Here is a 66,159-nt window from a genome sequence, read left to right on the forward strand (position 1 = left end):
GTCTGGGACATTTTCACCAGTGATTAAATGAGAAGATGTATAAACTCTAGGGGAGAAAATTCTAGCAAAGTAGGATGGTCTTGCCTTTAAGGAGCTCCTCCACCCCCAAATGCCTCCCTTTTCACACAACATCAGTCAACTTGCAGCCAAGTTCCCTTGGCAACCAAAACTAATGCATGTGTTTGTAAACCATTAAGATAACCACAGCTATAGAGGAGGAGAACGTGCGGCTCCCAGCGGCTATAATCTGACCTCGACTTTTCCTACCACCCAGCAGTGGAATATCACACTCCCTCTGACCTCAGCCACCTCTCAGAACCTTGGGTGCTCGCTGTTCCCTGAAGGTTCTTCACTGTCCTCAGTGAGCCTCTCTGGGTGTCCAAACTCTGTTCCCCCTTACACTAGCTGAAGTCACTCATTTCCTGTCCGCCAAGGGCAAGTCTCTCTCACAAAGATGGTGCCTGGGTGTGATTTATTCGGCATAGATTCATCCCATTGATTCTGTTCCTTTAGTGAACCCTAATATAGACCTTATATTCTCAACAAGGAATTTTTTGGTTTGGCTCAGGTTTATTGTTTATTTGGATTTCTAATCAAATTTTCTATTTTAATTAAGAAACGTGGTCTGTCAGTCAGGAGTGGTGGCACACCTCTGTAACCCCAACACTCAGGAGGCTGATGCAGGAGGATCACAAAGCTGAGACCAGGCTGACTGTGTACAAGACCCTGCCTGTCTACAGAACAAAATGGAAACACGGCTCACCAAAAATGCCACGGAAAGTGTTGAAGTAAACTATAGTACATTAATATTCAGAGGGAAAGAGACTGTTAGGATGAAAATTAAGCTATAGTACATTAATATTCAGAGGGAAAGAGACTGTTAGGATGAAAATTAAAGGCAAATGAAGATTAAATCACTCTGCATCACAGTCTTAATTTTATTAAATAACTAAGTTTCATTTATCTTCATCCTATGCAACCTGGCATTTCAGAATCTCTTTTCTAATGGTAGATCACCAAATGTGTGCCCAGATAGAAGTATCCTTTCCCCACTCTCCTCCCCACCCCCCAGCAGGTGAGGGCAGTCAAGCAGCAGCTTCTGAAGCTCCTCACTTCAGGCAGCACCTTGGTTGGATCCTTTAAAAAAAAAAAAAAAAAAAAAAGCTCCTTTGCAATGATGTCAGCCTCGCTCTTTAAAAAAAAAAAAAAGTCAAAAACTCACGAAAAACACAGTTGATGTGAATCAGATGTCTAGATGGCAGAGCGCCCGCTAAGCCAGGCGAGTGCACAGATGTGTGGGACACGCATTCCTCCCTTGGAACTGTGGAAGGTAAATAGTCTATCCTTGGGGACGGCCCTGCCTAGAAGCTTGGTGGCGGCGAGGTCCCCATTCCCTACCTCACTGCCCTTTCGCCACGCTCCCCATCTTCAAACCATCACGCAGGCTGGCCAGCTGGAGTCGACTAGCAGATTCTACTGTAGTGAGCAGCCTAAGACCACAACCTGTCCGCAGCAGTTCTGAAACTCCCATCTTCCAGGTTCAGACCAAAGAGTGACTAACGAATTCCAGGAACCAGCCAGCAGGTGCAGTTCCAATGTTTTCACCAAAGAGAGGAGGGGTGGTTCTTAAAGTAAATCTCATTGAGATTTCTGGGAACCTCCAAGGGAAGGGGGGTGACCAGAAAAGGGGGGGATATCAGGCCTCACTCAGGTAGGCTCCCCACTTCCCTGGGAAGGCAAACTATTCCAGCTGCTACAGACATGGGGGAAGAAATAAGGCATTTTTTGTCCTTCAACATCTGGGGTGTGTCCTTTCAGGATGGGTTAACCAGGTGCTTTCTGCCCCATCATTCCTTTCTTCACTTTCTTCCATGGTGACCTCATTGCTCATTTTCCAGGTGCTCAGGTAGCTGTAGCACTCACCGAAAATGTCGAACGGCAGCCTGCGTTGTCTGCCAGGCTGGAGACCCCTGCGTTGTTTGCCAGGCTGGAGACCCCTGCATTGTCTGCCAGCCTGGAGAACCCTGCGTTGCCTGCCAGCCTGGAGGCCCCTTCATCCTCTTCAGGCTTCCTGTGACATTTTGGCCTCTAGTGTGTGCTTGTATTATAATCTTTTCATCATAGAGATCTCATGGAAGATTTTCCTTTCTTTCTGGATTTTTTGGGGGGGTGGGAGGAGGGTTGTTTTGAGACACAGTCTCACTACGTAGCCTTGGCTGGCCTGGAACTTGCTATGTAGACCAGGCTGGTCTCAAGTTCACAAGTACTCACCTGCCTCGGTAGTGCTGGAGTTAAAGGCACTGACCACCATGCTCTCTGGCTTTGAATTCGTCATCCTCCTGCCTCAACTTCCTGGCTGCTGGAATTAAAGCACGTGCCCCCACACTTGACCAGGCTCTCCTTTTTACTGGCATACCCAGCAGCCCACCCTGCAGCTGCAGCTGCAGCTGCCAGCTCCCCATCTATCCTATCTGCCAACAGCGCCATGTCCTCTATACACGGCCTGCTGTATTATTGGTATACTTCACTTACCACATTTTATGATAGTCATTACTATAGTTCAAGTCAGAAATGTCTCCCTTATGTTTTAAAGCCACTATTGGAAGGTACTGAAGCCTTTAGGAGGCAGGGCCCAGGAAGAAGTCATCAGGGTTGCGCCCTTATAGGAGATATTGGGGCCCCACCCTCTGTGTGTCCCTGTCTTTGCTTTCTGCTCCAAGTGAGCCAGCCTCCTCTCCCATGCACTCCCACCATGAGGCACTGCCATCATGAGGCACAAGGCAACAAAGACCAAGTGATCATGGGCTGAAACCATAGCCAAAATAAACGGATCCTTCTTTTAAGTCAATTATCTCAGCTATTTTGTTATAAAAATGGAAGACTCCGGGGCAGTGGTGGTGCACACCTTTAGTCCCAGCACTCGGGAGGCAGAGGCAGGCGGATCTCTGAGTTTGAGACCAGCCTGGTCTACAGAGCAAGGTCCAGGAAGTCAAGGCTACACAGAGAAACCCTGTCTCAAAAAAAAAAAAAAAAGCAAAACATTAAAGATTGAAAAAATACAAATAAAAAAATGAAAAAATACAAATGGAAAGCTAACATATTTATTGACCTTCATTTCTCACTAATTTATAAATTGTATATGAGGTCTGGACATGGTATCACTTGCCTGTAATCCCAACACTTAGAAAGCTAAGACAGTCCCCCCCCCCACACACACACACTTTGAGGTCTACGGGGGACACAATCAACCAGGAACCTCTGGCACAGGGAATCAGGCACCATTGAACCAAGTACTGGCTGAAGTCTCTAGGCCCGGACACTGGAGAGGGGAAAGCTCCAAACCATCCCTTATGGCTCGGGTGGGCAGTACTCAGCCAAGGGCCACCTATGACCCTACCAGAAGCCCCGGTGCTGAGCGGTTGGCTATCCTGTGTGGGAGAGCACAGAACAGGAGGTAGTGTGGGGGCTGGGGAGAGAGGCAGATCTGGGAGGTAAAGGTGGTGAGAAACGGCCTGACATGAATGGCCAGCGGGCCACCTGAGTCCAGGGAGATGTCTGGGCTATGACCAAGGTCCTGGTCTTGACCCGGGGTCCTGGATTAGCCACGGGGGAGGGACCTGTGTCGATGTCTGTCGATCCTGTCACTGATGGCCGTTCAGGAGTCTGTGATCTGGGCCACTACCTGGGGTCACATTGGTGTCCAAGGGCCACACTACCACAGGGACCATGCTAATCTGGGTGGCGTGCATGGCCACCTGGGGTCATGGTGACAACCTGGCCCCAGCTACTGGTGGAGACCATGTCTGGGTCCATGATCCTGCTGCAGTTGGGGTCTGCGGTGATGTCTATGGCCTGTATTAGCGCAGGGGTCATTGGAACTATGCTGTACTGAGCTGAGCTGGCCTAAACTGGCCCTGGGTTGACCTGCCCTGCCCCTTGCTGGATACTGCAGTAGATGTGCTGGACCTACCCCTACACACGGGAAAGATGGCCCTACCCTTCACCATAGGTGCGCACCTTACCTGGGAAGCACACTACAGCTGGCCTGCAGTTGGGAGGCAGGTGAGCTGACACCCCCCCCCCCCCGCGCCCAGGACATGAGAACAGGAGAGCTGAACCCCACCCCCGACATGTAATGGCATGGGTGAGGGAAAGATGTTCTCTGCCTCTCAGCCATTGCCACCTGCAGCAGGTGAGAGGGCTGGCCCTGGGGTCACAGAGTGGGAGAGCTAGCCCTGACCCTCCCCAGCTGCAGGGCATGAGACAGCAGCCTCTGCTTCCCATCTGGGCAGCACACCAGAGCTGACCCTGTTGCTGGAGTCACAGGTGCACCAGCCCTGAGCTTGTGAAACCAGAGTTGACTCTACCCCCCTTGCATACCCCTTACAGCAACCCAGAGATGGACCCTGAACCTTGCCTGGGCAAAACAGTAGAGCTGGCCCTGGCGATGTGAGTGAGGGGTTCCGATCTGAGGTTCTGAGAGCGGAAAGCACTGGCCCCGTTCCTTGCTATAAGCTGAGTTGGGTGAGCAAGTCGAGGCAGTGCTGGAGAGCTCATCCGGGTAGTGACGATGAGGGAAAGTTGGCCAGCCGACCCACCCAGCTACCACCCAGGCCCAGAACCAGGGCTGTGGGGTGGCCCATCCAACGTCCACCGAATCTAAGAACTCTTGTACCATGTAAAGGACACGAATCTACAGATCCAAACAGCAGGACAACAGGATATCCAAGAGGAGCCCCAGTGAGAGCCCATCATCAGTGACATAGCGGAAACCAGAGGGCTGAGCCAGACCAACGGCAACGAACACGCACAAGTGAAGATAAGCGGACTGAAGGGCGAGCTGTGTCTCAACGGCCACGCTACAGCTTCCGTACAAGATTCCCCTCTCTTTTGTTTTTTGTTTGTTTGTTTGGTTGGTTGGTTGGTTGATTGATTGGTTAGTTTGGTCTGGCTTTGGTTTGGTTTGTCTCTTTGGTTTGGTTTCTGGCTTTTCTTTTAAATTTGATTTTGTTTGGTTTGGGAGAGATTGCAAGGGTGGAGGGTGGATTCGAGGGGATGGAGAGATGAGTAGGATCAGAATGCATGATGGGAAATCCACAAAGAATCCATAAAAGTTAAAAAAGAAAGACAGCTAAGACAGAGTTAGAATTAAATAGAGAGACACTTTCTTCAAGTAGAAAGGAAGGAAAAGAGGTAGGGGAGGAAGGGAGAGAGGGAGGGAAATAGGGAGAGAGGGTGAGAGGGAGGGGTGGAGGAAGCTAAGACAGAAAAATAATGACGAGTTCAAGACCAGCCTGTGATACAGAAAAATTCTATTCCAAATATTCCACATGGGCAGGATAGATGTCATTGCTGCTTTTTGTTTCTTCAATTTAATTGACTTTTTGCTCTCCAGCACCTAAGAAACTGCATGGTCACAGAAGATGCTCAGTGAATATTAGTTGTAGAGTAAAGAGGTGGCTCAGCAATTAGAGCACTTCCTGCTCTTGCAGAGGACCTAGGTTCAGTTTCCAACACCCAGGCTGGGAGGTCACAACTGCCTATAACTCCATCCCTAGGGGATCAGTGGTAATGTGAGAATGGCCCTACAAACTCATATTTGTGAATATGTGGTCCCCAGTTGGTGGGACTGTATAGGAAGGATTAGGAGGCGTGGCCTTGTTGGAGGAGGTGTGCCACTGGGGACAGGCTTTGCAGTTTCAGCAATGTGAGCTCTCAGCTGTTCCTGTTACCCCGTCTTCACTCCACCAATGTGGATCCTAACCCTCTGGAACTGTAGCCCAATTAAACACAGTCTTTTATAAGTCGCCTTGGTCATGGTGTTTTATCATAGCAATGGGTAGGTAACTACTTCAGGATCTGACATTCTCTTCTGGCCTCCATGAGCACCTGCACACATATGTACATATATACATGAAGATACATACACATACGTACACATAAATAAGATATTTTAAAAATAAATAGATAAACCGGGCGGTGGTGGCACACGCCTTTAATCCCAGCACTCGGGAGGCAGAGGCAGGCGGATCTCTGAGTTCGAGGCCAGCCTGGTCTACAAGAGCTAGTTCCAGGACAGGCTCTAGAAACTACAGGGAAACCCTGTCTTGAAAAAACAAAAAAAAATAGATAGATAGATAGATAGATAGATAGATAGATAGATAGATAGATAGACTCATATGAGTTGTGGGGAGGGATTCCATGAGAACTGTGTGGCAGCTCTTGCTGACAGTGTAAAACGAGGTCTGTCTGCATCTCTGCTGCTCATGGTAAGCAGACCCCGACTCCCAGCAGCTTGTTCACAGTGCAGAATCCCAGGCCTTCTGAATCAGCCTTCCAGACATACAGTGAAGTCTGTGAAGCATCCTATTGCAAACAGCATGGACTCACACCTGCCCATTCTCAGGTAGTGTCCTCTACTCTGGCCTCAACTACTGTGTCTCCCTAGAGCGGGCCCAGATGCTCAGGACAGAATAGTGGGAAGAAACCGTGCCCTGAGCATCAGTTTGCACATTTTATGTGTAATTCCTAGGTCTTTAGAAGTGATAAATGAAAACTTGATATATTGTAAATCCTTTCAGCTCTTCTTCCCGACCTCCTTTCTCTGCGACTTCCTGGCCCCTGGCCCAACTCCCCCTTCAGTATAAGGAGTATAACGTCTCTTTTACAGCCAGAGTAGAAGGCAGAGAACACGAAAAAAAAACTTGTTTGTTTGTTTTTGTGAGACAGGGCCTCACTATATAACTTGTTAGTAGACCAAGCTGGCCTTGAACTCACAAAGGTTCTCTGCCTACAGGGTGCTGGATTAAAGATGTGTGCCGCCATGCCTGACGGGAAGTTTGAAGGTCGGCACCACCAGCAGCAGCCAGCTGCAAATGCCATTTCCAGAATGTTCTTGCCACGTGTGTGGAAAACCACAGCCACAGCCACCTGCTCCTGATTCATGCATTTTCCCTCGGCCATGCTAGGCTCCTGAGGCCTACCAGCTGTTGGGCCGGGATAGCATGTACTTGGCAGGGCTTCTTCCCAGTCCCCACACAGGAGCCCTTCTTCCCCCTCCTTGAGGGCGCCATGCCAGGATCGTCAGACAGTTCCCCTTGCCTTGGCACCTGCTGCCTTCATGTGTGTTCTGCTTATTCTTCTGCACACGTGAGTGCTAGAGTCTCTGCCACTGAGCAAAGCGGGGACCTCCACAAGGCATGGGGCCTTCAAAGCAGGAAGAGCAACCCCAGGGTCTCACAGTGAGTGCAGCTGAGGCTCAGCCAATGAGCCTGGCTGGCCAAGGCGAGACAGAAGAAACTGGGTGTCTCACAGCAGCCTGCTCCAGCCTCTCCCCTCACGGTTCCTTCAACCTCTTCTGCTGCTCAGCCAGCTGAAGGGCTGAACCTCCGTTGGTAGACTCCAGTCAATTTACTAAAAGGTGCAAACCTGAAAGCCAATTCGGTAGACTGTTGAGGGCTATTTTTCCAGCTTTTGGGTTTTGTGCCTCACTCACCAGGTGTTACAAGGCAAATGGTCATATTTCTCAAAATGAGATTGACAGCCGCCTCACAAGTGAGAACTAAAAAGAACAAGGACTGAGAGGAGTGAGGTCGGACAACTAAACATTTTAACTAAGCACCAACTTTTTAAAAAGTTTAAATTTCAGTAAGAGTAGTATACTACATGCATGCGCTTGAGTGTGTGTGTGTGTGTGTGTGTGTGTGTGTACATATGTGGGGGGAGCATACGTGTTCCATGAGGAGAAGCCAGAGGACAACTTTATGGAGTGAGTTCTCTTCCACCATGTGGGTCCTGGGGACAGAAGTCAGGCCTGCATGACAAGTGCCTTTACCTGCTGAGCCGTCTCATTAGCCCAAAATCCATGGCTTTTTTTTTCCTTTCTGAATAGCTGTTATTGTGGTTTGGAGTAACAGGTGAAATTTTCTTCCTTACATATTTGTGTTTATAATTATCTTATATATTTTATAATTGCTACATTATTATAATTATCCACAACAATTTTTGTTTTGTTTTTCAAGACAGGGTTTCTCTGTGTAGTTTTGGCTGTCCTGGAACTCACTCTATAGGCCAAGCTGGTCTCGAACTCAGAAATCTGTCTGCCTCTGCCTCCCGAGTGCTGGGATTAAAGGCTTGTGCCACTACTGCCCAGCTTACAATGATTTTTTTTTTTTTTTTTTTTTTTTTTTTTTTTTTTTTTAGGGGGAAGAGTGTCAACGAAGTTCCTACAAATTTTACGTTGGGGGAAATCCTAGGAGCCAGCACATCCAGAGGGCAATGGATAAGCTTCGGCCTGGGAGAGCCACCTTCGTGTTCATGGAGATAGGGAGGTATACATAGTGAGTTATTCTTATGAGGAGCGAAAACAGCCCTGGTGCCTGCTTTGTGCATGAAAACATCAGAGGCAACCACTTGGTGGGAGACGCAATCCAGAGCACTCTGGTCATGCCGTAGTTCCTAATAGACCCTCCCCTTTCGCCACCTGTGACACTGTGGCCAGCAGCCCATGGTCTGTGTATCCCACATGTGGCCCTGCACACATGGTTTCTGGCGGCCTAAAAGCCGTCGGGCTGAAGGTGTGTCTTCAGACACCCAGAGAAGCACATCCGCTCAGCAATGACGAGACTTCCCCTTCCTGTCTCTGTCCGTGTGTCACGAGCCGTGCTTCTGTGTTCTTGCTGTTCTTCTTTACTCAGACAAAGTCAACATCAGCCCAGACTGCCCTGAACCCTCTGCGTACCCAAGAACAGCCTCAAGAGCCTCATCCTCCTGCCTCAACCCCCACTGCTGGGATTACAGACCTGTACCCCATGACTGGCTTGCCTTCACTTTTTTCTACTTCCCATTGTTTTTATAAAAGACTAAAGAGCAAGACACCATTAAACAGTTATTTTGAAACATGTTGAAAACCAACCAACCTATCTTTGGAGTGCAGACTTTGCCGGTGGCTGTGTATCTGTCTTCAGAGTAGAGAAGATGACCTGGACTCCCCATTCCAGGGGACCTCTGGACCCCCATAAGCTCTCCCATGTTGACGGACACTTTCAGACACCCATAGCTATGGTTTGAAAACGACCCTTCTTAAGTCACTGTCGTAAATGACTCGCAGACATTGCTCTAGTGACTTGGCCACAGCCCCACCATAACGAAGTCCCAGAATTGGTGGCTGTTTGTGGCTTGATATGCCAAAATCTGGATTCTGCATATAAAAACTACATAAAGTATGTCACTAGTAGTTCAAATGGGACATGACAAAGTAGAACTGCACACGGGTCGTTCAAAGCCACTTCATCTGTCCTAGCAGCCTGTGTACCCCGAGAGTATGGCAGGTCTGCCTGGCCCCGCGCTTCGAGGCCACATGTTGTAGTACTAGTGAGTGTTTAGAGATAACGAGACACAGCCCAAGAAAATCACATCCCCGTGGGTTTTGTTGTTTTATGCTTCTTGTTCTTTTGGGGTTTGGTTTGTTTTATTGTTTGGTTGTTTTGTTGTTGTTGCTTTCAGTTTGGTTTCCTTAGAAAAAGAAAGGACCCTGACATCACACTGCTTACAAGGGAGTCCATGGAGTGCCCTCTTGAGATCTCTGGATGCCAAGACTTTGAAGAGACCCACACACAGGGCTGGACTTCTTAGGTCCCTATCCCACTTCCCGGGGGCTTAGGAAAGAACCTAGAACTGTCTGGCTTTGGCTGAAATGCACTCTAGGATGAGAAAGTTATTCCAGAGGCTTCTGTATAGAGAGAACGGCCCTGCCTGCATCCATTCTGTCCACACATTTACTCAGCTGGCATCCTGGGGCCTGTTCTGAATCCCTCTGGGTCTTGAAAACTAAAGATGGTAGCATGGGCCCTGCCTCCTGCAGCCACCAAGCTGCCCTGTGGGTTATTCTCACCTAACTCCCAGCCCCCTCGCTGGTAAGGACAGAATGGGGGGCACAACCATACCTCCCATCATGTCCCACCTTGTGCCGCGTCCTTCTGCCGTCGCATCTCTGTCTAACCCTCATGATCCTTCTACCGTAACAGCAAGGATCTGGCCCAGGCCAGCCACCCCATCATTATCAACCCTTCATCCTCAACCTAGCCCCTCCACAGACATCCTGCCAAATGCAACAGAAGCCCTCCCTTCTCCTGCATGCTTTCCTGCCTCATTCCAGCCAAGCTCCAGAAAGCCCACTGCAACCAGAGTGCCTTTTCTAACAAATACTTGCCAGGCACCCTGGCTGGACAGTGGATGTGCTACGTTTGCCTCCTCTGAGGGAGATGCCTGGCTTACACAAAGGAAGCAGGGTACATTGAAGAGAATTATCTTAGGGAAATAGCTGCAAGACTAGACCTTGTTGCTTTGGAGGGCTAAGACTGTGACTGTTAGCTGCACTTTTGGCAGGCCTAACAGTAGCAGCTGTGACTTCTCCCTCCCCTCACACTATCAGGTTGACCCTGCATTGTTTAGACAAGCATGTGTCTGATCCCTAGCATCTACCCTTGTTTCTCTAGGGGCCTGAAGGAGTGTCCCGTTCCTGTTGGCCTGGATGACAGGACATGGGAAAAGGTAAAGGAAGGAAGGGGTCTCACATTGTTCCACCAACACAGCACTTTATCTCAAGATGAGCTTGGTTTTAGCTAGATGAGGGCTGATGTCAGTCCACTCTGATCTGGGCTTGCCCATGAACTGGTCAGCAGACAACTGTTTTCAGGAAGGAGAATGTGCACCTAGCTTTAGACAAAGCTTAGAGGCTGGGTGGCACTTCTGTTTCTTTAGACAAAGCATAGAGGCTGGGTGGCACTTCTGTTTCTTTCTGGAGCAGCTTCAGACAAGGCATCAGCAAAAACGCCAGCTACGAGTAACTCGACTTGAGGTCCCCTGGGTCTTGGTACTCCAACTCTTTGATGGACAGTCCCATCCTCTTTCTGGAACCTAGACATGCCATCCAACTGCTAGCCATCCTTGCTCCCTAAGTCCCTTCCAGCTCCCAGGGTCAGAAAGAGTCTGGGCCCCAGGGATCCCCTCTTACCTCCTACTTCCAGGTCTTTTTCCACTGGGGCCCACTCACGGCCCTGGCCACAAAGAGCCTACCTCAAACCCAAAGACTGAAAAAATGTTTTAATAAATACAAAAATCTCTAATAATGACTCTGCTCAGCTCAGGGGCAGCAGGAATGGTGTGAGGGAACCCTTGGTGCTGAGTGAGGATAAATTAAAAATCCCAATAAGCCAGTGGCATTATGTACAGAAGAAAAGAGTTAGGCTTCTGGGGCAGAGGCCAAAAGAGTAACGGGGCAGGAGCTAGCATGGATATGGCCTTGGTCTGACCCAGCCGTCTTTCCCCTTGTAGAGTTACAATTCCCAGAGGTAGTAGGGAAGGAGAAGAAGCAGAACAGAGGCGCTAAAGGCACTGGGCTTCCCACAGGAGAGTCAAGGTCCTCAGCACCACTCCTTCTCCCAGCTCGGGCCCATCCTCTTGGTCATGTGGCCTTCTGGACACACTCCCTAGGAGCTTTCAGCTTCTTTGTCCAGCTCTGGAAGGGTTCTAGTCTCAGAGGCTGCTGCAAACAGAAGGGAGTGAGTATTGAAGGAGAGGAAGAGCGGGGTGGTCTGGAGGAAGGCATGGGGACCTGTCAGAACATTTCTGCTCCAGTCCCAGAGAAGCCCAAATTGTCTGAGCGAGTCAGCACACATCGCCTGCATAAGCGGTGTATGGTGCTTAATTGCCCTGACCTTCAGAAATCTCACTTGTAAGAAAATAGCAATAAGTGGCAAGCCTGGAGGGGTGGGCTGGGATGGCACTAAAAGCAGACCGCAGTTCCCCCCTCCACGGGGGGCACCCTTCCCTCCCGGGTATCATAGGCCCAGCCCACAGCGACTGCCCAGCTTCCTTCACTTACACCTTTGGGCTGTGCAGTGGGAACAGCATCGACTCTCCTTCCCTGAGCCGCAGGACAGTGGCAAGGAACAGTCGTCCCGCTCACAATGGGGTACCCCTGCCTGGTGCAGGATGGAGAGATACTGAGGTTCCCCAGAGGACACTATAATCTTCAGCCTCCTCATGAAAAGCCATCTCCAGGAATCTCCCTGAGAAGGTTTCCCTGCTTCAGGCCAAGTATATACTGCCCACCTCATGCAAGCCCCCCACTTACCCCACATCTGCAGGTAATACAGCTCATCTCCCCAAAGGGGGGTACTGATGGGTGCCAGCTCTGATTTTCTGGGAACCACTGCCCAGCAAAGCGACACCCCCGAGGCCCATCAGCCTGCATGGGGTCTCCCACCTTGGCCTGGGACCCTGACCCTACTGTTGGGAAAGAAAAGACAAAGTCAGTCCAGAAGGGTCAACAAACTTTAACTTCTCTTTGAATCCCTATCAACTAATAGTTTCTGGTATTTGATAGGTGATAAATTTGGATGGATGAATAGATGGATGGATGGATGGATGGATGGATGGATGGATGGATGGATGGATGGAGATAGATGGATGGATGAATAGATGGATGGATGGATGAATAGATGTATGGATGGATGGATGGATGGATGGATGGATGGGTGGTAGGTGGCTGGGTAGATGGTGAGCTAGGTATATGAATACATAGATAGATGGATGGACTGACAGATGGGTAGACCCATAGGTGGTGAGTGGCTGGGGAGATGGCTTGCTGGCTGGCTGGCTGGCTGGCTGGATGAATGGATAGGTAGATGGATGGCTGAGGCAATAGAACTGGAGCCCCATCACCTCACTCTACATGCATGCACATCCTCTCCACTGTTTTTAGCTCCAGGGTAGGCATAAGCAGGGCTCAGTAAATGAGAAGCTCCTCTCTCCTGTCCCCATCACACACCCCCAAACACAGGTCAGAATCTACACCAAACCCACGGATGAGGCCTCAGTGCCCACGCCTCTCACCTGGACACTGTTTGCAGCAGTCAGTGGGGTTGGCACGGACTGGTTGAGCACAGGCCAAGCGAGGGCACTGCACCTTCTCACAGTGCACTTCTCCCGTGGCCCCCTGTAAGCACCCATTGAGAAAGGGTGTCAGGAAGAGAAAGTCATAACCCTTCTCTCCCCTTTCCCCACCTCAAGTGAGGCCTGAGTCTGCCTTATATACCCAAATTCAAATCCTCACTGTATCTCATGAGATAGTAGTGTGCCATATTTGTCCGCAGGAGAGGAAAGGCGAGCTTGGGGAAATTCAGAAAGCACCAAGGGGCACCTGAAACCTGTCAGCTGGCACAGTCAAAACATGTACCTATCAGTTTTTACCCTCTCCTACGGAACATCTGCTCTCAAAACCCAGGGGAAGCCGGGCAGTGGTGGCGCACACCTTTAATCCCAGCACTCGGGAGGCAGAGGCAGGCGGATCTCTGTGAGTTCAAGGCCAGCCTGGTCTACAAGAGCTAGTTCCAGGACAGCTAGGGATGTTACACAGAGAAACCAGAAAAAAAAATCCAAGGGACCATTCATCAAAATACATCCTGAGTCGTCCCCGCCCTGCCCTCATCAAAGATAGGCTTTACTCTCTAGGCAGCCTCTCCCTGTATCTGCAGACCCAGCTGGGTTACCAGAGAAGACTATGTATCCATACCTTGCAAGTGCAGACAGCACACTTAATTAAGCCAAAGGGAGGCACAACGGGGTGCCACCGGGTACCCGCTGCCCTCCAGCTCCGGTCACCATCAAAATAGCAGCCTGGTGGGGAAGAGTACCCAGCTGCCATTAGTACTGACCTTGTCAACTGGGCCTACAACCGAGCCTCAGGCCAGTCCCACACCAGCCTAGGCAAGAGCCAGTGAATACTACTGTTGACTGCCAGGTGTGCTTAGAACCTGCGCACCTCAGCTTCCTCCAGACACACACTCCATTGCCCCCTTGCCTTAACCCAAGGGCTTCTTTGCATCTTCTCAGCCCAGGACCCACCCTCCCAGCTTACCCTCTCCTGGCTCCAAGTTTGGTAGCCCGGGAAAATCTCTGCTGCGTTGCTTCTCTGTGGAGACAAAGAAAGGGTGAGGCAGAGTGGCCCCTGCAGTTCCCACCCTTGAACACTCCTCTCCATGGACGCCCCTCCACTACCTTTCCTCCCCTTCTGGACATTCACCTGGACACACGGGACAGCACTGGTCCAGTGCCTGCACCGGGTGGGGGCAGCTTAGTGGTGGGCACACTACAGGATCACAGATCACTGTCCGTCTCTGTAGAGAGGGGCCAAAGCTTTGAAGATGCGCTGAGCTCCGTGCCCCAGACCCTGTGGCCATCTGTGCCCTACCCAGACATCCTACCTGGCAGGTGCAGAGTGAACAGAGTGGGTCATAGTTGGGTGACCAGCGAGCCCCGTGGGGACGCTGCTGTCCCTCAAAGAAACATGTATTAGGGTCTCTGGGCCTCCCGGGACTGCTGTGTTTGGCTGGTACTGGGGCTTCAGGCCCAGGTCCAGCAGGCAACACAGGCAAGGCAGCTGCCTCTCCATTTGGAGCCACTGGGAGCCGCGCTCCTTCTGAGGCCAGGCGCAGACCTGCCACCTCACACTGACTGGCGATGTGCACCTGTGAAGAGAGAGGGACCTTGAGGTTGGGCTGGGTCCCCCCTCCCATCTCTAACCACTGCTGCTGGTGGTGAACAGGAGCGCCCCAGCAGAGACCATTCGCTTCGGTACACATCCCATCTGCAAAGCGAGGGTGGTGGGCTGCCAACCTCCTTATGCACCTGTGTGGCTCCGTGCTTCTCATTAGCAAGAATCTAATGCTACCACCTTAGGGATCAGAAAGCAAAAGCAACTGCGCCATCCCCACATACCTGCCCGCGTAGTTCCCCTCTGGGGCTACTCTTGGTGGTGATCAACAGGGAGGCAGTGCCCTGCGCCAGGTGCCGCAGCAACACGGGCTCCAGGTCTTTGACCACACCCTGAGCCTGCAGACAGACCAAGTGAGGAGCAGGAACAAAGCATTTGAGGGTTTCTATCATTTCATTTCATCCGTACGTGGTGTTGGGCCTGGTGCCCACAGAGGCCAGAAGAGGGCGTTTGATTCCCTAGAGCCCAAGTGACAGATAGTTGTGAGCTACCATATGGGTGCTGAGAACTGAAACTGGGTCCTCTGGAGGAGCAGTCACCCCACTGAGCCACCTCTCCAACCCCACAAGGCACTTGACAAAGCCTACTGTCCCCAGTTTGCAGGTGGAGAAACAGAGGCAAGCCATTAAGGTCTCTAAGATGGAGCCCAGGTCTCTCTGACTCCAAGTCTACAGCAGCCCACACCACTTCAGGGGCGTGGTCCATCCCACCTACTCCTTTAGAGACTCAGGACCTCTATCCTAGGGAAAATTTGGGACAGAGGACACAGAGAAGATGCATACATACCAAAGGCTGAGTCCCATTTATACCTAGGCCTGACTGACACCTCAGACCATGCCCACTCTATACCAGGCTGCCTGCCCTCTCCGCCTCAACCATAGGCCCAAGCAGCCCTTCAAGCTAAGGAACAGAAAATATCCAAGCTTCTCCCTCCCTCTATGTCCTTACCTCTGAGCCATAGAATCCCTTCAGCAGCCGCTGGGGCCCTGGCACACCAGGAGGCCCGAGGAGGTGGGCACTGACAGTGCCTTGCTCTGAGCCACCAAGCCCAGCTAGTAGCACTTCATAGTGTAAGTGGCAATGCGTATCCAGGGAGAGCCAGGCATGCCCTGCTGCCTGACTTCGTGCCGGGGGTGACACTAGGGCCCCTGCCAGGGGCACAGGCAATCCTGAATCCAAACAGATGAGAGATGACAGGTGAGGAGAGCGAGCTCTCACTCAGCACACCCCGTCACAGACCCTGGGGCTTGGAAGGCACTGTCCATAAACCACAGCAACTCTTAGATTCCTTGTACGATGACCACAGGGAAAGTTGGCCAGTAGCAACATCCTATGCATCCCCACCCCTCTAAATGCCAGCAAGAACCAGGCAGAGGAAGCCTCTGAGGCTCTGGCTCCCTGGCACTATCCCTCAGAGGATACGGAAGGGCAGGTGGACACCGAAACACTCACTGTCGTAGTGGGCACTGTGCCCGCTGTAGGGCAGGGCCGTCACATGCCCTCGAAGCTCTCCATCTGGGAAGTTCTTGGTGCCAATATTCAGGAACAGCTCATTCTGGAGCAGCATGTGAGCCCCTCGGGCACCCAGGCCAGAGCAGATACCCACAGCCTAGGGGTCAAAGAAGGATGAGCTCTCTCAGCTTTCAGATTCCAAGGCCTTTCTGTGTTTTGTGCCTCCACGGCACGCATATATCCTTCCTCATGCCAATAATGCCGGACAAGAACCTCGCAGGTCAAGTTTCAAGGCCCTCCTCTGCTCTTCCTAGCCACACAGCAACCCTTGAAGAACTACTTAGCATTTAGTCCTTACTTCCTCATCTATGGAAGGGTACTGTGGGTCAAAAACTACATAAATAAAGCAACCAGTGCAACGCCCGAAACAAAGGACTCCAGAGTAGCACCCCACCCTATGGCACTGTCTCCCTGCCTGGTGTCTTCCAGTTAACTGTGAGCTTGCTGAGGATGCGGGCAGGGTCCCGGCCTAAGCTTTGCTAGAATTTGTCAAATGAATAAGGACCCATTGAGAGAGCCCATGAGTGTGTGAACAACACTGCACACCCCTATTCAACCAACCTGGCTTCCCGCAGCCCATGTATTGGCAGCCCTGGCACAACTCTGCCTGGGGCCCTCACCATGTGTCCTCCCAGCTGGAGTCCAGCCATGTGGCACAGGACAGTGCGCTGGTTCTTCCGCTGAGGCTTGGTCTCGAGTGTCATGGCCACCACCTCGCTACCTGTACCTACCACTTGCACCTGGTGGGCAGGGTTGGGGGAAGGCAAATGGATTGCCAGCCAAGACCTAGGGCCTTTCCCGCTGCTGGTCAAGGCTCTGCCCTGCTGCCCTCCCTACCTCCTACAGCTTCTGACTCTTACCTGATAGATCAGGGAGCCATTTCCTAGCAGAATGAAGCTGGCTGAGCCAGCAGCACCCGTCTGGACTGGGACCACGGCGTCAGCCCCACAAAGGACGCTTTGAAGGACTGCAGGGGGCAAGACAGGTGGCAGCAAACTCGTCCACGCCCAGAATCCCCAGGAACTCTCCCCCACATCTACTTTGGCCTCTCCTTTAGCACGAGTTTGTGTCTCTGAATTGTGTGTGCCCACAATGCCAAGCCCCACCCCGCCTCACCATCGCAGCTCCGCCTGGTAGTAATGTATCCACTGATGCGTAGCTCTGGCCCACCTGCCCTCTCAAGGACCATCTGCAACTCCCCCAGGACCAGCCAGTCCATCTCTTGGTCTGTAAGGCTGGGCAGCACCTCAGCAAAACCTGGCTCCTGAGAACAGAGCAGAACATGGTGGGCAACAGACAGCCAGAGGCCAGGGCAAGCAGCGGCAAGAGTCAGGCCTTCCCTTACCTGTGCTGAGCTGTTGGCCTGGAGCTCTCGGAGTGGCTGTCCCTGGTGGAGAATCTGAAGCTTCAGGGGAACCTGAGCTGGTCCTGCAAGGGCTGCACACGTGACCATTTTTGAGAGACGAGCACCCTCCCTATACTTTCATGCACATCTTCTCCACTGCTTACCTCCATCCTTGGGTCCTAGCAAACCCCGGAAGAGCAGCAAAAAATGTAAGGAGTCTTCCGTGTCACTGAGGGTGAGCAGGGCTATGCCCCCCACACCCTGAAGCTGTGGATCTTCCAGCGTCAGGATGGCACTGAAGGTCTCTGAGGAATGGAGGATCAGAACAGCCATCAGAAAATCCTCTCTTGAGCCCACCTGCCCTAATAGAGAAGGCATAGCCCTTTATATCTGAGATCTGCCCATTCCCCCTACCTGCAGCCAGGGCCCCTTGCCAAATGAGAGGCCCCCAGACTTCTCCTGAAGGATGAATGGCTGTCACAAGAGCTACATGCAGCTGTTCTGCCCTCAGGAGCCTCAGAGACAGTCGAGGCACTGCCCGCCACACCCCACAAACCTAGAGCAAAGAGACAAGAAAGTCTAGAGTCAGTATACAGGACAAGCCAGCTAAGAGACCCATTGCTGATGAGGGAGGATTATGGAAGGGAGACCCCAGACCCTCCTAAGAAGGACCCGGGATCCTTGAGTTTAAGTCCTGGCTTACCACTTTCTAGCCAAATGACCTTGAACAAATCACATTCTGCTATTCTGAGCCTCAGTTCCCTCCTCTGTAAAATGGGCATCATAATGTCAGGGCTTTCCTCCCACTGGGCTGTTGTGAGAACCAAAGGAGGCAATGCAAAGCATGCTCTCAGCAAGTGCCCATTTTGGATAAGCACTCATAAATGGCATCATCTCACCAGGCCATCCTGGGTGGGGGCAGCAGGGTGTTCAAACAGGATGTTGCCTGTGGGATCTGTGAACCGAACCCTGCTGGGGCGGTCCAGCCTGTGAAGAAAGGGCCAATGAGACTGGATCCTGAACCTACAGGTTCCCTTTCCTGCCCCCATTAACTGCTCCAAGCCGCTGCTCTTTCCCCGGTCTCACCGCTGGTAGGAGATAGAGAAGCGAAGACTTGAGCGCTGCAGAGAGACCCGAGCGCGAGCTACCGCCTGCGACCTCGGTCCTGTCAGCAGCGCCACAAAGTCTGTGAGAAGAGAAGATGGCCTGAGTACTGCCAACCCTTGCCGCTGGCCCCAGACTTCGTCAAGTCCACCTCCACCCCAACCTACCCGTGTGGCCATCAGCACGTGTCCGCTCTCCAGCACCGGGTTCCCCTCGATCACTGTAACTGCGGTGCTCTGGGTCCCTTGGATACTCGAAGACTAGGCCAACTGGCTGGCGATCTAGCGTGCTGCGTTCTGTGCCGGGAGTAAGGAGTAAGACCACTCGCTTCATCAGGGTACCAGGAGGACCAGTCCTCTTCCGCGATCCAAGCCCTACAGAACCTAATGTTGAGCCTTCCACCCTCCCTAACACGGGGCACAGAGGGCCTCACCCTGCGGGCAGGTCTGGCAGCAGTGTCCAGGCAGCTGGCGCGGCTGCCTGCAGGCCAGGGTGGGGCACTGGGGTTTGATGTTCTTGCAGCTGACCCTGCCAGGGCCCCTCCCACGGCGAGCCCACTGAGGCTGATGGCAGAGAACACAGGGAAATTAAGTGAGTGTAATGTGCAACCATCAGACGCCAGGATAAGATCCTCTGCTGGAATCAGTCAACTCTGCTATTTACAAGTTAACTGGCCCTGGACAAGTTTTTTAACTGCTCTGTGCCTTGACGTCCCTGTCTGCAAAGTAAGGCTAATAATGGCATTTATCTAGCAAGGTTGTAATGCGAGGGGGTAAGTTGGCTAAAAGCCAGTCACATAGTGGGCGATCAATAATTGTCAACACCGCAGACTTGAAAGGGGTTTCCCCGGATTTGAGGACCAGCCTTCCCCTGAGCATCTCTACGGCTTAAGACGCCAGCGTCCCCTACCCTCTAGGGTAGGACGGGCAGCTGCGGTATCCACTCACCGCTTCACAGGCGCACAGCACGCAGCGCATCACCCCAAAAGGCTCCCCCAGGTCCGGGTGCCACGTCTCGTCCAAGGCATAGACCTTCCCGCCGAAGGAGCAGCCTGTGGGGACGGGCTTGGCTGGCGGCCGCTGTCCGGTTGCTCGTGCCGTAATGCCTGCTCCGGGTTCTGCCCGCCAGGCCCTGGGTCCCTTGGCACCGTGCGCCCTGCCGCCTCTGCTTACCCCTCCGCCCTCCCGCTACGCCAAGCCACCTGCGCCCGGGGCCCTCTCCCGGAGGGTGCAGACTTGCCCCGAGCCAGACTCCCCGCCCGCGCCTCCCCCTGGCGCCCACCTACCTGCCGCTCCCCGAACAGGCAGCGGCTCCTTCTCGGAACGGATGGGCAGCGCAGGGGGCTCCGGGCCAGTGCCACCGGCCGGCCGCGAGCCGAGGAGCAGCAGCCCGAGGAGCAGCCGCGGGGCCGGCGGGGCCGGGAGGCTCGGCATGACGCGGAGCGGACAGCTGGGGAGGCGGGCGGGAGGAGGGAGCAGGAGAGGGAGTAGGGCAGGACCAGAGGCGGGCCAGCGGGAGGGGGCCGGGGCCAGGAGTGGGGGGGGGGGGAGGGCAGTGGCGAGGGGCTCGTCTCGCAGTCGCCGAGTCCGCTCCCAGCCGGGCGGGGCGGGAGAGCGCGGGCGGCTGGGCGCTGACCCGGGCCGTAAGCCGCTCTAGTGCCCTAGGCGCCGGCTCCGGCCCGTTTTATGCCCGCGCCAGGAGTCCCGGCCCGGGGCCTCCTCCTAAGCAAACGGGGCGCGGCGGCGGCTCCGCAAGGAGCCCGGCTGAGCCCGGGGGGTCCGGCCCAGCAGCAGCGGCCGGCTCGCGAGTGGGGGAGGGGGACAGGCTGGGACCCGGCAGGGGAGGAGGGAGGGACTGGAGGAGGGGGGAGCGGAGTGGGCAGGGGGAAGGGAGGAACCAGGGGGCGCAAAGAGGGGGAGGAGAGGCAGGCTTCGACACCCCCACACACACTCCTTGCGGCCACCCCTGTGGCCGGACCAGGAGGTGGTGTCCATCCCAAGACCGGAGCCTCGGGCTAGTGAAAGGGCAGACGCTGGGCCTCGGGCCTGTGCCAATCATGGGCAGGATGGGCCGCTGGAGGATGAGGACTTGTCTTGGAAAAGGACAATGATCTTCTCCTGCCTAAGACCCACCCTCCTCCTTTCACTCTACCTATATTCCTAGTTCTCTTCTAGGGTTTTTTTGGAGTTCCCAGGGACAGGGACCAAGTAAGAATCAAAAAGTCCTCTCTACACCCAGCGGAGTAATACCCTCCGCCTTATAACCTGTTCACAAGTCCATCCAACAATCACCTGGCTTTCTCACCCTTTCTCTTTATCCAAGGGACCACCCTCTCCCTCTCCAGTTCATCCCCAGCCGCCTTTGTCCAGCTTCTCTAGTCCTGCCTCCCCATCTCCTCCACCCCCATTCTTCCCACTATTCCCAGCACCGGGCTTCCTAATCTTAGGAGGCATCTCTTATTGAACTAGAGAATTCCGGGATCTGGGCCATATCCTTAGTGGACAGCCCATCCTCAGAGAAGGCACAGGAGAAAGGAGGAAGAACAAGGGAGAGAGCGCAAGGTCAGGCCAGGAGACCCCTGAGGACAGAGACTGTGGGGAGACAGAGACTGAGGAGAAAGCACGGGAGCTAGGGCCAGGGCCAAAGGAAGAAAGAGAGGAGCCAGCAGAGAGTTATTGTGGGGGAGGCTCAGCAGCTGTCTTTCCTGAGACAGGGACAGATGGGGCTGGTTATTTCTCTTGTCACATGTATAGTGGTAGGAATGGAAGAGGGCCATTGGGCAATCAAGGGCAGGCCTGCACACAGCACTGTGTTTAGATAGCCAGGTCCCTGTTCCCCCAGTAGAAAGAAAGGCACCTGAGTCCAGTCAATTTGTTTTTCTTTCTTTTTTAGACAGATTCTCAGTATGTAGCCATGGCTGGCTTGGAACTCACTAGGTAAACCAGGCTAACCTCAAACTCATAGAGATCCACCTGCTTCTGCCTCCCAAGGGCTGGGATTAAAGGTGTGCTTTGGGCCCAGTCTTAACAAACACGCACCCCTCCCTGCCCAGCTCCTTCAAACTGCCCATAGCCTCTTTCCGATCATTCTCTAACACAGGCAACACCTAAATTGCCAGTTGAGAAAGAGAAATGCCAAGAAACCGAAGGTGCTGTTGGATTTCGTCATCAGGTATAGTGTTCAGGGAAAAGAAATTTGGAGAGCTAGGAACTGAGACTCCATCAATCTAAAACATGACCTCTTTTTCCCATGGACAAATGTATTCTGCCAGATTGCTCCCTGGACTAAACCCTCTCCTCTCTCCCTCATCCAGATCCTAAGGTCCCAGGTTCCCTAGGACATGAGACAGCTCCCCCTATGTAAATCCTCACTGGAGTGTGTGTGGGTGGAGGAGCTGGGCTCAATTCATGGACCATGGTCCAGGCAGGGGCTCCAGGTCCAGTAGGTAGGAAAAGAACTCGTCATTTCCGGGGCCTTCATCAGGGTTTGGTGGCTCACAGCTTTCTGATTGGGTGGAAGTGGCCTGGGCAGGCTTGTGACCCTACTGCAGAGGAGGGGCTGTGCCCCAAGGAGTGTCTTCCTACCTACCTGCTCCCCAGAGTGCTGCCTGCTGTGCACCTTGGTCCTGGAGCCCTTCTCCACCCGGTGAGTGACAAGCACAGTTTGGGGTTAAGTGAGGGTATGGTATGAAGAACAAAAAAGAACTGGGCTCTTAGCTGGGGGAGGGGCAGGCAAACTGGAACCTACAGGCACTGACCTTTGTCAAGAAGAGTGGAGCCTTCCCAGAATGGGAGGAGCGGGACAGAGCAGGGAAAGGGGGTTGGGTACTGGTTTATGAGGGACTATTCACAGACTTGGTCGAATTCAGAATAGTCCTGGCTGCCTCGGGTCCATAAGAAACTAAGAAAGGGAGTGTGTGTCGGGCTAGAGAACTCAGCACTAAGGGACCTAATCCTAATCCCCATTCTCATATGGTCATTCAAGTTAGCTTAAGGTTCTGAATCTTGGGACTGGGAAAACTGGGTCAGGTGAGCCAAGGCACAAGAAGAGGGTAATGGGAGGAGGGCTTGCGTGTGTTGACAGACCTACAGGAGATCCCAATATTGAATCAGGTGCAGGCCTCTTTGCTCAACTTGTGAATAGTGGGGGGTCCTATGAAGGGATGGGAAGGGATCTGGAGGGGGCGGGGAGGCAGGTGCAGCTGAGATGGATGCATTGGCAAGTGTCTAAGGTGAGATAAGCCATGTGGGGTAGTTGGCATTTTGCTCTCAGTGCCTCATCCTGGGCCATTTGCCTCAGGAAGGAAGTCCTAGTACTGTTAGCCCCTTGATTTGAATAACGGGGCATTTCAGAACTTGGAAGTCCAAACAAGAGTCCCAGGTTTTATTTGTGGGATGAATAGGGAAAGAAGGAGAAGCTAGTGTCTCTCTTAATTCCTGCTTCTGGTGGTCCGTTATATGTTTATCCACTCCCCTGCCTCAGCCCCACTTCCAACACTATGGCTGTCCTTCAACACATGTACTCATCTGCCACTTCCTCTTTTTAGCTGATAACCCATTTTTTTTACTCTTCCCCAGATTTACACAACACTTCCGTTCTTTATTCCCATCGCACATTCTCACCCACTAACAACCAGTGTTGCACAGAATTTGAGCCCAACTAAGATATGTGTGTATCCAGGCGGTGGTGGCACACGCCTTTAATACCAGCACTCAGGAAGCAGAAACAGGCGGATCTCCGTGAGTTCCAGGACAGACTCCAAAGCTACAGAGAAACCCTGTCTCAAAAAACACAACAAACAAACAAAAAAGCAAAAAGAAAAAAAAAGATATGTGTGTATATGCCATGTCTTGCTGCTCTCAGCAGGGCAACAATTGGCAGACAGGGAAGCAAAGCCATACCAGAGTCACTGAAGAGCCCTCACAAAGAGGAGATACTATATGCTTCAGTCACAAGAAAACATGGGAGCAGATGGAGCGCTAACAGCTCTGGTCCTGGCCAGCCAGCAGCTCCGAACATGTGTTTCCCCATGCCAAGCAGTCTTTTCTTTGAAACTTGAAAGATTCGTTATCTCTGTCATTTTCAGGATAGCTTCCTTGGCCCACCTGTGCCCGGCACCACTCTGCACAGAAGTATAGGAGCTCAAGCCGCCTCCATGGCCCCAGGAAAGATTCAGGGGAGAGGCCCCATTCAGGGAGCCATTCCAGCCAGACACCCTAGCCAGAATGGAGCTGACTGGTAAGAAAACACTTGGGGAGCTAGGAACAAGTTCAAGAATGGCTTGGTGCGGTAAGAGGTGGGGACGATGCTACAGAAGCAGAGGGCTGGGAAACCCAGGCTCCCAAGAAAAGGGTTTTGTCTGGACAGCAGACCCCTAGGTTTCAAATAGGAATCCCTGAGTCACCACCTAAGAGTGATTTTCTCTTTATGGACCCTTCAACTTCACTTCTCCTCGTCTAAGATTTGCTCCTGGTGGCCATGCTTCTCCTTACTGCAAGAATAACTCTGTCCAGCCCAGCTCCTCCTGCCTGTGACCCCCGACTCCTAAATAAACTGCTTCGTGACTCCCATCTCCTTCACAGCCGACTGGTGAGCATCCCAAGCACTAGGCCTCCTCTCCACCTAACTGATAAGGTACTCACTCTTTCACGTCCTCTCACTCCAGTGCTGTCTTTGGCAAGGCCACAGTGTCCTGGTCCCTCCCTGGCAAGGGCTGTGATTTGCACTAGAGTCCTTTAAAGGCTCTAGTATGGGTATGGTACCAAGGGAGAGCACCTCAGTCACGGGCCACCATCCTGCTCTCTGCTTCAGCTTCTTTCCTCCCTACCCATCTTTCTTCACAGAGTCAGTGCCCTGACATCAACCCTCTGTCTACACCTGTCCTGCTGCCTGCTGTGGACTTCAGCCTGGGAGAATGGAAAGCCCAGACGGTAAGAGCATCCATGACCTCTTCCCTCATACATGCAAGGTGTAGGATGCTTGCCTTGAGTCTAAGACCAGCCTCGGAGGTACTATGAGTCCAGGCCAGCCTGGCCTACAGACTCCCATCTCAAAAAAAGAGAAAAAAGGGGGAATGGGAGAAAAATCTCCCTAAACCCTGACATCATCAGATCCCTACTATTCCCCACAATATTTTTGTTTTTAATCTATATAGGTGTTTTGCCTGCATGCTAGGAATTGAACCTGGGTCATCTGGAAAAGCAGCAAGTGCTCTTAACTACTGATCCATCTCTCTCTAGCCTCCTAAAATTCTTGAGTTCCCTAAAAGTCTCACCTTCAACTTGGGCACCTTAACCCAATTTAAAGTCACCAGTGACGAGATCTTGAGGAAATGACAATTTTCTGACCAATATATCAAATAGGCTTGGCTGGTGGCTCATGCCTTTAATCTCAGCACTCAGAAGACAGTGACAAACAGATCTCTGTTGAGTTCAAGGCCATCTAGGGATAAGATGAGACTCTACCTCAAAATGTGTGTGTGTGTGTGTGTGTGTGTGTGTGTGTGTGTACAGTGTGTGCTAAATAGATTTGAAACTTAATACCATAAAAAGCCAGTTAAGAGTCTCTAACCTTTGACCTATTCCTATTCTTGTTCAATATGATGATGATGATTTTGTTTTTCAAGACAGAGTTTTTCTGTAGCTTTGGAGCCTGTCCTGGAACTCGATCTGTAAACCAGGCTAGCCTCTAACTCACAGAGATCTGCTTATCTCTGCCTCCCTAGTGCTGGGATTAAAGACATGTACCACCAGTGCCCGGCTTCAATCTTTTTTGTTTTGTTTGTTTGTTTGTTTGTCTGTTTTTGAGACAGGGTTTCTCTGTAGCTTTGGAGCCCGTCCTAGAACTAGCTCTTGTAGACCAGGCTAGCCTTGAACTCACAGAGGTCTGCCTGCCTCTGCCTCCCAAGTGCTGGGATTAAAGGCATGCCCCACCACCAACAGGCTTTCAATCTTATTTTTAAAATCCATTTATTTATAAATATGGTGGGGTCATGCCAGGGTGTACAATGGGGTCAGAGGACAATCTGCAAGATTGATTCTCTCCTTCTACCGTGTAAGTCCCAGAGACTGAAGTCAGGTCATCAGGCTTGGCCACAAGCATCTTTACTCTTTGAGCCATCTCGATGGTGCCACAATCTTCTTAGTTGGCATGAAGGAAGTCTGAGCTACTGCCCACAGGTGACACAAAGCAGAAAGTATCACTAAAATATAGGCAAAATCAAGATTCAAAACCCTTTGCTGGGCATGATGATACAAACTAGAAATCCCAGCAGCTCGGAGGGTGGGGTAGAAGGGTGAGCAGCAGGCTAGCTTAGGCTATACAGTGAGACCTTGTCTCAAGGGGAAAAAAAAAAAAAAGCAAAAGCAAGCCAGGTGGCACATGCCCCTACTCCTCCGTAGAATGTGCTTCCTGGTCTGGGGAGGGATGATGGCACTGCGGACCACAGCTCTAGCTGTGCTCGTGACGGGGTCTCCCAATGTATTCCGGACTGGCCCTGAACTTGTGAGCCTCCTGTGTCAGCACCCTAAATGCTAGGATTACAGGCATGTGGCATCAGACCCAGCTCTGCCATTTGTTACGTCCCTTCCCATCCTCTTCGTGATTACTGGGACAGTCCTGTTGCTACATTTAGCTTAGAAATGGCACAGCAATTCTGTAGCGGAAAGAACAGACTTGCAGCTCCGCAGCCTAGAGCTAAAAGCTACACACAGGTAGGGTGGCTCTCTGACCAGAAGTCCACGCAAGGTTGATGGACACTGGAGTTACTAAAGCAGAGGCCAATGGCCAGTTGTTAGGAGACTGCGAAGGAATTCCTGTGATGGGTGGGACCCTCATCCTGTCCAATTCCCAGCTCCTATGATTCATCCCGCTGGCTACTCCTATGGGCTCCCCACCCATTATTAGCACGTTTCTGAAGCAGACCACTTCTCCTGTTTCCCAGGAACAGACCAAGGCACAGGATATTCTAGGAGCAGCTACCCTTCTCCTGGAGGGAGTGATGGCAGCACGAGGACAGCTGGAGCCCTCCTGCCTCTCCTCCCTCCTGGGACAGCTTTCTGGGCAGGTTCGCCTCCTCTTGGGGGCCCTGCAGGGCCTCCTAGGGACCCAGGTAAGTCTGCGGGCAAGAGACCTCTAAAAACCAACGTTACTAGTCCTTCTGAAGACTTGGGGGAGACAAGGGATTCTGGGTACCTTTAGTGTAAAAAGGCTGGCCAATAAGGAGTGCTGCCTCCCAAGCATAACACCTGGCTGCTGGCAATGACCTTTTCCTCCTTAGTCAAGAGAGGCCTGGTACCTGGGCCTGCTCTCTGGCCTCAGGCCCATCCTCTGCCCTCAGCTTCCCCCACAGGGCAGGACCACAGCTCACAAGGATCCCAAGGCCATCTTCCTGAGCTTGCACCAACTGCTGAGAGGAAAGGTGCGCTTCCTGCTGCTAGTAGAAGGCCCCACCCTCTGCGTCAGGCATGCCCTGCCTGGCACAGCCGTCCCAAGCAGGACCTCTCAACTCCTCACACTAAACAAGCTCCCAAACAGGACTTCTGGGTGGCAGGAGATGAACTTCAGTGTTGTGGCTGGAACTCCTGGCCCTGGGCTTCTGAACAGGGTTCAAGGACTTGCAACCAAGGTTATCCCTGGTCAGCTGAATCAAACCTCCAGGTTCCCAGACCAAATCCCTGGACACCTGAACAAGACACACGGACCTGGGAATGGAACTCACGGGCTCTTTGCCACAGCTTCACTTCAGACCCTGGACGCCTCAGTTCTGCCAGGAGCTTTGAACAAAGGCTCCCTGCCACCCAACCTCCAAAGTGGATATCCCCCTTCTACCTATGCTCCTGATGGACACACACTCTTCTCTCCTTCACCCACCTTGCCCACCCATAGGTCCCCACCCCAGTTCCACCCCCCACTTCCTGATCCTGATCCCTCCACCACTGTGCCTACCTCTGCCAGCCCACGTCCAGTTGCAGTGTACCCCCACTCCCAGAATTTGCCTCAGGAAGCATAAGTTACACAGGCACAGCCAGTATCTGCAGTGTCTCTCAAACACAAGCCTTCCCCCAGGAGAGGCAGCTGCAGCTGCACTAGGCGTCCTGCTTTCCCTGAAACGCAAAGCCCTGGGAAAGGGCTACACGGAACAGGCGATCATAAAATTTCAGGAACTATTTTTTTAACCTATCAACAATATTCATCAGAGCAGCTAGTTATCTTTGGTCTATTTTCTGTATAAATTTGAAAATCACTAATTCTCTCTATGTGTTTTCTACAAAGGCCCAGACAGGCCAAGCCTTAGACGTAGATATTAACATTGTATCAAAAAACAAAAAGGTCATTTCCTTTGCTCTAAATTTAAGCCCCCACCCCAGTGCCCTCATTCCTTTCTGTGTCAGTGAGACTGGTCCTCTTGATAAAGGAATAACAAGTTACCTCTTAGACAGGCGCCCCTATTTAGAGACAAAACTAAGCCTGTAGGAGAATAAATGAGAGCATCCAAGAGCCAACTAAAACTCAAGGGAGCAATATTCTTCTCCAGGGCAACAGAGCTCCTGGACCCTGCCTCCCAAGAAAGCTAACAGGAAGCCTGGGAAACCCCATTCCCCAGGTAAGGCTGTGTAAATGGTTCAGTAAAGACTAGACCTGGACGAGGCAGCTGAGCAAACAGCTAAGTGCATCAGCAGCTCAGCAGGAGCTTAGCCAGGCCTGGGCTCCTGCTTCCCTCCTGTGGAGGTCAGGCGGAAGTGCAGGAAGTGGCAAGAGTAAGGCTCCATAGCTCACGCAGCAGGGAAAGCTCAGAGCAGCTAAGGCTCTTTCTACTTCCCACAAATGCATCTAAAAAGCAGCCTTGTTTGACTACCATGAACTCCACTGGGAACCCCCAAAATGAAGGCAAACTTCTGGGGTTTTGCAAGTCAAGTGCTTTGTTGGTGCTAGAAGTTTACGTTACAAAAACAAAACTGTATTGCCGGGGTCAACCTGCTACCCCAGAGCCTGTGAGAGGCTGGTGGGAGTGTCTTCCTACTCCTGTCCCAGAGTAAAGGAGGAGGCTGCCATGTAGGTGAGAAGCCAGGATCTCAGAATTCCAAACACTGCTGCCGCAAAAGCAAGAAAATGGTGTTTTTCACAGAGGCAACAGGTGCCCCAGAATCTCCCCCACAACTCTGTATGGTAGATATTAGCCATCTGTTTTACACATGAAGACACCAAGGCCAAAAGGGTTTCCCAATGGTCACGGCCTTCAAGAAGGAAAAGGATACCCAGCCTGAGTCACAGCCCATTCATCTACTCAGTGTGGTGCCGTCTGATGCCCTCCAGTGAGTCTATGTAATACAGAGATTTCCACATCCTTGGAGAGTATGTACGCTCTTGTGGTTTGTTTGTTTGTTTGTTTGTTTTCCGAAACAGGGTTTCATTGTGTAGCTCTGGCTATCCTGGAACTCACTTTGTAGACCAGGCTGGCCTCAAATTCAGAGATCCGTCCACCTCTGCCTCCTGAGCTGGGATTAAAGGCGTGCACCACCACTTGACTGTAAATACATTCTTAAGAAGCTCTGAGGAGAAGACCAGAGCTTGTGATGGGGGCGATAATTCAGTCATCTCCAGCTGGCCCTGTGGGCAGGACCTGGGACAGAAGTCAACAAATGCACAAAGCTAAAGAATATTATCAAAATCTCAGAGTGTCCGTTTTTAGGCAAGAGAAGTTTACTGACACTAATTCTAGGATAAGCATAATTTGTAATTTGTTGTAACACTAAAGGAGGTTAAACTCAATACTTTGAATGTAGATACAAAAGGATCCGGAGTTTAAGGCCACCTTCAGCTATATAAGGACTTTGAGTCCAGCCTAGACTACAAAAAACTCTGTCTCAAAAATTAATCTTCATGGCAGGGACATAGCTGAGTGGTAGGGCCCTTGCCAGCACCCAGAGACCAAAACTGCGAGTTCTCAGCGGTCAGAAGACAGACCAGTGAGGATGCTGAACCAGCACAGTTGTCGTTCCAGGCATCTGAGAATCTGGTTTCTACCAATGTAAACCAATCTGAAATCTGCCCTCTTAAGATGAACCCTGAAACAAGGTGTGTCGGTGCATGCCTGTAAGCGCGCACTCTGGGATTGAGGCAGGAGGGTCACAAGTCCAAGGTCTTCCCTGATTATACAGCAGGTCTCAAACCAGCCGGGACTTCAGGTTCCACCCTTAAAAAATTGTTTTACCCCTGCCTGAAGATCCAGCTCAGCGATGTGACACTTGCCTAGTAACCAAAGCAGCGTCTAAACCAAATCATTCTGTGCAGCTGAGCCCATCACTTCTTCCCCACCAACACATACACACACAACTAAGAGTATGCTGGCAATATGGCTGAGCAGCTGAAGGTGGCCATCAAGTCTGACCACGAGTCCAATCTCTGGGACCCACATGGCAAGGAAAAGGGACTCCTCAGAGCTATCTTCTCCCTCACACACATACAAGTACACATTTCTACTTGTCTCCCTTTTCCTGTCTACTTTGACATTCTATCACTATTTCCAATGAGGGCCTCCTACTGTAATCTAATCCACCTTTCTTCAACACCTCAGAAACCTGACTCCATGGGATGATTAAAAGATTCTATTAGAATTCATCCCAACCCCCAATGTATCACACACACCCTACTGTGGAAAGTTAAAAAAAAAACAAAAAACAAACCTCTTTGCTCTTCCCTACTGAGGCCACTCATTTTCAACCCATTTCTCTAAACACTGTTTCTAACACCTCTTGTAAAGACTAAAGAAAAAGACAGGGAAGGAAACACCCTAGGCATCCCAGCGGGGTAACCAACTCCTGTGACAAACCCAGGACATCAAGAGACAACTGGGGGATAAAAAAAAAAAAAGAAAAAAAAAAAGAAAGAAAAACTCAATTCAGTCCCTAGATGGTAGGAGAGGGTAGGAGAGGGAGAGGGAGAGTTGATTCATTTAGATTACTTTGTAGCACACAAAAGGGCTATGGATTTGAGACCCAGCATTGCATAAACCAGGTGTGATATAATCCCAGAAACTCAGAAGGCAGTGGCAGAAAGATCAAGTTCAAGGCCAGTCTGGGGTACACAGCAAAAGCAAAAAAATGGATGCCCCCACCCCCAATTCAGAAGAGTCTGAGAAAGTAAACTTTAATAAAAAACAAACAAACACACACACATACACAACTTGAGATTTGTGCTAAGCTCTCCCACTTGGCCTTTCACAAACAAGTGAGTTTTCCACCGAATTCAGACAGACTGAAGACGCACCCACAGTGGACACAGAGCCCAGTCCCTTTTGAAGGCGAACACGGCCAGCTTCTACTCAGGGTTGAACAACATCCTCAACTTGAGTGACGAAGCAGCAAGGCTGGTTTCCCACGAGGTTCAGAACGCCAGCTTCTTCATCAGCAGATACACTCTGGAATCCACCTCAAATCCATGTAGGTTGTTGGCATCACCCTGAAGTCTCATGAGCAGGCCCCCATAGGACACATATGCAGAGCTGAAACAGAAGGCCCTGACCCTGAGTCTGAGCTCCGAACCGGCGGTTGCCAGCAGCTCTCCATCCATCTCTGTTTTAAGGCACTCCCCTAGTACTCCGTCATTAGGAACCAAAGGGTAGGAGAGAACTGAGTGCAGACAGGCACAAAGCAGTGCTGTGTGCTGTTCACCCCAGTGGAGTAAACGCCGCTGTGCCCAGAATGGGAGTGGTCAACCACTGACTGCAGTGTCATTCACACAAATGAAGGTGCCACCACTCACTGCAGTACCACACAGCTACTGGACTGTGGAGGCAGGGGCTGGAGAGATGGCTCAGCCTTTAAGATCACTTACTGTTCTGGAAGAATGCAGAAGACCTGGATTCACTCCCCAGCACCCACAGGGCACCTTACAACCACCTCTAACTCCATTTCCAAGGTGCCCAAGGTCCCTTCTGATTATGATGGTCTCATGGTCATACAGATATGCATACACATGGTGCATACAGATATACACATGTGCACACACAAATAAACACATACTTTTTTGAAAATGCTAAGGAATCAGGTGGGTGGCACATAGCTTTAATCCCAGAGCAGGAGACAGTCAAGTACGTCCCCTGAATTCAACACCAGTCCAGGTCTACATATTGAGTTCCAGGGCAACCCAGGCTACGTAGAGAGAACCTGCCTCAAAATAAATAAATAAATAAATAAATAAATAAATAAATAAGAAAAAATGAGGGAGAGTTTTCGACCAACAAGGGGAACTATGATAAACAAAAAGAAAACACTGTAAAAGATCTTAAAGAGAACAGTAAACAAAGAAAAAAAAAATCTAGACTACTCAAACTCTTGTTTGTTTTTTTTTTTTTTTTTTTTTTTTTTTTTTTTTTTTTTTTTTTGGTTTTTCGAGACAGGGTTTCCCTATAGTTTCTAGAGCCTGTCCTGGAACTAGCTCTTGTAGACCAGGCTGGCCTTGAACTCAGAGATCCGCCTGCCTCTGCCTCCCGAGTGCTGGGATTAAAGGCGTGCGCCACCACCGCCCGGCTCTTGTTTGTTTTTGTTTTCTCAAAACAGGGTCTCACTTATGTAGCCCCGGCTGCTCTGGTCTGTAGACCAGTCTAACCTTGATGTCACAGACCCACCTGCCTCTGCCTCCCCGATGCTGGGATTAAAGGTGCCACCACACCAGCCAGTCAAACTCTGTATTAAGAGGTTCTCCCGGGCAACTCGCTCTTTTTCACATGACCTCCTTGCTTCAAGTTTCTGACAACCATATTGTTTTAACAGACTTTTAAAGAAAAGGAAAAAAAATTAGGCAGGGAAACTAAGAACCAAGGGTTGAGTTACAGAGTAGCAACACATACACAAGGAAAAATAAAACCAAAAAGGCCCAGTCATGAAATGAAGCCTAGTCATGAAAAGCCAGGAAGATGTCCTCTGTTGTCCCTCACAAACCAAGATGGCCAAACTCTCCTGTGGACATCAGGGCCCTGAAATCTTGATAATGGGTGGTTAAGTAACCAGCATTCAGTCTGGAAATTATTCCCAAGACGAATTCTTCCACCTAGGTTTGGGGTACTAGAAAAACATGGGCCCAATGCAGATGTAGAAGCATGGCAGTTTCAGAACAGGGAGGGGGAAGGACTTTTCCAGACAAGGTTACTTACAGACGTGTCGCTGCTTCGGTTGAGGTCTCGTCCCCCTCAATCCTGTACACTTTCCCATACATTACATACTCAAACTGGTCGGCCCTACGAACAAGAGGCCAAGTTATTCTTCGTAGCAATCAGTAGCATAAGAGACCTTAAAAAACAGAAACTGAGCCAGGCAGTGGTGGCGCAGGCCTTTAATCTGAGCACTCAGGAGGTAGAAGCAGGTGGATCTCTTGAGTTCGAGGTTGGCCTGGTCTACAGAGCGAGTTCCAGGACAGTTAGGGCTACACAGAGAAACCCTGTCTCAAAATAACCAAAAGATAAAAACAAAACAAAACAAAAATAATTAAAATGGAAACTGATATCAAGAAATGCCATAGAAGTACAACCGTATTTGGCTCTCACATCAGTTCAGTGAGCGAGACAGAATCATCTGTATTTTATTGATGAGGAAAGAAAGGTTGAATGCAGTGGAGCTGAGAAATGAAAATTCAGTCTGTAGTCATTGCTGTCCTAAATGGCTCTGTAGACCAGGCTGGCCTCACACTCACAGAGCTACTCCTGCCACTGCCTCCTAAATGCTGGGATTAAGTATGGGCATCACCAGGCCGACTACAGCAGTCTATCACACCAAGCTCCCTCCCAGAATCTAGGATACTATGTAATTATTTTCTTGGCCTTAAAAAAAGCTATACCTGTCTCGAAAAACCAAAAAAAAAGAAAAAGAAAAAAGAAAAAAGAAAAAGCTATACCTTAAGTCAGGTATGGTGGCACATGTCTTTAATCCCAGACAGGCTCCAAAACCCTGTCTCAAAAAACCCCCCCAAAAAAAAACAAAACAAAAAAACTACACCTGCAGGGTGTGGGGGCACATACCTTTAATTCCAACTCTGAGGAGGCAAAGGAGGTAGATGTCATCTATGAGTTCGAGGCCAGCTTGGTCTACATAGGGTAGGCCAACCAGGACTACAAAGTGAGACCCTGCCTCAAATAAATAACTGCAGCTCCCAGTTTACATGCACGGCTCTCAGTAAGTAATAAAGCTGGTTGTTTCAACTTTCAAATTTTTTAGAGACAGGGTCTCTTGGAGCCCACTCAACCTTGACATGAAGCCAAAGACATTCTTCTTCTTCTTCTTCTTTTTTTTTTTTTTTTTTTTTTTTTTTGTGATAGGGTTTCTCCATAGCTTTGGTGCCTGTCCTGGAACTAGCTCTTGTAGACCAGGCTGGCCTAGAACTCACAGAGATCCGCCTGCCTCTGCCCCCCCCCCCCCCGAGTGCTGGGACTAAATGCGTGAACCACCACTGCCGGGCTGCCAAAGACATTCTTTTTTTTTTTTTTTTAATATTTATTTATTTATACAATATTCTGTCTGAATGCCTACAGGCCAGAAGAGGGCACCAGACCCCTTTACAGATGGTTGTGAGCCACCATGTGGTTGCTGGGAATTGAACTCAGGACCTTTAGAAGAGCAGGCAATGCTCTTAACCTCTGAGCCATCTCTCCAGCCCCCCAAAGACATTCTTGAACTCCTGATCTCCCCAGCCCTGGAACTACAGGCCCAAATCACCATGCCCAGTTCTGGTTGTCAGAATTATAAGTGCAACAATGTCTTTTCCTAGAATTAAATAAAGTCCTTTATAATATATATATATATATATATATATATAATATAGTACTTATCTAATGAATCCCTCCTTTACTACTGCCTCACCTGGAAGGCCTGTCATCTGTGGGGTTGTATTCGCCATCATCCAAGGTACCATCTTCATACAAAGTACTAGCTATGACCAACCGAAACTTGTCACCTGAAATGTGTATCAATATCAGAGTGAAGAAGCAGAACCCAAAGACCGCAAACCTCTTACAGGTACCTGTGTTTGATACTTACCCAAGTCCACGGGGTAAATCTGAATGTTTACATCTAAGATGAGGTCCATCTTGAAAGACTCACTCTCACAGTGCAGCCGAGACACTGGGGAAGAGGGACAGACATGATTACAGACACTGACTTGCGGGTCAAATGCAAGAGAATAAACCATCCGACAGGCCCACACCCACGAGCCTTGCTCTTCGTCCTAGAAGCACAAGTGCAATCCGAATTAGATTCACGAGAAAGCCAAAAGCTCAGCAGCTGACAGGAAAGAAGCAAAATTTCTCCCGCAGCAACCAGTCTCTAGGCTCTAAGCCTGCCTGGAAGATTTAGACTAAACTTAACTCTGAACAAGATAGTCACTTATACAGAGATTCCTTCTTCCTGGTAGGCACTCTGCTGAGGGAACTGGCAGGATGTATTAAGAACTGCCTCCTGTCTTTAAAAAATAAAATTATAAATAAAATAATAAAAATAAATAAAGTAATGATGATGATGATGTCAGGCATGGTGGCACACACCTTTAATCCCAGCACTTAGGAGGCAGAGGCAGGTGGATCTCTGTAAATTCAAGGCCAGCCTGGTCGACAAAGAGAGCTCCAGGTCAGTAAGTCCTACACAGAGAGACTCTGTCACTAAAAACAAAAAAAATGTCTCCAGGCAAAGTGACACAGAGAAGAAACAACTTCCGGATCACTAGGAAAATAAATACACCAAGCAGGCAGCTGAATGAAATTCAAAGAGGACTTGGCAAAGAGCTGACAATTCTTGAGGCAATATAAAACTATAGATTTAGGAGGGCAGGCAGGTAACTCGCTGCATGGCCTTAAGTAACAAAATAGGTAAGGCCCCTCTTACCTCTTAAAGTCAAGTGTGCGAGAGAGGCGCACGGTACAGCCCGTAACGCTGAACAGGGATTAGAAAGGTGCCCAGGGGTTTACCAGCACCAAAGCTAAGGGCCACCCAGGCTCTAGACACCGCAAACACAATAGGAAAAGCTGTCTCAAGTTATGAAAACAAACAACTACTGTTTCCTGAGGGAGGTACCTAGAGTGGGGCGGACCACTTGGGTGGGCATGTTGGCCTCTTCCCGCATACCTCCCCTACACACCTTACCTCGGTCAAACTTCTTGCCTTCTGGGTCAATGTCTTTCACATCAAAAATATCCTCGAACAGGATGCCCGCCATCGTAAGGGGCACGAGAGCCGCAGAGGTGCGGAGCGCGAGGCCACCACTGGGAATTCGCGCACCCCCTCACGTGGAGAAAAGAAGACAGGACAGAGGACCGCCCCAAAAGCGGCCACCGGACAGGGGGCGCATGCGCACAGGCTGCAAGATCGCGGCCACTTCCGCTGCCTCCCCCCCTAAGGGCTCCTGAACTTCCGCCGGGAAAGGCCACCTCGGAGCGGCTCGGGCCTCGTGGGCGAGTCTCAAAGCCCGGTGACTCCGCCCAAGGCGGGGACAAACTAGGTCCCACCCCCGGCGGGTACCGCGCTGCGACCGGCTCTACGGCGCCCTCTTTAGAACCCGGATCCCGAAGTTTGCAAAGCCTGGGGGCCTAACCCAGCCAGGAACCTTGATCCTTGCCCCAGCCCGAGCCGAGCCCTGCCCTGCGGTCCGCGAGCCGGCCGAGGGCACAGTCCGTGCAGCAGGCGGGTGGAGCAGAGCCCCGCCCGCAGAGCGCCCGCCCAGCGGGACGTAGTGCCCAGCCCCTCAGACTGCCACCAAAGTCCCCCACGCTGGTCCGAGCTGGCTCTGACCAGCTAGACGTCACCCGAGTCGGGTCCGTCCGGTTTGGGAATTTGCCATGATGTCACTCTCAGGGAAAGGAAAGCCCGCATCGTGCCCTCCCCTGGGGCTTCACCTCCTCAGCACTCGCATCTTCCCTTGGCCCTGCTTGGCACTAACCTCACACTCTGATCCCCTAGGACGCTGCCAATTGAACTTGGTACTGCCTGTCACCCCACTATACTACCCTCTTCTGGACACTGATCTAGCGCGCCTTCACCCGGCACTGGCCTTTCACTGGGAGGCGGCGACAGCTCTCGGTGCCCTCTTTCTAGGTGCTACCTCCTTGCATTGCGGTCCCCGTCGTGGGCATCGTACCCTCCCCTGGAGCACCTCTTTGTTTCCTGAATGAGTCTTCATCCTGGTACTGCTCTTTCTACACAGACTTCTGGACACCGTCCTCTCCAGTGGCACCAATCTAACACTGCCCATCCTCTTTGTGTCCACGCCACACTGTTCTTATACCTCCAAGGACCCTCAAAAACAATGCGGAGCCCCAGTAATCCGCTTCCTGGAGGCGTCCGCAGCTACTCAAGTTCCCCCTTTAAGCGATGCCTGGGAGGAGCGACCTCTGCTCCCCCACACTGGCCTCCCAGGAACGGCCTCCCCCGCGCCAATAGCTCCCTTCCCTCGGGCCTCACCCCTTCCCGTCCCCTCCCACCTCCACCTCCGCCCCTCTCTCCAGGCCTAGCAGTTCCAGGTGCACCTTCCCGGGGGAACCAAGAGGGAAAGAAGGAGAAAGGAGAAAGGGGGGCGATAAGGGAGCAGGCTCTCAGGGATCCTCCCAGATCCGTCTGAGCCGCCTGCAAGCGCGAAGCAGCCCCAGTCGGGTCTGGCCCTGAGAGCCCGAATTAGCCTTTTCTGCAGCCCCCTGCCCCAGCCCTAGAATCACTACATCCCCAGCCCCTCCCACACAGCGCTGCAGCGGCCGGAGAGTCCGGCCCCTCCACGTGCCAGCGGACCCGCCCCCTACGGCCCCGCACCCTCTCGGGACCGGGTCAGCCCCCGGTCTACCGACGGAGGGGCGCGAGATCGCGTTGCAAGCGCCCCCTGCCGCTTCTCCGGAGACCAGGAGGCAGCTCCGATGCAGACCCCAGCCGGACCCGGACGCCCCTTGCAGATGGGCCAGGGCGGAGCAGCAAGCAGGGCACCGCCTTCGGCCCGCCCGCCTAGGAGGAGACGCTAGCGGGAGGCTGAGCCTGCGGCGCGCGCCCGGGGACCCGTCGCACTCTGCACTCGGCCGCCGGGGCTGAGGGGACGGGACGGGTGCGGGCTCAGCAAGCTGGGAGCTGAGTCAAGGCCAGAGCCCGAGAAGCCAGGAGAGGCCGGAGGACAGTGCGCCGAGATGGCGGCCTCGGGGACCGCGGCGGGAGCGGCGGCGGCGGCGACGGGGGAAGGGATGGAGCCTCGGGCGCTGCAGTATGAGCAGACCCTGGTAAGTGAAACCTAAGGGGTGCGCTATGGCACCACGGCTGCAGGTTGTCCTAGGAAGTGTGAGGACAGGCGGCCTACCCTAGCCCAGCCTCAGCCTTCCTCTGCTGTGGAAACTGAGGTTCGGGATCCGACAGGCTGTAGGTTCACGCTCGGGGTGTGTTGGAAAGCCGCTTGCTTGTTTCTGGCTGAGGCTGGTGGCCTGCAGAGGACAATGACACCAGGTGCTTGGTCCAGGTGCCCTTCCCCTTACTTCCTTACACGCTTTTGTTTTTTCCACTTAACCACTGGAGCCCAAGTTACAGCACCTCAGCCCCCTTTCTGGGTACCATCCGTACCTCCGAACTTTCTCCACATGCCTGTCCACATTGACCACCCTCCCAGTGTCCCTACTATGCCATGGCACTAAGCTGGGCATGAAGACTGTAGGCAGGTGAGCAAATCCAAACCTACCCCCTTGCCTTTAACAACTCAAAGTCCAGCATTGACGAGAACCCTTCAGTTGAACTTTTGGGAAAGGTGGCTTAGGTGACTTGTCACCCTGGGGACTGGAAGCAGGAATGGGTGTGAGAACTGGAACCTTTGTTCAGACTGGATCTAGGCAGGTACCCCACTACCAACATCCACGCCCATGGAGTGTCCCTTGACCTGGTAAGAAGCAGGGGTCTCAAGCTTTGAGATGACTCATGGCCACCACTGTTGAGAAGCCATTCAGCCTCATGTCACTAGGGTGGGGGGCCCAAGCCCTACCGAAAGAAGGTGGCCCTATGGCTCCTTTTTATCAGCTTAGGCTGGAATTTGCCCGGAAGGGTGGCAGGGAGGAACCTTCTTGGGAGAGCCTGGACTGTAACTGAGTCAGGGAGGTGGCCAATTACCAGACTGTAGGAAACTGGCTAACTGGGAGAGGTGTCACTATGCCTAGGTGACGAGTGGAGGCAAGCCCTTCTGTAGGCGATGGCTGTTATCCTTGCCATCCACAGGTCAAGGAGAGGGGCACTTGGCCATGGAAGCCAGGCACCTAACCTCTGAAATGGTATCTCTTTTGCACCAGCTGCCACTCCAGCTCCCTGTGTCTGAGAAAGAGTTCTCAGGGTCAAGCTCTCCCTATTCGGCCTCTCCCACTTCCCCTCCTACCCTTTTGTCTTGCCCTCACCTCCTCCCACCTGCTGTTTCTATACTCCAGTCTTCCTCCTCCCTGCTCTCCACACTTTCTCCCTCTTTCCTAGTCGTTCCTCTCCCGTCTGCCTCTCCCTTTCCTCTATGCCTCACCCTCTCTGTGTCTATTCTCCCCCCCACACACACACACAAACCCCAACCCCAACAGGAGCCCTTTGTGTCCTGAAGCTCCGCGGGTGGCAGCCAGAATCTACTCCTCCCCACCCCCCAACACACGCCCCGGCTTGGCAGGTCCAGCCATAACTCTCTCCTTCCCATCAGCCTGGTGTCCACAGTCACAGCTTTGCCATCTCCAGGCTCCGCTGTCCCCCGGACCTGTCACTGGCCCCAAGTGCAGCTCCAGAGCAGGACTGAAACCACCCAACACTGCCTTTCCCACCCAAAGAGGCTTTCCACTTTCAGCCGGGCTGACGGGATCGTGGGGGTTCAGGAGTGGAGAATGAGGACAGGGGATTAGGGTGTATGGGAAGGGTGCTGCTGAGTTGGTCACAGGCCAAAGGCCCAGCAGGAACGTGATAAGGATTGGGGCTGGGACCTCCTAGGCCCAGCTCAGCTGCATTCAGCTGCACCAACTCTTATTGTTGCTCCTGCACTCTGGACCGCCCCTTATTCTCTGACCTTCCCGCCTCCCACTTTCAGACCGGCCTTCCTCTGGACCCTTCCCTCTCCTCCCCAGTGCCCTCACCCCTGGCTCCCTAGAAGAGGACTGATTATTCTGCCACCCCCAGAGTTGTGTCCCTGTACCTTGTCTGTCCCCATCACTCTGGCCGGGACAGCCCCCGCAGTCTACAGTGTGCATTGTTCCCACACTCTGAGCCTGAGTCAAAACTGGCTTCAAGATGGGGTACAACGTGTGGGAGCTAAGCAAAGGGGGGGGTCAAAACCCAAAAACCCTCCCTGGATTCCCCACCACAGCCACACATGCTAATGCCACATTTTGTCCATTTCTCTAGATGTATGGCCGATACACTCAGGAACTTGGGGCCTTTGCCAAAGAGGAAGCTGCTCGGATTCGTCTGGGAGGGCCTGAGCCCTGGAAAGGGTCCCCTTCTGCCCGGACTCCACCAGAGCTTCTGGAATATGGACAGAGCCGGTGTGCCAGATGCCGCAGTGAGATCTGGATGGGGCAGGGACCTGGCCGTTCTGTGTTGGGGGAGGCAGAGACCATTAGAGCTGCCTATGGGGGATGGGGAGACAGGATTAGGAGCACTTTGGTACCAGCTTCTCTGTGACTCTTCCTTTCCTGCTTCCAGTTTGTTCTGTACGCTGCCACAAGTTCCTAGTGTCCCGGGTTGGTGAAGACTGGATCTTCCTGGTCCTGTTGGGGCTCCTCATGGCATTGGTCAGTTGGGCCATGGACTATGCCATTGCTGTCTGTCTACAGGGTGAGGGCAAAGACTGGGAAGGGCCACCCTGTTTCCTCCATGCCACAGTTGTTTAAGTAACTTGGCTCCTGGCCACTTTCTCTGGCCAGGCTGACTGCCCATCTCCAGGCATAGTTACTGCCACTTGCAGAGGCCACACCTTCTGGCCTGCCCTCCAACTGTCTTATCTATGATGGGCTTTGTCCCAGCAAATGCCTTCTAGGGCCTTCCCGTCCCTCTGGGCCCCAGCTCTGTGTACTTGTCCTATCAGTGTGTCTCAGTGGCAGGCAAGATGTGGATATGTGCACTGGAAGGCCAGCAAGCATGTCCTGTGCCCACAGCTCAGCAGTGGATGTCCCGGGGCTTAAACACCAACATCTTACTCCAATACCTGGCGTGGGTTACCTACCCTGTCGTCCTCATCACCTTCTCTGCTGGATTCACCCAGATCCTGGCCCCGCAGGCTGTCGGTAGGATAGGAGGGGTTCGGCGGGCCAGGGGGCTCAATCTTCCTGAATGGGGTCTCTCAGACAACTTCCTTGGATCTGTGCCTCTGCAGGGTCTGGCATCCCCGAGATGAAAACCATCCTTCGGGGAGTGGTGCTAAAGGAATACCTCACCCTCAAGACCTTTGTAGCTAAGGTCATTGGGCTCACCTGTGCCCTGGGCAGTGGGATGCCCCTTGGCAAAGAGGTAATTGCAGGTTGGGAATGAAGGTGCCCCTCCCATCCGATGAAAAGGCCAGGCGGAGGTCTGGAAGGCCCCACCCCTACTCACCACCAACCCCTACCTCCAGGGACCCTTTGTGCACATTGCCAGCATGTGTGCTGCCCTGCTCAGCAAGTTCCTCTCCCTCTTTGGGGGTATCTATGAGGTAAGAGGAGAACCCTAAGATCTGGGAAACGGGGTGGGAGTGGGGCTGCTGAGCCCAAACTGACGCTGTGTCCCCACCCTTGCCAGAATGAGTCCCGGAACACAGAGATGCTGGCTGCCGCATGCGCAGTAGGAGTGGGCTGTTGCTTTGCAGCCCCTATCGGAGGTAGGCACGGCTCCAGTCAGAGCCTAGCCCCACCTTTGGCCTCTCGCCCTCGACCCCTCTTCTCCTGGGAGTAAGTCCAGCGACCAGACTCTGGCCTCAAGGGCGATGTCCTCTGCCCCCTTGCAGGGGTCCTATTCAGCATTGAGGTCACCTCCACCTTCTTCGCTGTTAGGAACTACTGGCGGGGTTTCTTCGCGGCCACCTTCAGTGCCTTCATCTTTCGGGTCTTGGCAGTCTGGAACCGTGATGAAGGTGGGGATGTTGGTGGCGGTGAGGTCATCCAAGGCAATTCAAGTGCAGCACAAGTTTACCTGCTACCCCTCTACTTCTTCCTTTCAGAAACCATCACTGCTCTCTTCAAAACTCGGTTCCGACTCGACTTCCCTTTTGACCTCCAGGAGCTCCCGGCCTTTGCTGTCATCGGGTAAGAAACTTCCAGGAGGGTGTGGGGCAGAAGGTCTCCATAAGAAGGCCTCCCCTCCACTCTGGTCCTTCTCTCTTCTCCAGTATTGCTAGTGGCTTCGGGGGAGCCCTCTTTGTCTACCTGAACCGGAAGATTGTCCAGGTGATGCGGAAGCAAAAAACCATCAACCGCTTCCTCATGAGGAAGTATGTCGGCCACAGACTTTTCCAGGCTGTTCTGGAAGGGCTACACAGGGAGAGAGGGAGGTGCTGAGGGTCTAAAGTAGAGGCCCTGTCAAAATCAGGCTTTCAGCCAGATCAGCGCCACACACCTGTAATTCCAGTGCTCCAGAGACCGAGGTGGGACGGTAGCACCGTCTAAGCCAGCCATAGCTACAGTGTGACACCAGGGCTCTCAAGTGAAAAGTACGCTTGGGAAGTCAGCTGGTGTTTTCATGCTGGTGCTGTGACGTGGATATGTGGAAACCCCCTGGGATCTGCTACTTTTGAACCTTTGTCAGTGGCAGGAGCACTTGGGATAAAAGACCAAGGTTTTCTTAGGTTTTCAGGCCTGGTCCAGATAGCAGTGTTTGTACCTCATGACTCCATGACCAATGTGGCTGGACATTTTTTGTCTCAGAACACTTTTTTCCGTTATGAGACTGAGAACTGGGAATGGGAAGGGCTTGTGGGACGTAAGTGCTGTTGTCTACGGAACCTCTCCCACACCGCCTTCACTGGCCTTGAACTCAGAGTCACCCGCCGCCGCCACCCAGAGCAGGTAGCGAAGGTGTGTGTGCCACGCCTGCCTCACCCTCACGCTGCCCTCACTTAGGTCACCATTGAGGGCAGATAGTGGACGAGGCTTTGTTAAGCCTTCAAGCCTCTTGTCCTTTAGCTGGGGCTTTTGAGAATCGAGGCAGTCACAGCTCAGACTTGTCCTAGAAAGGACTAGAGATTTGCTGTTGCTGCCCCTTCTACTCCCAGCTCTTAGAACAATACCAGTCTACCATCACCCTTGAAGCTATGGCATAAAACACAGTAAAAGGACTTACTCTCAGGCACTGTGGCTTGGTATACAAGTCCTGCTCTGATCTTAGGCCTGAGGTATGTAAAGGCACCTGGCCTATGATCAGTCCATGGGAGGTGTGTGACTTTTGTCTGATGCTGTCAAACCTCTGTCTTTAGACGGCTGCTCTTCCCGGCACTAGTGACTCTGCTCATCTCCACTCTGACCTTCCCCCCTGGCTTTGGACAGTTCATGGCTGGACAGGTAGCCCCTAGCAGAAATGTGACCCCCAACCCCATACCCAGATGCACTCCTTTCCAAAGCCCATAGCCTAGCATGACTGGGACCCCTTGTTCCCAAGGACTCGTCCGGCCTCTTCCCTGAGATCCTGTGCCCCATCCTAAAGTGCTCTGTTCACTCTAGCTCTCACAGAAAGAGACCCTTGTCACTCTATTTGACAACCGGACATGGGTCCGCCAGGGCCTGGTAGAGGATCTAGAACTACCCAGCACTTCACAGGCCTGGAACCCACCACGTGCCAATGTTTTCCTCACTCTGGTCATCTTCATTCTCATGAAGGTGAGACCCCTTCCATGGCTGTATACCACCAGTGTTTACCCAGGCCACTAGATGAGGGGCGATCCCAAGCACTTACCATGAAGTCAGAATATTGTAAGAAAGGTACCCTTATCCCTGTTTTAAAGATGGTGAGTCCAAACCCAGAGGAGTAACTGCCAAAGCAGTTGGTTGGGTGAGAGGATGTGAACCCCAGCCTTCTGGTTCTAGTGTCCTTTCTTTCCCCTTCACCTCTGGGGATTCTGCTGAGAAGGCTGCACCTGCTAGATGGGCAGGGTAGGCTTCCCTGAGGTCTGTTTTGAACCCCTCCTGCTTACAGTTCTGGATGTCTGCTCTGGCCACCACCATCCCAGTGCCCTGTGGGGCCTTCATGCCTGTCTTTGTCATTGGTGAGTCTGCAGCTGCCTGCTTCCAGCCTGCGCCTTTCATACCTCTGGCTATCCCCTGTAGAGCCCTCCTTTGCCCAGGAGTGGGTTTCGGCTCAACTCTAGCCCAGACCCCAACTCCCATGCGACTGCCCCATGTACTAAATGACCCGCCGGCCCTTCCCCCCACCTTCTGACCCTCTCTCTTCCTAGTGTTCCCCCACTACCTCTTTCTCTTCCTAAAACCCTCCCTGAAGGAGCAGCATTTGGGCGGCTGGTGGGAGAAAGCATGGCCGCCTGGTTCCCAGATGGGATTCACACAGATAGCAGTACCTACCGGATTGTACCTGGAGGCTATGCCGTGGTTGGTGAGCACCCAGTTCTGTTTGCTATGTGGTGTCAGGGATCAGAGCCAGGGTACTGCACATGCTGCAGTCCCAGCAGTACCCCAAGACTGCACCTGCATTGGGAGACCCCTGGCCCAGCCAGACTCTGGGGCTCTGGTGCCCCCTGCTGGCAGGGCCATAGGTCCAGGCTCTGTATGGGACTCTGAGGGACTCTAAGCCATCCTCACCCCTGGGAAGGGAAAAATCTCCCGGGACTGAGCAGCCTGAGGAAACTGAGCATGGGTCTTCCTAGGGGCAGCTGCACTTGCAGGAGCAGTGACACACACGGTGTCCACGGCTGTGATTGTCTTCGAGCTCACGGGCCAGATCGCCCACATTCTGCCTGTCATGATCGCTGTCATCTTGGCTAATGCTGTTGCCCAGAGCCTGCAGCCCTCCCTCTACGACAGCATCATCCGCATCAAGAAGCTGCCCTACCTGCCTGAGCTGGGCTGGGGCCGCCACCAGTATGAAGGGCCCAGTGCAAAGAGGGTGGGAGTGAGGGGTAGGCCTCCCAGGACCCTTCAACCCACCTGCAGCAAGGTCCCAAACTAGTAAGGCTGAGATCCTAGCTATTTTGCTCTGCGTCAGAGATGCCCTTACCCTGGGGGATCTGTAGCTGCCCTCTACTGACCCAAAAGGAGTGTAGAGAACACTAACTGCCCCCTGTGGCTCTCCAGCCTTCCCCATGACCCTGGGATGGTGGTACTCTGGGCCAGCATTTCATGCGGAGCATACACTGAATGCCCGACTCTGTCCCCAGGCAGTACCGGGTGCGGGTAGAAGACATCATGGTACGGGACGTACCCCATGTGGCCCTCAACTGCACCTTCCGGGACCTGCGGCTGGCACTGCACAGGACCAAGGGCCGCATGTTGGCTCTAGTAGAGTCCCCTGGTGAGGCCCAGAGGGGTCCCAGGTGTTAGCATCTCCTGGGGGCTCAGAGCAGAAGGGCTAGGGAGCCCAGAGCCAGTCTCCATATTCTATATAGGTCAACACTTGGCAAGCAGGGTTTTCCTCCAGGGCCCCAGCTTAGGTGTCTCTTCCCTTGTTCTGTCCAGAGTCCATGATCCTGCTGGGCTCCATCGAACGCTCACAGGTAGTAGCATTACTGGGGGCCCAGCTGAGCTCAGCACGCCGGCGTCAGCACATGCAAAAGCTAAGGCAAGCCCAGATGTCTCCACCATCAGATCAGGAGAGCCCCCCTAGTTCTGAGACGTCCATCCGCTTCCAGGTAAGGAAAAAAAATGCTCCGCGACCACACATCCTTCGGAAGTGTCATCTTGGAGGTTCTGAACCACAGCCTCCCAGCCCCTTCCTGTCCATGCAGGTGAACACAGAGGGTGCAGCCTTTTCAGGATCGCACGGGCAGACTCACAAGCCCCTGAAACCTGCCTTGAAGAGAGGGTCTAGCCATGCCACAAGCCTCCAGGAAGGTACCACAGGTGAGCCCTTTCTGCCCTACCTCGGATGAAGCCTGAGCCACCACAGATGAATGAGGCAATACGGTGTACAAGGCGGAGCTGGAAAAGCCTCTCTCCCCTTGCCTTCCGCACCTTACCTTACCCCTATCCAACTTGCCCCCCGGATCTCGGGTTTGGAACACAGGCAACACGGAGTCAGCAGGCATTGCCCTCAGAAGCCTCTTCTGTGGCAGTCCACCTCAGGAGGCCTCTTCAGAAGTGAGTAGGCCAGACGCTCCCCCGTCTGCCCTGCTCCCTTCCTGACTCTCCTCTCTGCCTGCCTCCTGCCCTCCTGACTCCCCCTGCAGTGTGCCCTTCTCCCTGGTTCCACCCCACCCGTCACATCCCTCTCCCCATAACCTTAACTCCTTTCTGCTTTGTCTCTGACAAAGTTGGAAAAGTCGGAATCCTGTGAAAAACGCAAGCTGAAGCGGGTCCGAATCTCCCTGGCGGTACGTGTGCCCCTCTTCCTGCAGCTCAGCAGCAGCAGGCCGGGAGGGCCAGGGTCTAGGTGGGACAAACCTCTCAGAGCCAGGAGTACATCCACTTCCCTCCCTCCCTTCTCCTAGAGTGACTCCGACCTGGAAGGCGAGATGAGTCCTCAGGAGGTGAGAATGCCGCTACAGACTCTAGACCGCTTCTTCCTGGGTGTGTTGTCAATCACGGGGGGGGGGGGGGGGGGGGGGGGGGGGGACCAGCCCTCAGAGAGCTGAGAGGAGCTCCCTCTCCCTGATCACCGGTCTCTCGCTGTCAGATCTTAGAGTGGGAAGAACAGCAACTAGATGAGCCTGTCAACTTCAGCGACTGCAAAATTGATCCTGCGCCCTTCCAGCTAGTGGAGCGGACCTCTTTGCACAAGGTAGGACAGGGTAGGTCTGGACTCAGACCCAGATGATGGCGTCCGAGGAGGGCATGAGGGACAGTATATTTGATGCCATTTTTAGAACATACTGCGCTAGGCCACGGGAGCCTGTGAGCCAGGACTCCTTAGCCTTTGTCCTTACTCCTTGGAGCCAGGCATCATTTCTCCTCCCCTCAGTCTTACCCCTGGGAACTCTGGACCAAAGCAACTACAAAGACACAGCTTGAACTGGGTGGAAGCCAGAAGGCCAGACCAGGGTCAGAGCTAGGCAGGAGACTGCCAGAGCCCAACAAGGCTGATACACACCCACACTGGAAAAAAAAGGGGGCGGGGGGAGTGAGAAACAGGCCAGATAAGAAAATCTAATAAACAGGCTAAGAAACAGTGAAGAAGAGTGAGGTGACTGCGGCAAAGACATAAACAAAGATGAGAGACACCCCTAGGGGGCTTGGAATGTCAGACCCCAGAGAGTCAACTTCAAGCAAGTCAAAGAAAAACTGGTAGAGGAGACTCAGCAGAGGGGGCAGCAGGAAGAGGAAGAAGTACAGAGCGATGGAGGTAGACAGTGTACGCACTGGAGCAAGGCAGGGCCTCCCAAGGGTAGGGTAGCCAGCACCACTCGGTACCTGAAAGCTGCCGTGTAAAGGCAGGGAATACAGGCTACCCAGACAAAGCCCAGGGGTATTTTAATCCTCTTTTTGTTTTTTAATGTGTAAGCCCCCTTTGGCGGGCCCAGACAAAAGTGACAGGTATGGGTCAGTGGTCCCAAGGCTTCAGCTGTAACTGTTGCTAAAAAGTCAGCATAGCACATATAAGCTGAGGCCCCATGGGTAGGCTAGGAGACAAAAGAGCAAAAATAAAGGAACTTTGAACCTTTTAGGTAAAGACCTTAGATGAAAATGCAGTGCTATCGCAGAGGAAAAGGAGCTAGGCCAGAAGACAGTCCAAGCTGTACTGTACAGCCTTTCTTCCCAAGAAACAGTTTCCCAGTCGTCAGCCATTTTCTTTTTCCTTTCTTGACACAGGATCTCATATAACCCAAGTAGGCCTCGAACTCACAACAGTCTGCCTGCCTTGGTCTCCCTGGAGATTTCAGCAGACACACACCATCATACTCAGCTGTGATCCCCTTGATTTTCTGTCATACAGAACAGTGGCGATAAGAACACTGGCGTGCTTGGTGCTTGCCGTGTGCCAGGCACCGCGCCAACTCTCACAGCCACACTAGCCGATAGGTACTGTGACATTCCAGTTTTTATAGACGTTGAAATTGCCCGAACTGACCCATCAAGGAAGTAACAAAGTTGGGCCTGGACCCGGGGATAATCCAGCCCGAGAGCCTGTCTTAACCAATCATTTGCCTGCATCGGTTCAGCAGTGCCAGACCCAGGGCCCAGATCCGGCCCTGCTCTCAGAATTCTTTCAGAAGGCCATGTTATCCTTTTCCCTGTCAGTGTAGTTCACTGTTCCCAGGCCCAAGAAATTTGGGCCCTCCAATAGGCTCCGTGGAGTCCAATTAAATTAAAATGAAAAAGAACAAAGTAGGTGTTTGTTACCAACTTCAGCTATCACAGGAAGGGAAGAAGCCACCGAGGAACCACTAACAAGTACAAAGAACTGGAATAACATAAAAGATTAGAATTCTAGAGATTAGATTCTAAATGAGAATCTACTTATTACAAAGCAGTAAGCAGTAACCCACTTAAGTTGAGGAGGGATACTCTGAGAGGACACGAATCCATGAGACTATTTAGGAACCTCGCAGTGGCAGCTAGCTACAGCCGGTAGAGATGAGGAAGCCAGAGTGCCAAGGTGACGGCAAGACTGGCAAACCCCAAATCCTCCCTCCCTGCTGCGTATAAGTTCAGCTGCAGAAGTTGAGCAAGTTGCTTAGCCTTTCTGTTTCCTTATCTATAGAGTAGGGATGGCACAAGCCAAGTGTGGTGGCATCTGCCTGTAATGTTAGCACTGAGGAGGTGGAGGATCAGACAACCAGAGTCTTCTATGAACTACACAGCAAGTTCACCTTACTTCAGAAAAGTTGGCAGGGTACTGGTGGTACATGCCTTTACTTCCTGCACTCAGGAGGCAGAGGCAGACAGGTCTCTGTGAATTCAAGGCCATCCTGGTCTACAGAGCAGTTCCAGGACAGCCAGAGCTGTTACAGACAAACTATCTTAAAAGACATGAATGAATGAATGAATGAATGAATGAATGAATGAATGAGCGAAAAGTAAAGCCTGGAAGCTAGACATAGCAGGATGGTAAGCTGGCAGGCCAGTCTGGGTTGACTTAAGAAGGGGTCTCATGGGCCATTCTAGGGAGTACCGGGTGCCGCTCAAGTTTTAGAAAGCCATAGAATGGCAGAGTTCAGCTGGAGGGGGGAGGCAGGAAGTAGGAAACTCATCCTGCTGTTGTCTCAGTCCTGGTGATTGTGAGGATAGGGAGCAGAACTAGGAAGAATGGCACAGATGTCCCAGAAGTAGAGCAGGAAGCTTGGCGACTGGCAGGCCTATTAAGCACATCACCTGCTAGTCGCTGTGGTCGGGAATGAGCAGGAAAAGAACGTCCCCGGAACTGTTTAACGGGCTCCTCGGGAGAAGGTGGGGTGGGTTATTTGACCACAAGCTAAGAGATTAAAATAACATACCTTATGGTAAAGATGTTTCCCCTGAGGAAGACAGGGAAATTAAGGCTCATCTGTAGCATGTAGGGTTCAAGTTATATAACGAGATTGCTAACTACATGACCAGTGAAGAAACATGACTTCAAAAAATGGGGTCTCTCTTTTTCGTTTGTTTTTTGAGACAGCATTTCTCTGTGTAGCCATGGTTCTTGGAACTGGGTCTATAGACCAGGCTGGCCTCAGAGAGCCACCTGCCTCTGCCTCCCGAGTACTGGGATTAAAGGCGTGCGCCACCAGAAAACTGAATATCTAAGATGTACCACTATGGTGGTACACACCTACAACCTAATACTTAGGAGGCTGAGGCAGGAGCAGTAACTGAGTTCAAGGCTAGTCCTGGGCTAAGCAGTGAGACCTTCAAAAAGAAACAAATCCGAATTCTACTGGAGCTACAGCTCAGTGGGTAGACATTTACCCAGCATGGATGACACTCTGGCTTTGATCTCAGAGCCAAACACTGAGCCCTCGCTTCTTTATAAGTATGGCTATGCCCCAGATGGGGGAAATTCTGTAAGCCCCTTCCCATCATTTTGTATAAGACAGTATTTAAGACGTGAGATATTAGGTGTTCAGGAAGCTGTTAGTGCTGCCCATCTTGATTCACCTGTTAGGCCAAGAGGCTCCCAAGTACACCCAGAACAGAAGATAACAAATTCCAGGAAATGCTGAGAGCTGTTTTCGAGACAGCAAATGGGAACTGCTGATAATATAAAGGTAGTCACATCTCACGGCTTGGGAACCAAACAGTACGACACAGGAACAGTCCCACGGCATTCCCTCTGGCAGTGCCTCCCACTACTGCAACCCCTTCTGTTCCACACCCTCCCCACATTTTGCCCTCATCCCCTCTGACTGTGATTCTGAGCTGCCCCTTTGAATGTCAAGTGCAGTGTCCCCTCTCCCTGCTCTGCAGACCCATACCATCTCTCACTGCTGGGTGTGGACCACGCTTATGTCACCAGCATTGGCAGACTCATTGGAATTGTGACCCTAAGGAGGTGAGGTGAAGGGACCAAAGCCACTTCCACATCTGCCCCTCCTAGTGGGGAGGTCCTGGGGAGGGGGTCTCAGGAGGGAGCAGACACCTGACTCTTACCTTTCCAGCTCCGGAAGGCTATTGAGGGGCTCTGTCACAGCACAGGGTGTAAAAGTCAGGCCACCCCTTGCCAGTTTCCGGGACAGTGCCACCAGCAGCAGCGACACAGAGACCACTGAAGTGCATGCGCTCTGGGGACCGCTATCCCGCCATGGCCTCCCACGAGAGGGCAGCCCTTCTGACAGTGATGACAAGTGCCAGTGACCTCCTCACTGGATGGCCTGTATTCCTTCTGCAAGCAGCAGCAACCAGAAGCTGGAACCCAAGTCCACTCTAGCTGTGGGCTGCCAGCTCCTCCATCTCTGGGCGGGCCTACCTGGGAATGTAACTCAACACCTGCCTGCTAGAGGATCAGCAATGCCCTGGCAGGATGAGGTGGGGTCCTGTGGCTCTTGCCCACCCTTTGAGAAAGGGGCAGAACTAAAATGGGTTTATACTGGAACCTCCAATGACAAGATGTATATAGAAATTTACAAAGATTTTTATATTAATTTAATAAAACAATAAATAGAATAAAGTAAACACCTAATTAGCCACTCATGTATAGAAACACTTGTGCTGTTGGCTCATGTTTTCCTCTTGGATCCCCTTACCTGCCCAAGCCTTAGACTTCAGTCCACAGCCTACTATCAACCCGTGTCCCAGCAATATAGGATCTGCCAGAGGCCTCCGCTGCCCTCATCTGCAACACCTTTCCTGGATCAGGCTCCTAACCCTGTGGCTACAACCTTCCATTCAGCCAAGAAAACCCACTGCCCTCTTTCCCAACGATAGCCCTCAGGACTCTCCATTCATTGGCACAGATCTCCTGGCTACCCAGGTGGCCCCCTTGTGGCACTCCCAGCTCTAACAGCCAGACCCATTTCCTTTGTCCAGTTCCAACCTACTGAGAACTGTCTGTGCCCACAGGACCTTGCCATGCTGGGAGAGGGCCAGAGCTGAGGGGAGGGAGGGGCCGAGGAGAACAGAGGGGGAGGACACACCCTTTCATCATTCCAGTGCCTCCCAGAGAAGATCGGCTCAAAGAACAGACCAGAAACCCCCTGTCTTTAGGAAAAAAAGGTTTAGAGACAATGGCAAGGTGAAGCACAGCGGGGCCAGGTGGTTAGGGGACCCTTAGGGGATGGCTCAATCCGTAGACTCCAGGAGGCCACGAGCCAGCCCCACAGGGGGAGGCGGTTCAGTCAAGCACTGCACGTGGACTTGGGTGAAGAGAGAAGCGGAGGAGAAGGGGCACGAGGAAGGGTGAGGAGATGGCCAGGCTTCCTCAGTCCCACCCTCCCAGCCCAGGTTCACATCCCAGGAGGAAATGTGGCATTTTGGATTCAAGAAACATGAACGTCACTGTCTGCCACAGCTGTAGCCATGCCCCAGGGGTCCCGGGCAAGCCCCGGCAAACCCCCAAGAGTGGAAGCAGTACATGCGCCCCTAGCCTGGCCTCTGCCTCCTCTCCAAACACTTTCATGCAAAACACACAATGGAGAAGTGAGCGCTCCCAGAAGCCCTCGGAGCTCCAGAGCCCACACTTTGGCCGCAGAGGCTGTGCCCCTGGCAGCAGCCAGGGGAAACATGCCACACCGGGCATGTCTGGATCACTGGTCCTCGGGCTCCACCTCATCCTCATCTAAGGATACGACCCCAGAAGAGGCCACATCAGAGACTTGCTGCTGCCTTTCCCAGCTGCCGCCAGGCAGCGGGCAGAGCAGCTGGCAGTCCTTGCACGAATCAGGCTCCCTCCTCGTCGGTAGTGGGAAAGGCAGGATTCCGTGAGCGGTGAACTGTAAAGTGAGTCCTGGGCCTCCAAAGGGCCCAGGCTGCGGAAGGCACTTTCCCGGCTGGGGGGCAGTCTGGCAAGGAGCAGCTCTTCACCCAACATCTGAGAGGTCATCCTGGCTGGGGAGCCCAGCAACCCATCCTCCAGGCTGCACAGACTAGAGCACAGGGTATCTGGGACACGGTCTGGGAACAGTCGCTCTCAGGCTCCACGGAGCCCTGACGCACGGGGCCGGGAGAAACCGACGACCTGTGAAGAGGTCCTGGAGGTGGGGCCCCAGAGACCCAGCCATGTCTGTGAAGGGAAGAAAAAAAGAGACAGCCTTTGCCGACCTCATTTCAGTTGGTCAATATGGAAGCCACATGACCACCACAGACTTCCCAGCTCCTTCCACCCTTATGTACTGTGGGGGCAAGGGGTCAACAGAAGCGTCAGTAGGAGCTGGGTAACCTGAACAAGGTCTTCATTTTGATGCCTTAGTTCCTTTCATGGTAGATCAGAAATTCCAATAATATTTACTTTATAGTCTTAGAGCAAGAGTTTGCACAGGGGTAAGCACTGAATGCAGGCCCGCTGTATAATCACACTGGGGTGCTCATTATTCAACAGTGAAGATTGGTTCTTCACCTATGCTCTGCTCATGAAATAGGGCGTCCCAAGCATGGGACTATGTCCACCAGAAAAGCTCTGCATAGGCCAGGCAGTGGTGGCGCACACCTTAACCCCAGCACTCGGGAGGCAGAGGCGGGCGGATCTCTGTGAGTTCGAGACCAGCCACGACAGGCTCCAAAGCTACAGAGAAATCATGTCTCGAAAAAAAACAAAAGAGTCTTCATTTTTTAAAATCTACTCAAAGATTCCACACACACTTTCAAGGATAGCCTGGGCTACATACTAAGTAGCCTGAGCTATAGCGAGGCCCTTTCTCAAAAATTTTCTCAAAAAAAACAAAATTCAAAAACAGACAAAAAAAAAAAAAAAACACTCAGAAAATACTTGTGGTTGGGGGGTTCCACCAAGGACTTAAGCATTTAAATGAGTCCCCTCTGGACCACAGTGCAGCTTCTTGCCTGCTTTAAATGAAGGCTTGGCCGTGAAAGCCTTATTTAATTAGCTAGAGGAGGAGGATCCAATAGGTGATCTTCAAAGGCAAAGGGTTGGGGGTTGGGGGGTGGGGGCAGGGGTCCTGTGAAGCCAGACTGCAGAAGCTGCAGGGAAAGCTAGCCACAGAGTCCAAGGGATGGAAGATGAAAGCAGAGCTGAGTGCAGCTGCACAGCCCCCAGGGCTGCAAGCACTGGCCCAAAGCAAGACCCACACGCTGGAATACAAAGATGCTGAGCTGAAGCCAGAATCCTGCTGACTCCAGACCCAGCATGCCTTCCTGTTTGCTTGGGATCACTGCCCTGGGAGGTGTGGGTACTGTATTCATCCATCCTGCCACAGCCAAGCAAAGCCACCCTCAAAGAGGTAAAAGCAAGGATACCACAGATCCTTCTGGAAGCATGACTGTACTGGGGGGAGGGAAGAGATCCCAGGTTTCTGGGCTTGTTTCTTTAATCTGAAAACTGTAAGACCCACTACACATAGGGAGAGAAGAAGCTGGTTCAGCACCCATAGAAAAAGAGCCGCTCCATTTCCAACTGCTTGGTTTCCCACCGGCAGCCAGGATCTTTGTCCTTGGGGTGTCAAGGTCAACCTAGGTAGTCTGCTTCCTCCTATCTGGAAGGCTTGTGGTACCCCAGGAGGCTCAGAGTGCAATCAGCACACCTACCAGGCGAGCCCACCCCACACAGCACAGCACAGAACATTCCTCACCTGAGTCAGTTCCCCAGTGAAGTCCTCATCATAGGAGTCATCGGTGGAGTCATCACCATCCACAGAAGACCACGCTCGGAGCTTAGCTTCTGCAATAGCAAACTGCTCGGCCACTCCTACCAGAGAGACACAGCATTCACTGGCACGGGAGCTGAGCTAAGACTAGGGTTTGCTTTGCAGACAGAAGATGTCCCTGAGGTCTCTGGGCAGAGGGAGGTGTGTGATTCCAGCCCCCATGCCAGCTCCAACAGCCTCTATAAAGCAAATCTGCGGTACTAGTTCCCTTTCTGCTACCCACCTGCTGCAAAGCGAGCCTCTTGTTCGCCCATCGCTGAGGTCTGAGTAGGAGGAAAAGGCTGATTCCAGAGCTGCAGGTGAGTCACTGGGCTTGCTCCAGCCCTTCCATTCGATGAGGTGAGCCACACGGCCCTGGGCCATGGCTGTGGGCTTGGTTACGTGGTCCTTCACCACCTGGGAAATACCTGAGGTGGGAAGAGAGAAGTTGGGTTAAGACTAGAGAATAGTTTGCAGGGAAGTAGGTGAGGAGGCTTAGAATGTCTTTCCATGTCCCTTTGGGTAGGAAGAAGGGCTAGGATTGATGTTTTAAAATTATTTTATTTTGTGTGCACTGGTGTTTTGCCTGAATGTATATCTGTGTGTGGGTGGTGGATCCTGGAGTTACAGACAGTTGTGAGCTGCCCATGTGGGAGCTGGGAATTGAACCCAAGTCCCCTACAAGAACAGCCAGTGCTCTTAACCACTGAGCCATCTCTCCAGCCCCAAAGAATCTCTGTCTATCTCTCTCTCTCTCTCTTTGGTTCTTTGAGACAAGTTTTCTTTGTGTAGCCCTAGCTGTTCTGGAACTCGCTCTGTAGACCAGGCTGGCCTCAACTCAGAGACCTGCCTGCCTCTATGAGTGCTAGGAATAAAGGTATGAACCATCACTGCCCACCTGGGCTAGGATTGATCTGCAAGAAAAGAAATCCCCCCAAAAAAATGCCCTCAGGAAATAGTCACATAGGAATCAGTCCCACAAGACATGAGGAAAAGAAACAAGGAAGGACAAAGTGGGCAGATGAACAGAAGTGGGGTGCATACCATGCAGGGACGATCTGGCCAGCCGCAGCGATCTCCTGGATGGTTAGGGCTCGCCGGGACTTGGGCAGCATTGCCGACTGTGTCCTCCAACATTCACCTTGAGTAACACCATCAGAAGGTCAGTGCCCCTCTGACAGACATGACCTTTCCACATGCTCCTGCCTATGTATCCGGCGGGAGCTGGGAGCTGGAAAAAACGCAGGATTGCACATCCACCTAGTGCTAGGTGGCATGCCAGAAAAGGCTAAGGAAGCCGGAGTTCCACCACTGTCCTCCTAGGGAGCGGTGGAAACTCAAAGCCAAGGGAAGAGAACTACAGCCAGCCCCTCCACTTTCTCAGCTCCCAGAAGGGAAGGAGACAGCAGAACCATGAGTAGTGCCTCTGAAGACTGGTGGCGCACGCCTTTAATCCCAGCATTCAGGAGGCAGAGGCAGGGGATCTCTGAGCTTGAGGGCCAGGCTGGTCTACAGAGTGAGTTCCAGGACAGTCATGGGGTACACAGAGAACCCGGTCTAGAAAAAAAAAAAGACAGGAAAAGGAAGGAAGGGGGACAGCTAAGGGCAAAGACATCCTTAAGGTTCTTCCCGCTCCTCGGGTCTGTTAGATCTATGTCCCAGCTTCTTTCTAGGTGCCTACCAGAACCCAAACATTCGGCTAACCAACGCCAAGACAAACATTCTCTTCCCCACATGAGGCTTGGCTTTCCAACTTCCCCCACATTCTCCATCTCCCTGGGATCCCTATCTCAGATTACCATCCACTGTCCCGCATAAGCTTTGCCTGCACGTATCTGCTCTTAAAAACCTAGTGAGGGGTCAGGATGGAGCCCAGTTGGTACAGGGCTTGACCCCCAATCAGGAAGCATGGTGTCTGATCCCTAGCATCTGATTATCTGGTAAATAACACTTCCAGTGCTGGGAGTTGAAGGCAGGAGGAAGGAATCAGAAGGGTAAGGTCATCCTTGGCTACCTAGCAAGTTGAGGTTAGCCTGAGCTACATAATATCCTATCTCAAAACAAACAATTATCACTGCCAACAACAACGAATCCTTATGGATTATAACTCAAAGCATTCCCCGACTCTGTTTCTGTCTTTTCTGTTCTACCGACACTTCCCTTAAGCCCTCAGTGACCTTCCCCAGGTTAGCACGGGTCCCTAACCTTCCCACACTACTTCAGCCCAGAAGTCTGCATATAAAATCTCTTTTGTTCCCATAGCTGGCTTTCTCAACTTTCCAGTGTTGACTGAAACATTACCCCCTCAGTGGAAGCCTTTGTAGTTACTCAACGGTGGTCTGTCCTCTAACTGTGGTCTCTAATTAATTATTGTTTTCTATTAGTGTAACCATTTAATGGAGCCAGCTTGCCAGGTGTAAATATGATTTTTCTTTGTTGGCCTTTGAGGAATTCAGTCTGTTATGGTCACTGTGTCATCCCAGTGTTTAAACAGTACCTGGGAATAAGTAAATGTATGGGCTGAATGAACAGTCAAGGTATAAATGTACAGTTTCCCAAGAATACAGTGAATCAAAATGTCCCTTCAGATAGATTCTGTACAGTGCTGCGTGTGCTGCATGAAAATGTCATAAGGAAAGCCGATATTTTGTATGCTAACAAGTAAAATTTAATCTTAAAAATTGATTTTTTGGTGTGTGTGTATGTTTTAGAAAAAAAAAAACCTCTTTAGAGAGATGGAGAAACGACCTCCATGGTTAAGAGCATTTGCTACTCTTACCGAGGACCCAAGTTTGGTTCCCAGCTCCCACACCAGGCAGCTCACAACCACCTGCTAACCCAGCTCCAGGAGATCCAACACACCTCTAGGCTCCATGGGCACATCCATAAACAGATGCATATGCATAAAGATAATTTAAAATTTTTAAAGTTTTTTTAAGAACTAATATTGTCTTTTCTAGGCTCTCCTTCTGTTATTCGGGCACTTAAGGACTCCATAGGGAAGCCTCTGCCTCTCCTCTGGATCTCCTTCAAGTCCATCACTCATTTCTGACCAATACTATCTGGCTCCCCTGCATTCCTGTCAGCAAGCAGCCTGCCTGCCTGCCTTCAGGGAAAGGAACTAGCTTTTTAGGCCAAGAGGGCCATCCTTGCCTTAAAAAAAAGCTCCCTATCATTTAAGGCCACAAGTGTCACCTCATAATAGAACTACTTTTTTTTCTTTGACACCCCCCAGCCCCAGATGCGCGCTGCTGGATTCCATACTGCCTTTGTGGTACTCCCAAGGGAGCAGGAGATGGCAGCGTCAGAGTTTAGTCCATCTGGGCTCCTAACACTCCATCCTGTACCTGATTTAATAATACTCCTCGACAAGCCCCAGCAAATGTTTTTCTTTGCTGAAAATAATTTATGCACACACCCCCCTTCCCAGCATTACCTAATTCTTCTCCATCATGGTTGGTTCCACTGGCACAAAAGGCCTCAGGCCCATCAGTCCGACCCTCTCCTTCAGTACCTGGCTGACAGGGCCTCCAGTTTGGCGCCGATAGCCTCTGGCCAGGCCTGTGGGAAGGAGAACCTGCCGGGTGTTTCCTGGCTCGCTCTCCCTCCCTTCCCTCGCTTTCCCCCAGCCGCTGCCATCCATGCAGGCCGACGCTCCGCGCAGCTGCGGCCCTGGCCCAGAGAAAAGGTGTATATCTCCGTGGCAACCCATCACCATGCAACAGGGTCTCCCGGGATACGGCCTGGGATGCGCTGACGTCAGCACCGAAGGCGCTAGCAAGCCAGCCCGCTGGAACTAAGCCAAGCAGAGCAGACCGGCGCGGGGGGCGACCTGCCGGATAGCGCCTCCGCTTGCAGGAAAAAGAGTCCGAAGCAGGATGGTGAGGCAGGAACGGAGAGGGGTAACACGAACCCTAAATGTGAACCCCGCCCCCCGGCACACACACACACATACACGCACAGAAAAGGCCCAGCACCTCTGGCAAGTCCTGGCTGTCTACGGAAGAAGGACGAGGGGACCGGCTCCAGCCTCGGAGAGTCCGAGCAGATCCCAAGGAAGACAGAGAAAGACCCTCGAGGGAGTTCGATCCACTCCACAGCCCAGGCAGGGTCCGAAAGCCACTGAGAAGTCGGAGGAAAAGGTGTCCATCTGGATCCCCACTTCTACCAAGATTCCCATTTTCATCATGCTACCATGTCATTTTTACCACCCTCCCCCTCTCCCAGACAATCTGAGGCCACCATGTCCCCCCACAGCTCTGATTTGGGACCCTTTTGTGGCAATCCAACGAACGCCTTCCTCTACAAATATTTTGTCATCAAAACGTAAGGTGAAGCCCAAACATGGGTAAATTCTGAATCATCCCCGTCTCTCAGCCCTTGGAAAGTGCATGAAATTCTCCCACCAACACTGCCCATCTCCCCACTTTCCTTCTTCCCTCCGACTCCCTTGGTTCTTCCCTCTCACCAACCTCAACTGCTCCTATCACTATTCTTTCCCCAACAAACCTGTCGTTTTTTTGTTGTTGTTGTTTTTAAGTTTTCACCCTTGTAAGTCATTTCCTAAAAGCCCCAGCCTGAACCTTCCTCTTCAGCCTGGTTCCCAATATCTACACCACAGTGATTTTCCTCTCGGTTCAGTATCGGTGTGCCTTCCTCCTCAGCTCCCCATCACCTCCCAGATCGCGTCCATCCATGGCCTCTTGGTCTCACCTCTGCGACTTGTCTGACAAGTCCATCTTCCTCCAGGCCCTTCACGCTGGCCAACAAAAACATTTTGCCCAGCACAGAAATCATAGGCATGCTGGCTGTGTTGATGCAGAGAACCCAAAGCCCGAACTGCTTCAGGCTCAGCTCCCAGTTCTATTCTTGTTTTGGCTCCGGATGCTGAGCCAGTCCCCTCCCACTTGGAACTTGTGCCATAGTCACATAAGGAGAACACTCCTGCCTGTCTCATAGCTTTAAGGAAGTGGGAGTGCCAGGGGCTTGTGGAGCCACAGCTCATCCTTAGCTTGCACGGTGCCAACTGGCCATGTACTTAGCAACTAACCTTCCTTTCACTGGAGCAGTCGGCTCTGTCCCTGAGCTTCAGCCGGGTAGTGGGTCCCCAGAAATGCTACTAACCAGAAAGAAGACAGGTTACTGGCTATCCCTGACCCCCGCCCCTCGCTGGTACCTAATCAGGGCTCTCAAGGCTAGGCCTGAGGTCAGGCAAACTTTCCTGACTACAGAAGTGGGAGGACTTTCTGAACTCCAAGCAGACCAGGGAAATCACTGCGCCCCACTGCTTCTCAAATTCATAACCCACGAGGTTAATCCCGAAACTACAATCCCAGAATTCATTAAGGGCAGTACAAATCTCAGCCCGAATTTAGTTGTAAAACACCTCAAATACCAACCACACCAATGCTTTGGTGACTGACCACCAGCTTGTAAAGCCTAGGACTATTCCTTGACATAGAAGTAAGGTAAGGCTGGTGGACCTCAGATGCTTAGAGCTAAAGCAGGGCGCCCACGTGCCTACAGGGAAACCAAGGCCTGAGCAGGGGTCGGCTGTCTGGACCTTTCTCGGCAGAGTAAGGATAATTTGGGGAGAGGGTTCATGGGGAATAAAATCTGTGAGCACGAGGGATGTATCAGGTTGCTCACAGGTGCTCCACATGGGGCTTCCAGTCCCCTTTAATCAACCAGCTGGTTCTTAAGCCAGGAGCAGTGTTAGGTTAAAAACTCGGTGGAAGGGTACTTGGCCAGGATTTGCAGGCTGACTCCTGAGGATGACAGCACCCAGCTGGGAGAGGCAGGTTCACAGCAAAGAGCCACTCCTAAGTGACGAGAGGTTGGTGTAGGCAGAGAGGAGTATGTAGATACAAAAGGCTAGCTGCCAGGAGCGAGGAAGGTGGTGGCCGCAGGTTGCCCAGCGAATCCTAGGCTGTGCCCCTGCAGCCACCCTCAGCAGAAGGAATCCAGACGGAAGGTGAGTATAGCACGGAAAAACCCAAAGGCAGGCCACAGAAACAAGCCAGAGTCGGTTAGCCCCCCTCCCGGTTCGCTCATCTGGCCCGAACCGCCTCCCTGGCGCAGGCTCCTCCCTCTCCTATACCAGCCCCCCTCCTCACGGCCCCTACCCACCCACGGCCCCACCAGGCAGCTGTGTTGCCCGACTCCCTGCCCATGCTCCGGCCCTCCGTCTCTTACCCTGACCGGCTGGGTGCCGAGAGCCAATATAGCCCATGGCAGAGCACCCAGGAACGCTAGCCCGCGCTTGGGACCCGGGCCATCGCCTTGCAGAGGGTCGGGCAGCGGTCACCACCAGGGAGGGGACAGCCTGTGAGAAGGGGAGGGGGGTGGGAGCAGCGCGTCTGCTGCCGCTCCCGGGAGAGGGGAACAGGGCCGGTGACGTAAGCGCGGGGCCGTGCCCACCCAGAGCAGGCGGGGCAAGCATACGTCACAGCCACTCAGTAGGCAGCCTAGGTCTTCAAACAGCCTGCATCTCCAGTCTACTGCGGAGCCACACTGGAGGCAAAAGCCGGTAGGCCATGCGGTCATTTTACATAGAACATCCCTTTATAGCTTCTATAGCGGTAAAGGCCTCAAACCCAGGGCCTGACTCACTCTGGTAGCAGTAAGTATTCTACAGCACTAATCTCCCATATGTCAAACCAATAAGAGCCCAATCCTCCGACAAAAAACAAACAACCCCCCCCCAAACCAAACAATTTCTTGGGCCCATTCCCCCCCACCCCCAAATCATTGACCGGGAAAGAGACAGGTACCAACACTGATATAATGCCAAGTCTGGAAAGAACGATGTCCATCTTTCCATACTCCTCCAAGGGGGCAGATCAGTAAAGAGGCAGTGAAATTAATTGAATTCATGTTTAATAATTACAGGCACCGTGCCCCCCCTTTCCCCTGCCCAGGCAGCAGCAGGGGTGGTGCAGGGGCTGGGGCATATGCCCCCAGCAGCGAGGACGGCAGTCCCAAGAGTGATTTCAGAAAATAAAAAAGGACCCTAGAGGCAGGCGGTAGTGCCCCTCCCCCCCTGCAAAGACACACCAAATTTCAAGACTTTATATATATCTCTGTGCCCCGGGGGGAGGAGAGGGACACTTGGCCAGCATCCTGGAGGGGGGCCCCAGGCAGCCCCAAGCCATCCTGCCTCATCAGCCACTTTATTAGCTCAGACACATCGCACTACAGGCACCCACTGCCACTGCCGCCACTGCTGCCGCCGCCCCCCTGCAGTCCAGGCGGCTGGCTGGCTGGGCCATCCACGTGTCCATGGCTCCAAGTCCCCGGCCCCACCCGCCATCAGTTGTGATCAGACTCCTCCTCCTCAGCCTCACGAAGCCAATTGAAGAAGGCTGTGACAGATTTAAGGGCCACACCCTTGCCCTGCTGCTCAGCAGGGTCCTTGCTGCTCTCCCAGCTGTAGAAAGCATCTTCCTTCACCACGTCCTCATCATACAGAGCATCAAAGAACATTCGAAGCAGGTCTGCAAGCCACAAAGACATCAATTAGGTGACTAGTCTGTACCCAGAGATCCCTCCCAAAGAGGACACTGTAAACTAAGCCCTGACCTACCATCCTGGTATCCAGAGTGACTAGGCCTGACAGAATGCTAATTTCATGACATAAAGAGACTACCAGCCTAAACTAAGAATGAGTTACTTGGCCACCAGCAATCCTTAGGAACAGGCATGTAAGAGGGGAAAAAGGAAGGGGAATGGGGGAAAAAACAAAACAAAAAGGCATGTAACCCCAAATATTTAGACGGCTGAGGCAGAAAGATCCAAGGATCAAAAGTTCAGGGCCAATTCTAGTAGCTTAGCAAAACTGAAAACAGAGAAAAAATGAGGCCAGGTATGGTGGCGCATGCCTTTAATCCCAAAACTCAGGAGGCAGAAGGCAAGCAGATTTCTGCGTTTTAGGCTAGTATAGATAGTTCTAAACCAGCTAGTTCTACAGTGAGACCATATCAAGAGAGAAAAGGGGAAGGGAAAGAATAATCAATTCTCCGCCTTTTGGCTAACATCAAATGTAGAGTCCAAGGAGAGAAATGAAAGGAAAAATATAAGGTGTGGTGGTCCACAACTGCAATCTCATTACTGGGGATACAGAGGCAAGAAGCTCAAATGCTAAGGCAAGCCTAAACTACGTCACTAGTCTGAGGCCAGTCCAGACTACTTAAGATCTGTGTCCAACCCTGACAAACACCCATGACCTCGCTCTGGCCTCTAGGGAGTACTCACTGTCAGTTCTCAGGTACAGCCTGAGCCTTGTCTCTGGCCATCAAGAACACCTTCCTTGCCACTATGCACACTGCAGCAACTGAAACAAAGCACAAGGACTCCAGCACCATGACATCAGTAATGGCTCACCAGCTAGGAGAAGCTAGGCACAGCTAACCCTTCACTTATCCCACATTGTGCTCTAAAGCCCATGTACAATTTGAGGACCCTATGCAATCGCTCATCTACTTTGCCCTACATTTAAGCCCACATCTGTCTAATTTAAACATAAAAGTTATCTTTCGCTGGGTGGTGGCGGCGCATGCCTTTTTCATCAGTCCCCGCACTTAGGAGGCAGAGGCGGGCAGATCTCTGATTTTGAGGCCAGCCTGGTCAATAAAAGCTAGTTCCAGGACAGACTCCAAAGCTACAGAGAAACCCTGTTTCAAAAAACCAAACAACAACAAAAAAGCTACCTAGCGATCTTTCACTATCCTATAGTCCAGTCAAATTTTTAGATAGGCTCCTACCAAACTCTGTAGCATTCATCGTTTTCTTTTTTTTTTAATATTTATTTATTTATTATGTGTACAGCATTCCTTCCATGTATGCCTGCAGGCCAGAAGAGGGCACCAGACCTCATTATAGATGGTTGTGAGCCACCACATGGTTGCTGGGAATTGAACTCAGGACCTTTGGAAGAGCAGGCAATGCTCTTAACCTCTGAGCCATCTCTCCAGCCCCATTCATCGTTTTCAAACACTTCCCTATACCAATTTTTTTCCTCTGCTCATAAGGCTCTGCCCTATCTGTGTGTCTCCATTTCCCCAGTGTTCTTACTCATCTTGAGGCAATCCCATTATCCTCAGCAGCATCTTCCTAAACAAAAAACCTTAGTCCTCTCCCACTGTAAAGCAGAATTAAACAGCTAACTGACTATTTTAAAGGTACTTATTCTTCAAGTGCTGTTTTGGTGTTTTCTTTGTAGCCCTGACTGTATTGAACTCACACACCTACTTTCTGTCTCCAGAAAGACAGTGGGTTAGGGTGGGAATTCTCTGAAATGGCCTAATCAGCATAGGCGGGCCTCTGGTGTGAGGATCACAGGGTGTGGCACCATGCTCAGCTAATTCTTTGCTTACAATCCTACAAAATGCCTTACTTCACTCAAAGCAAAGCCCCTGCACTACTTACATGGCCTGACATACCTGCCCTGTTTCCAGTCCCTCTGTCCCAACTACTCTTCCTCCAGCAGTTCCTTTATTCCAACTCAGGGCCCACCTGTTCACTGTCAGTCAAACAATTCCTACCCATCACCTTTCAGATTAATCTTCTAACAGTTACTGACTCCAGGTCAGCATAGAACTATGCTCTATTTCCTCACTACAGTCACCTAAACACCTGAACATACCCATGTGCTGAATTTATAAACCTCAGTCTTCAGTGTGGAAAAAGGACATAAATCCACAAAGGCAAGAGATAAGAAGGCAAGGTAAGCCAAGCATTTCAGATCTGTGCCAGACACAATGGGCACACCATGTCTGAAAGATACTACTGTTAATCACCTCTGTGCTGCTGTCTGTCACCTGCTGGTCAAGCACAAAGCCGGCAGGATATCAAACCTCAAGGCTTAAATTAACTCATTCCATTTGCAGGCAAGGAAACATGCATTGGGTAGGGTCATTTTCTTTACCCACCTTTCTTTAGGCTGAGTACCTTCCATGACCACCCTCTTCTATCTGGCAGTCCCTTGCCCCACCCATCCCTGCAGCCTGGCTCTTACTGGCAGGCTGTTCTAAGGTCACTACAAGGGCCTGGAGGGCGTAGAGTGCTTGTAGCTCCTTCTGTTCATCACACAGTATTTCTGCAGCAGTCTTGCTCGCAGTTTCAACACTGCAACATCCACTCGGAGAGGAGTCTCAACTACAGGGGAAAGACAAGGATAAATATAATACTGCAGACTTCACCCGGCTTAGCCCCAGAAGGCCAAGATCAAAACCCCTCTCCCTCCACTTGCCTCTCCCTTGCTCCTTACAGATAATTGCAGAATGACAGACAGCCGTCATGAGGGCTCGAACTAATGTATTGGATGCTATCTGCTGCTCATTCAGGTTGGCCTGTGCAGAAAAACAAAGGCTCCTAAGTTCTAAATTATGCCTCCAGGTACCCACTCTTGTCACCTCCCAAAACACCCCATCTTAAAAACTACCTCTCTACTTCCCATTTTAAGGAGAAATATACCTCTATCCAGTCAAACACCCGCTGGTTACTGCTACTCTCCTTCAGCAGCTTCTCCAGCTGCCTACGCAGCTCCTCAAAGGCAAGTGCCCTCTGGCCAGGAGCTTCAGACTCTTCTCCCAAGGTATATTCCCACCTTCTAAAAGCAAATGACCAACAACCAAGGTTAAGCAAGAATACATAGTAAAGAGGGAAAGATGCGATACGCTAACCCCAAATGCAGAACAAACTACTCTCAAACCTGTTCAGTCACAAATGAGTTAACGTCTTGGCCTTCTGCTAGAATTCCCTCCAGCTCAGACCAGCCTCTCGCCACAGCATCCCCACCTTTTTAGGACCCTGAAAAAACAAAAGAGCAATTCAGCAACTCAATTATCTACCTCTACCCGTGGCCTCTAGCTCTGAGGACTCAAAAGTTCTCAACAGTCATTTAAATATACCATGCGGTTACCACCCTTCCATGTCTAAATCAAGCACATATCCCAAGCAATAGGAACTCACCCACCACCACAGTGGTGTGACATGAGAGGGAAGTCTCAAGAAAAAAATTCATTAGTAGGACTCTTAAAGAAATCACTAGGGGCTGGAGAGATGGCTCAGTGGTTAAGAGCTTTGCCTGCTCTTCCAAAGGTCCTGAGTTCAATTCCCAGCAACCACATGTGCTCACAACTATCTGTAATGAGATTTGGTGCCCTCTTCTGGCCTGCAGGGATACATGCAGGCAGAACACTGAATACATAATAAATAAATCTTTTTTTTTTTTTTTTTTTTTTGGTTTTTCGAGACAGGGTTTCTCTGCAGCTTTAGAGCCTGTCCTGGAGCTAGCTCTTGTAGACCAGGCTGGTCTCGAACTCACAGAGATCCGCCTGCCTCTGCCTCCCGAGTGTTGGGATTAAAGGCGTGCGCCACCACCGCCCGGCGATAATAAATAAATCTTTAAAAAAAAAAAGAAATCACTAGATCTCAAAAAGGTAAACAAGCAAATCTACATCTTACCCCGGTATATGCCTAGTATATATATATATATATATATATATATATATATATCACCTACATTTCTTTTCCCAAGCAGCTTTTTTTAAAAAAAGTATTTATTATTGTTTGTTAGACCTGGAGAGATGGCCCAGCAGTTAAGAACACTTGTTTGGGTCCCAGCAACCACATGGTAGTTTCAAAGAAGAAGAAGAAAAAAAAAAAAAAAAAACAAAAACGCTAGGAGGTAGTACCACACCAGGACAGCCACAGATACACTTGTTAACAAACAAACAAAAAACAAAGAGAACTAAGAACTAACAGATGTGCTTATGGGTTTCCTGAGTTTCAGAAATCTTAGCAGCAATAACACCCTCACACTTCACAAAAAGTCCCCTTGAGTCCCTTTCAAACTCTTCAAACTACAACACACCCCAACTTCTTACCACCATGGGGCATCACCCCCAACTTGCCTTTCAAGACTTTTACATTCTAATCACTTCCATTAACTTGTTTTTTTCAAGACAAGGGTTTCTCTGTAGCCTTTGGAGACTGTCCTGGAGACTAGCTCTGTAGACCAGGCCGGCCTTGAACTCACAGAGATCTGCCTATCTCCCTTCCCCCTGAGTGCTGGGATTAAAGGCGTGCGCCACCAACGCCTGGCTCTTAAAACTTTTCAAATACCAAAGGTTAAAGGACCAAGAAACTCCAATGGTCACCAAAGCAGCAAAGCCACTTAAGTCCATGAATACATTCCCCTCTGAAAGGCCAAACTCACCATGCTCTTGCATAAGAGACCCAGGATCTCCAGCCAACAAAGAAGTAGCTTTGCCTATGGGCCTCAGAGGCTTCGTAATTTCCCTGCAAGAGAAATCAATCCTGATGGTCCTCCATAGCCCTC

At 51.8% G+C, this 66,159-nt stretch overlaps 6 protein-coding genes across 18 annotated transcripts in view; 2 read left to right on the forward strand and 4 right to left on the reverse strand.

Moving 5' to 3' along the window:
- Positions 1-11,088: 11,088 nt before the first annotated feature.
- Positions 11,089-22,205, reverse strand: Chrd (chordin). Of its 4 annotated transcripts, none has more exons than XM_038346784.2 (24): positions 22,107-22,205; positions 19,804-19,967; positions 19,466-19,569; positions 18,952-19,081; positions 18,686-18,814; positions 18,501-18,600; positions 18,314-18,401; positions 17,829-17,970; positions 17,579-17,719; positions 17,415-17,497; positions 17,186-17,333; positions 16,930-17,036; positions 16,690-16,809; positions 16,010-16,166; positions 15,506-15,726; positions 14,782-14,895; positions 14,268-14,531; positions 14,087-14,180; positions 13,922-13,975; positions 13,577-13,680; positions 12,898-13,000; positions 12,137-12,291; positions 11,885-11,984; positions 11,089-11,542 (listed from the first exon to the last, which is right to left on the reverse strand). In XM_038346784.2, exons 2-24 carry the CDS (start codon positions 19,949-19,951, stop codon positions 11,490-11,492), a joined length of 2,859 nt encoding a protein of 952 aa, XP_038202712.1. In that variant the 5' UTR covers positions 19,952-19,967; positions 22,107-22,205; the 3' UTR covers positions 11,089-11,489. The 4 variants fall into 4 exon arrangements, with proteins under 4 accessions (XP_038202712.1, XP_038202711.1, XP_038202710.1 ...); XM_038346783.2 differs by having other exon boundaries at positions 11,089-11,545; XM_038346782.2 differs by having other exon boundaries at positions 17,415-17,506.
- Positions 20,414-28,878, forward strand: Thpo (thrombopoietin). 6 transcript variants are annotated; one of them, XR_005287254.1, is made up of 7 exons: positions 20,415-22,163; positions 23,605-23,756; positions 23,980-24,152; positions 24,362-24,448; positions 26,461-26,628; positions 26,857-28,122; positions 28,645-28,878. XR_005287254.1 is itself a non-coding variant. In XM_038346789.1 (6 exons), exons 2-6 carry the CDS (start codon positions 23,744-23,746, stop codon positions 27,526-27,528), a joined length of 1,101 nt encoding a protein of 366 aa, XP_038202717.1. In that variant the 5' UTR covers positions 20,414-22,163; positions 23,605-23,743; the 3' UTR covers positions 27,529-28,878. The 6 variants fall into 6 exon arrangements, 5 of the variants coding, with proteins under 5 accessions (XP_038202717.1, XP_038202716.1, XP_038202719.1 ...); XM_038346789.1 differs by having other exon boundaries at positions 20,414-22,163; positions 26,869-28,878; XM_038346788.1 differs by having other exon boundaries at positions 26,857-28,878.
- Positions 25,527-36,949, reverse strand: Polr2h (RNA polymerase II, I and III subunit H). Of its 5 annotated transcripts, XR_005287255.1 has the most exons (6): positions 36,651-36,948; positions 34,547-34,733; positions 34,370-34,463; positions 32,671-32,754; positions 30,786-31,020; positions 25,527-25,719 (listed from the first exon to the last, which is right to left on the reverse strand). XR_005287255.1 is itself a non-coding variant. In XM_038346796.1 (5 exons), the coding sequence occupies exons 2-5, from the start codon at positions 34,593-34,595 to the stop codon at positions 30,903-30,905; spliced, it is 345 nt and encodes a 114-aa protein (XP_038202724.1). In that variant the 5' UTR covers positions 34,596-34,630; positions 36,651-36,949; the 3' UTR covers positions 30,521-30,902. The 5 variants fall into 5 exon arrangements, 4 of the variants coding, with proteins under 4 accessions (XP_038202724.1, XP_038202722.1, XP_038202723.1 ...); XM_038346796.1 differs by lacking the exon at positions 25,527-25,719 and having other exon boundaries at positions 30,521-31,020; positions 34,547-34,630; positions 36,651-36,949; XM_038346794.1 differs by lacking the exon at positions 25,527-25,719 and having other exon boundaries at positions 30,521-31,020.
- Positions 36,950-37,277: 328 nt separating this feature from the next.
- On the forward strand, positions 37,278-50,722 carry Clcn2 (chloride voltage-gated channel 2). The gene is given in 25 exon segments (XM_038346787.1): positions 37,278-37,752; positions 39,878-40,034; positions 40,178-40,309; positions 40,630-40,758; positions 40,848-40,981; positions 41,085-41,162; positions 41,249-41,327; positions 41,454-41,579; positions 41,667-41,751; positions 41,835-41,936; positions 42,918-43,002; positions 43,162-43,317; positions 43,634-43,703; positions 43,937-44,047; positions 44,319-44,532; positions 44,829-44,962; positions 45,127-45,299; positions 45,396-45,510; positions 45,674-45,747; positions 45,921-45,980; positions 46,098-46,136; positions 46,283-46,387; positions 49,990-49,999; positions 50,002-50,074; positions 50,181-50,722. Coding segments are annotated over 25 exon segments (2,727 nt in total). The 5' UTR covers positions 37,278-37,662; the 3' UTR covers positions 50,377-50,722.
- On the reverse strand, positions 50,632-55,088 carry Fam131a (family with sequence similarity 131 member A). The gene is given in 9 exon segments (XM_038346801.1): positions 50,632-51,917; positions 51,920-52,125; positions 52,128-52,182; positions 52,185-52,268; positions 53,763-53,878; positions 54,061-54,088; positions 54,090-54,244; positions 54,861-54,882; positions 54,884-55,088. Coding segments are annotated over 9 exon segments (867 nt in total). The 5' UTR covers positions 54,932-55,088; the 3' UTR covers positions 50,632-51,764.
- A 5,590-nt stretch (positions 55,089-60,678) lies between these two features.
- Eif4g1 (eukaryotic translation initiation factor 4 gamma 1) overlaps positions 60,679-66,159 on the reverse strand; it is an 18,050-nt gene continuing 12,569 nt past the window's right edge. The window contains 9 exon segments of the mRNA XM_038346800.1: positions 60,679-61,312; positions 63,832-63,906; positions 63,909-63,971; positions 64,084-64,165; positions 64,290-64,425; positions 64,520-64,568; positions 64,571-64,625; positions 66,037-66,069; positions 66,071-66,119. Of these exon segments, the coding sequence (XP_038202728.1) occupies positions 61,128-61,312; positions 63,832-63,906; positions 63,909-63,971; positions 64,084-64,165; positions 64,290-64,425; positions 64,520-64,568; positions 64,571-64,625; positions 66,037-66,069; positions 66,071-66,119 (727 nt within the window). The 3' untranslated portion in view covers positions 60,679-61,127.

The sequence above is a fragment of the Arvicola amphibius genome, chromosome 10 (genome assembly GCF_903992535.2).
Source record: "Arvicola amphibius chromosome 10, mArvAmp1.2, whole genome shotgun sequence".
NCBI lineage: Eukaryota > Metazoa > Chordata > Mammalia > Rodentia > Cricetidae > Arvicola > Arvicola amphibius.

Bases quoted from the DNA above. Each gene is read 5' to 3' on its own strand.
- Chrd (XM_038346781.2), bottom strand. From the start codon at position 19,951: ATGCCGAGCCTCCCGGCCCCGCCGGCCCCGCGGCTGCTCCTCGGGCTG. The intron at 17,720-17,828 runs GTAGGGGGAATG...TCCATTCCTCAG, and splicing joins GCAAGGGGCCCTGGCTGCAG to AGACCTTCAGTGCCATCCTG. The intron at 15,727-16,009 runs GTGAGTGTTTCG...GTTTGGATTCAG, and splicing joins GCACAGTGCCCACTACGACA to GATTGCCTGTGCCCCTGGCA.
- Thpo (XM_038346788.1), top strand. The intron at 24,449-26,460 runs GTAAGAGCATCC...CCTGTTTCCCAG, and splicing joins GAGAATGGAAAGCCCAGACG to GAACAGACCAAGGCACAGGA. The intron at 26,629-26,856 runs GTAAGTCTGCGG...CTCTGCCCTCAG, and splicing joins AGGGCCTCCTAGGGACCCAG to CTTCCCCCACAGGGCAGGAC.
- Polr2h (XM_038346794.1), bottom strand. From the start codon at position 36,749: ATGGGCAGTGTTAGATTGGTGCCACTGGAGAGGACGGTGTCCAGAAGT. The intron at 34,464-34,546 runs GTAAGTATCAAA...TACACATTTCAG, and splicing joins GATTTACCCCGTGGACTTGG to GTGACAAGTTTCGGTTGGTC. The intron at 32,755-34,369 runs GTGAGGCAGTAG...TCTTGTTCGTAG, and splicing joins ACAGATGACAGGCCTTCCAG to GGCCGACCAGTTTGAGTATG.